Raw genomic sequence first — 72,089 nt, forward strand, 5'->3', positions numbered from 1 at the left:
GCCCAGACTTCCAAACTGGGCCACCTCAAATGCAGAGCACACCTATTCTGGGAGTCCTTCTTTGTAGTGCAGGAGAGTCGAGGGAAGCCAAGTCATGCCCCCTTTTTACGGCACTAGCTGCTGTATTCCGGTAAGTTTAAATATCCCAAAGCCACTATGAGGAGCTTTGAAGGGAAAGTAAGTGTGGAGGGTAAATGGGTGAGGGAGTAGGGTGGCAGGTAAGTGGGTGGGGGTGGGGGGGTGGGGGGGCGGGTGGTTAGGGAGGCAGGTGGGTGGCTGAGGGGGTAGGATGATAGACAAGTAGGTGAGGAGGTGGGGTAAATCGGAAGTAGTCGGGCGTTGGGGGTGAGTTAGGTGGTTTGGGGGTTGTCAGGGGGTAGTCGGGTGAGGGGTGGTTGGGGAGGGGTCGGGGATGTAGTCAAGTGGTCAGGGGAGGGGGGGCGGGTCCATTGGGGAGTCAGGGGCTCAGTGGTATAGTTACTAAGAGTTAGAATTGCTTTTAATCCTCCTAAATGTTTTCTGGGTAACTAAATTGGTAAGTGAGTTGAAACCATCCAAAATCTCCGACCATCTCAGTTCCAGGCAAAGGAATTGCCCATCAGAAACCCTAACTTGCTGGCTAATTCCCATGTAGTCAGTCCGTGAGGACTCTCCCATTGCACCTTGAGGGGTACCTCTGGGGTATGACTTTCCAGAGATCGGAGGTTGTAGCCATTGTTTCCCCTGGCTGGGGAAAGTCGAGAACACAGGGCAATCTCAGGATAAGAGATCGATCATTTAGGATGGTGACGAGGAAAGATTTCTTCAGTCGGACGGTTGTGAATTTTTAGAATTCTCTATTTCGGAGTGTTGTGGATGCCCCACCATTGCATATATTCAAGGCTGAGATTGGCATATTCCTGGTTTCTCAGAGAATCGAGGGTTAGGGGGGAGCAGCCAGAAAAGTCAACTTGAAGCCAAAGATTAGCCATGGTCATATTGAACAGTGGAGCAGGCTCAAGGGGCTGTGTGATCTGCCACTGCTCCTATTTCTTATGTTCTTATGTAAGTATGTCATATGGACTGTTACTCACAATAAGAGGTTGTGGTGGAAGAATTAATCCAGGCTGGTCTTTTGGTTCAAGCTGGTTTATTTTCAAGACAATTCCTCAGTGTTGGCTTCCAAGTAGCTTCCACACAAAGTGTTCCAGATGTTTCTCTTTATTCTATTTAGACGGGATAATCAATGCCCATCACTTGTTTAACTAGCAACTGTCTTTAACAAGGTGATTGCCATACAGTGTGATTATTTATACACTGACAGATTCCCCTCTTTTATCTTTAAATTAAAACTTTTAGAAAATGTTCTTTAAGTTTTTTTCAAAAAAATTAAGGAAATAATGCCATATTTCCACATCTGTACATTTCCTATATTTCCTTTACCAAATGTATTTAAACAATTATAAAACAAAAATAGTTTTTTTTTATCATTGCATCATTATAACATAAGACACCCCTTTTTCAATACATTTAATAATTTCTTAAAGCAGGCACTTCTTTTGTAAAACAGTCTGATAGTTGGTGATTTGTGTCAACCCATTGTATCTTAGAGATCTCTCTCCTCTCTAACATTTCTTTTATGCTGGCTAGGACTATTCTTAGCCTTTTTTCAGTGACACTCTTCGCGGAATGAACATTATCCCAAAGAGACCGATTAGCAACATGGGCAAACTTTTATCACATTGCCCTTTATATAATATTTCTGTCAGTGTATTGGAAAAGCAAACCCCCATATCTAATGCTTGTACCAAGGTCAGCGTTTCAGCCGCTAAGGTGCTTTTCACTACCCTTCTTATTTTCTTGGCCTCCCAAGCCAGCAGGCAACATTTATCATTCTTTCCCATCAAGAATATGAGAAACCCTGCTGTGCTAGAGTTACCATCTGGAAGATTGGCATGTGAAGCATCGCTAAAAATAACCAACCTCATATCTTCTGGATCACCCAAGGCTGGAAACTTGAGCATACATCCCTCAGAATTTAATTAATTTTTTTAAAGTGTTTTATTTGCTCTCAGAACTTGCTCAACATGTTTCATCAAGGTACCCAGCTCCAACACATCATAACTAGCGTCAGGCCTAGTCTGAGTGCACAACCAGTTCAACTGCCCAATCAAACTTCTCAACAGTTCTACTTTTTCCATGGTGGCAGGATCGTCTTTTTATGAGGATCTAACCAGAGTTATTGGGATATAATTAACATTCTCTAGATAAGATTGTTGATTCAATGTCACTCCTAACTTGCACTGCTTAATGTCGAGACCTATGTATTTAAAGGCCACTGAAGCCTGACTTCCGACCTTGAATTCCTTCTTTATCTTCGATTACCCATTGTTCAAATTCTACAGAGCCTTCCCACAGGAAATCATCAACATGCATGATAAAGATTCCAGCTAGTTTCTCCTTATGGTACCAGGAGAACATCGTGGGCTCTGGCTTTAACGGAATGCAACCTGTTTTCAACAGGACAGACCTCACAGAAAAATACCAACCTCTTGCTGCATCATTTAACCCATAAACACACTTGTTCAATTCCCATAGCTTTCCTTCTAAATCCCGGGCTTCTTTGAGTGGTTTCAAAAAACTCTGCTTTGAAACTTCTCCCCTTGTTAAAATGCAGCCTTTATATCAAATCAATTTGCATTCCCAGGAATAGGATGCCAAAGTAGCTAAAAACCTTCAAACTCACTTTCCCCGTGGTAGGAGAGTCCACTCTGACATCCTGATCTCCTCGTCTCTCTTCAAAGCCTTGGGCTACTAATCTCGCTTTGGCCTTATGTGTTGCCTGGGAGCACCTTTTCTGTACAGATCCAGCTGTGAGATAAAGCTAGCTGTCTTCTGTCAGGTATTTCAGAATATACCTGAAATTCCTTCCAACTTTCTAACTCTTTCCGTTTGGTTTCCTTTATCAGCTTATTTTCCAATTTATTAGCAGCTACTAGAATCGCTCGGTCATAATGACTTCTACTTCTATTGAGATTGCTAGCCTGCTGTCTAGTCCTCTTTGTTAAGCTATGGCCTCTACTCACATTCCTCTCCCTTTCTGGACTGCTACTATAGGATCATTCTCCCATGTGAGCAGAACTCAGTTCACAAGTCCGTGATTTTTTTCTACAGTGACAACCACTGTCAGAACTCATACTGCGCTTTCTGGGTTTCCACATCTTTAACTCAGTTTGCCAATCCATAGGTCTTGTCTCCCGTCCTTCATTGTGCACATTTAGCCAATGTTTGTATTTACCAGTGGCCTTTCCTGCTCTCCCTATGATAATGGCATCCCTCCACACACTGGTCCCTTCTGGCATGTTTGTTACCTTTGTTCCTACTTTGTTTGGGTAGTTGCCCTTTTGGATGAATAGCGTTGTCCTGTACCTCAGCATTACTTTGTTCATGGTCACTCAACCCTGTATGTGCAGTCATCTGCTCCTCATAACTATTGTGTGTGTGTGTGTGTGTGTGTGTGGTAGTGCATGGTACCTCCTCGCATTCTATGTCCTGTTCAGAACCTGTAAAAGGTATAGTCAGTACCAATTAACCATGAAGAATGTACCCTAACAGTTTGATTGCCGTGTTGCACAATTACTACTTTCCCATCACTCCCTATTACCTTGCCAGGTCCTTTCCACTCTTTCCGGCCTTCCCTTTCATAATATCCCATGTCTCCTTGTCTAAATGGTATTCCTGATGGTCTTATGCGGTGCCGTAGGGCTCGCTGAATTTTCAGAAACCTCAGCTTTAATAAAAGCTTTTCTGCCCGCATGCAAAGCGTTCAGATGAGCAGAAAAGGTGGAGCTAATGCTTCTGAGAGCAGGGGGAGCATCCAATAACACTGACGGCAACTTCAGATTTCTTCTGTACACCAACTGGTACAGACTGTACCCCCCAACCATTTGTAGAGAGTTCTCTGCATGCGCCGCCCATGCTAGTGCCATTTGCAATTTACAGTTTATTGATCAGCTGACATTTTATGTAACATGTCATATATTACCGCATGGTTTCTTTCACAAAGACCATTACTAAGTGGGCTCTCAGCTACGTAACTATGATGTTTAAATTTTTCGCACATATCTCAAAATTCATCATTGGCGAATACCCCACCATTATCTATGAGGAACTTTGTTGGTGTTCCTAATCCTGTTACTATCCATTTCCCCATGACCTTATCAACAATGTTCCTATTATGTATAACAGTGGATAGGCTAAATTTGGTTGCTGTATCTATGAAGTGTAGTTAAAAAATACCCCGGTCCTTTTCCCAAACTGTCAAGTCCATTGCCACTGCATCGTTAAACTCCCTGGCTAGTGGCAGCTCAACAGGACGCAGTGATGTCTTGCGAAATTTAAGGCAAATTTCACTGAGCAGTGATTTGTTCAATAAGGTCATCAGATCCTTTATCGACCACACCCGCATCTCGAAGTAGAGTCTTCAGTTTCTGTGGCGCCGGATGTGCAAACTGTCTATGTCATTTCCAAATTATCTTCTTTTTGTCCACCGAATTCTTATTCTCAGCAGTTAACAAAACTTCATGAACTTTGATGAGAAATCTCTGGCTTCCTTCATGGCAAGCAGTAATGGCCTGACTGAGTAAAATGTAGATCCACATTTTTTCCACACATGACTGCTCTATGATTCTTCATATCTTGCGTTATCTGAGCCTTCTTCATCACAGATCGACTCAACAATAGCGGTATCTTGCTAGAAACCACATCAGTACTGATAAACAGATTGATCCCTGCTATCTTACAAGGGAGGACCACCTGTTTGGAGGATGTATTATCATCTCTGAATCTGAAGCAGGTAGAGCTTTCATACTCCTTGACCGTCCGCCGGTCTGCCTCATCGAGTGACTCCAGTTAGCAGTCAAGCCATCCATGCCACATACCATAGAAGTGCAACGTCTGTCCAGAGCGGCGCAGTTGAAGGAATCTACCGGATTCAAACTCTGATCAATGCAATTCCATCATGGCAGTTACCACCATCATTTTCAGTTTCAGATGAATCCATCTCGTGGGTCACTTCAAAAACATGATTCCTTCGCTATGGGCAGTTCATCGCTTAATGAGACTGTGAATCACACCGAAAACACTGATTAAATATTCCCCATACATTTATTGGGTTTAAACGCCTACGGTCACTGTCCCAGACACAGTTTTTGTCCCGACTCAAATTGTCTAGGGTTACAACAATTTTCAGACATCTTGTCATTAACCCCATCTTTGTATTCGGATCTTCGTCTAATATTTGGTCGACCTTGAAATTCAGCCACCATTGAATCCTCTATCCTTTATTTCTCGGCATAGTTGTTCGCATTTGCTAAGAAAGTGGCAGGGAAAAACAGAAATTTTTTTAGGGCAGCAGCCATTTGATCGAAGAGAGATCCTCTCCCTGGGTGCTGAACCCCTGTTGGTGCTAAAAGACTATCAACATGAGAAATGCGAGCACAGTTCAGTAATTTAAATGCCTATACCGATTCCGGAATTTCAAGTTCAAATCTCTGTAGTCTCCTGTACCATTTATAAAAATCCATGATATATTCTTCCATGGGCTGATCATCTGATTTCCTGAACCTATCAAAGATCATCTAAACTTCATACGCTTCCAATAACTCATCCAAAAATTGTAACAGAAGGTTCAATCCATCTTCATGATCCAAATTATCCACGTTCCACTCTGAAAATACCCTGCTCCTTATCTTACTTTTGGCTGGTAATGATATTGCCAAAGCCATACCTTGCTCCTTTCAGGGTATGGAAGTAACCCAGGTCCACATTTCAACTTCAGCCTTCCATTGCTGATAAGGTTCAGAGTCAGGAAATAATTGGTGGATAGTCAAAGCTCGCGATTTTGCCCAGTCCTTCTGCCATTCCATAACTTAAACTGTCAGCAACAATACACTTCTTTTCCCTCTGAGGATTGAGACAAAAATCTACAGCAATCAATCAGCAAAGCTTAAAGTTCATCCTCTGTTACCATGTTACTCACAGTAAGAGGTTGTGGTAGAAGAATTAATCCAGGCTGGTCTTTTGGCTCAAGCTGTTTTATTTTCAAGACAACTCCTCAGCGCTACTGACTTCCAAGTAACTTCCACACAAAGTGTTCCAGATGTTTCTTTTTATTCTATTTAGATGGGATAATCAATGCCCATCACCTATTTAACTAGCAATTGTCTTAAAAAGGTTATTGCCATGCTGTGTGATTATTTATACATTGACAATGACTCAACAACAAATTGCCTTTTTATCAAGCCTTTAACACAAAAACACATCCTAAGGCACGACACAATGTTATGAGGAGTCTGGGTGCCAAATCAATGATGGAAAGATTAGGGAGGTGACTAAAAACTTAATCAAAGACAGATTTTAATGGAGGCAAAGGGGTTTATGAAGGAGATTCCAAAGGGTAGGACATAGACTGTAGACTGTGAGGCGAAAGGAGCAAGCAATGCAGAAGATGCTGGAGTCACAGGAACAGTCAGTATAGTGGTGAGGGATTTAGGGCTAAAGGAGGTCACAATTGTAAAATGAGGCACAGTCATGGAGGGGTGCAAATTTTAATCTGCTCCTAACTTTCTCTACTCCAGTAGGAATTAGATACCTGAAACTGCATACAGTAGTCGAACTGTTGCTATGACCAAGCTGAGTTATTTAAAAATCCTAGAGGGAAACTTTAAACAACTGTCATAAACTATAATTTGAAGTGTTATGCTTGAGATGCAACTCTAAATTCAGGAATCAGACCACCAGTTCTCGAGAAGCTTTATATGAAACTAAATGAAACATTTTATTAAGTTACAACACATTAAGCACATATACATGGCTACAAACTGTTACTATCATAACTTTTAACAAATTCCCAAACTAATTTCCATTGAGGCAACAGCAACCCATAGCCTTAACCAAACACCAGGCAAAGAATTTTCACCTTACAAATTCAAATTGAGATTCTTTTCACTTTGGTTCCTGTGGAGAAAGTTGGAGGCTTACAGCTGCTTTTGCTCTCACATTGCCTCTGGTCTACACACACAAAACTGCTGAAGTTATACCTAGCACAGCCCATTGAATGTAACTTCTCATTGTATCACCAGCCTCTTCTAACAATGAAACTTCTTTCACAGTACCAATTTTATTAGCAATATAAACATATTGCTTGGTCTCTGCTCGCTAGGATTCACCTCACTTCTTAAAAATTCTATTCAAAAAATGCAAATGCACTCTACCTTGTTTACATCTCAAAACTAGTACACATCAAAGCACCCAGACTAGCTGGCTTTAATCCAGTTAAGACACATCCACAGACTAAACCTCTATTTTAAAAGAAAAATATTTTCCAATGATATTATATACATGTTAACAGCTTCATGACATTGCACCTTACGCCAGCACCTTGCGCACATCTATCATAATCTCTTTAAGGACATAAAACAGGAGTAAACTGTGCAGCCTCTCAAACCTGTGCTACCATTCAATAAGATCATGAATGATTTTTTTTTTTACCTTAAATTTACTTGCCCATGGTATCCTGATAACCTTTGATTCCCTTAGTGTCCTAAATCTATTGATCTCAGGGGGTTAGTTTGACCAAAGGATGAAAACAAGCACTATGAAGGCCTGTTTGAAAGTCCAGTTAATACACAATTCTGATCAGAATTGCTGATTACCATAATTTGAACATGCATGCAGAGGCTAAACCAGAAACCTGCAGATTTACCATTCACATGTTGATTAGACCTAATTTTCATGGAGCAATGCATATAAACTTCCAAGTACCCACTCCCACTGAGGGTGTGAAATGCTGTCAGGAAGATATAATAATTCTGTGTGTCTTACTGTTGCCTTAGTGAAAGTGTAACTGGGAGTTAGATTTACTAGGGGATTTAGAAGTTATCATAGTAGTAATTTGTAGATCTATGTAGTATGTATTTAAAAAGAATTTTTCTTATGAATAAATGTTTAATTTAGTTTTACAAAAACCTATAAGACTTGGTGGTCTTATTACTACTGAATTCAAGGCACACATCTCAAAATTTATACAAACTGCAAAACAAGTTGTAGAAGTTGTTTCAAGTTTCCCTTTGGGATTTGAACAACTCAGCTTTTACCATCGGCAGTGTCATAACAAGTGCACTGACTGGCACACAGCAGCACTTTACTGGATGGCTCAGGGCAGAGAAAGAGGTCACAAAGATTCTTGGATTCAGCACTGGAGGCTCTGATAAAGGAGGGCCTGAGGAGGAGAGGTGCCCTGTACCTTCAGGGTAGAATGCCACTTCACCCTCCTGTCCGGTTATTGCTGCCCTCCCTGGCCTCACGTTCTCCTCCCATTCCTCGTGCAGGCCCTTAGCAAGGTGCCCATGACCAAGTATTCCCTTTCTCCTGCAGATGTCCAACATGGTAGAATAGCACTTACTCATTTTTAGGTGAAATCTTCAAGAATGTCCAGAATAAATTATGCTTGAGTATTAGTGAAGTCCTAACAAAGTGTTCCAGAGAGTGGTACGATGTATTTCAGAGGTCCTCTTAACACTCCACAGCAATGAACATGAAATTGTGAGTATCTGTTTAAGTAGTGCTTGAAATCCATACGAACACAATTGTTTCAACCAAACAGATGCTCGCTGATAGGGCATTAGTTGAAGTGCTAGCTATCAAAATGCCAGGTAGCCCCTTTAATGGGCACTAGTAGGTGCTTTAAGTGGCAATCAGCTGTTTAATGAGCCTCCAGTTGGCCCTCTGCAGTGCTGGGTTCAACTTCTTTACTAAGATGGTATCTTGCACTAAATGCAGGCTAAACTAAGATTAGAGTTTAAGACCCCATCTTGGCTACCCAGTCGGACGCTCTTTTGTTCCTAATGTATCCAGCGAAAATTGCCCCTTCAGTTTTGAATATGCTCATTGGTTGAGTATCCATAGTCTTCTGTGATAGAGAATTCCAAAAATTCACAATCCTCTGGGTAACGAAATTCAACATCTCAGTCCTAAATGACCGATTCTTTATCCTAAGACTCTGGACCCCAATTCTAGACTCTGCACCCCAGTTCTAGACTCTGCTCTTATACTCTATGCTCTGCTTTATAATATCCAAAATCCTATTGACCATTTTCATGGCTTTATCTGCCTTTGCTTGTACTTTGAAGGAATTGTGTATTTTAATCCTTAAGTCTCCACTGATCGGTGAGGTTGTTGACCTAATCACAGATACCAGATCCTAGGATAAACTCTATGTATTCCTCTCTGACTTTAAATCTGGCTGCCCAATAGTGATAATACACTGGGAACGTACTTAATGGGTTGAGAGTGGGCCTTCTGCCCCTCAGGGACAGGAAGGCCCGCCCTCAAGAGCTGCCAGTTAATCTGTTTGGCCAACAGCTCTGAAGTCCTAGCAGTGCCAGAACACAGTAGTGGCCGCTGCTCGAATACAAGAAGTCATGAGAAGAACTGAACATGTTTCCCTCATTTAAATAAGTCTGGGCATTTTGGGTGCGCAGGAATTGGAGACCCCAGCGAGGGTGCCTGGAGAGAAGGCACAAGTGGGTGTACCATCTTGGGAGGGGGTGACTCCAATAGGTAGAGGGGCCTCCCAAAGGTGGTAACCTCACTTTCAGCCTGTGCAGTGAAACTTGCCGGGCTGGTTGCTTTCCTTCCACCTTCTCCAGCCACGCATATTATTGCGATGGAGGCAGAATTAAGTCCTTAAGTGATCATGAATTGGCCACTTTAGGGTCTCAATAGGCCTAAGGGTGGGAAAGCTGCCTCACGCATTACACGTCCCCATAATATGGGGGACAGGTCAGGGTGGGCAGGATGGTGGTAGACTGGTCAACCACTTTATTTTACATGCCCCCTGCTTTCAAATATACCAGCACAGGAGCATGTAAAATTCACTCCCCAAAAACTTTGTGAGTTGGCAGCATGCATAGTGATCACTATGTTCTGGAAGCTGTGCAGGCAGCTTTCTATTCCCTTCCTAATGCCTCCAGAACTGCTTTCTGTGCTTCCTTGTAGTCAAAAGGCAGGTGTAAGGTCCCTGGTTGCTCCTTAGGTGGGAATTTGTTGCATATTACAATGAAGTTGCCATGGGCCAACTGCTCCCACAATGCAGAAAGCTGCGGATGCTTAGTAGTTGAGTAGGCTCAAAAAAGACAAGGATAGATTTTTGGGTACTAAGCAAGTTAAGGGATATGGGGATAATGCGGGAAGGCGGAGTTGAGGTAGAAGATCAGCCATGAACACATTGAATTGTGGATCAGACTCGAATGGCCAACTCCAGCTCCCATTTCTATGTTCTTCTGTTCTCAAGAAAGAAGAGAAAAACTTGCCATTACATAGCACCTTAACACATCTTTCAGAAACAACTAAAGGCACTTCATATGTGTTGAATTACTTGCAGCAACCTTTTCACACCAAGCAAGATTTCAAAAACAACAGTACAATGACCAGTAAGTTAGTGTTTGATGGTGCTGACTGAGGGTAAGCCATTTGGTCAAGACAACTTTCTGTGCTTCTTTGAATAGCATCAAGAGATTTTTAATATCCTCATGGGCTAATTCTTTATTTGCTATTTTACCCAAAGTATATAACTTCCAACAATGGAACATTGGAGTGTCAGCGTGTTACTAAGTTGGTTCTCTAAAATCTGTATTTCCCTACCATTTGTTTTCTAAAGGTTTAACAATGCTCCTTAAAAAAATTATGAGGTAAAGCCATGTTATGTTTGAATTACATTTGCAGCCAGCTAGATTTTCTCAGTGGTGATTATCACCAGTTTGTCTCGGGGTTATTCCACTCAGTCACCTCCATTAATGTTTTACAATATTTTCCGTTATGCTTTATGGTGCCACTGGTAGTTGTCCATATAGTAACCAATGAAGTTGTGGCTTCAAGCAACCTGTGTAACAAACTAAGCATGAAAATACTTAGCCCAGCATTGTAGAATAATCAGGTTCATAGAAATTGTTTAAAATGACAATGCCATAGAAAAGATAACAGCATAACCAAGTGGCTACAGACAGTAGAAAGAAACTGCTGGTAGAAGTTAATGCTGCCGCACTTGGACAATGTATGTGACAATAACTAATTATTCTGGTTCCTCACTGCATCCTAGCTATGTTGAAATCAATACCTGTCAAACAGTTCACCCTTACTCCAACTCACCTTTATTCAAGAACTCAAAATTAGGGGAATATTTTCTCGGTCTCCCCATCTCCCTAAGATCTGCTGGTTTGGTCAATCATTTCAATTTTGGTCATTCTGTAGCACTATGGAGATATCCAAAGAAGGGTCCACTACAAGTGTATATGTGATGAAGAAGCCCTGCTGATGTGTATTTCTGGGAGGGTGACATTTTTATCACCATCAGACAATGCAGTGTAGCTGATTACCCAAACATTCTTCTGTAATGCACGAAAAACATCCAGGGAAGTTTATTGTAACGCATCATCATCGACTACCCTTCGATTTGGGAATGAGTCATGAGTTTCTGCCATGGGTCTTCATGTGGCTGAACAGACTGATTCTCAACCTTCTGATGTTTGAGCACATGGGGCAGGATGTCCCTTGAGGTAGTGGGATCCACAGTGCAGAATTTGCTTCCTTTTCTGTCCTTCTCTGCTGCTGCTTTGCCTCAACATTAAGATATTGTGAATCAGGACTTCATGCAGCTTGATGGACAAGTTGATGCCATTCTGAATGATAGATAGCAAGCTCCTCCCAGTCATTAATGCCAATGCTGCCACACTTCGAGGTAAGTTTCAGAATGTGTTTAAAGATTTTTCTTTGTCATCCCCTGGAATGCTGGGTCTTTGAGAGTTGAGAAAACAGGACCTGGCAGGGGAGACGCTTTCAGGCATTTGGTAATGTCCAGTCCATCAAAGTTGATCTTGCAAGAGTTTTGCCTGAGTGCCTGTGGAGCATGCTTCAAGAAAGACACTAGCGTTTATTCAATGGTCCTCCTGTTGAATCTAGTGGATGTGGCAGAGACATTGCTGATGGAATTCCTCTAATGTGCTTTCGTGTTGCTGATGTACAGTCCAGATCTCGCTGCAGTACAGGAGCGCAGTGACAACAACTGTTCTGTACACAAGGACTTTTGTTGACTTGGAGAGGTCTGTGTTGTTAAACACTGTCGTGGTTTACAGAAGGCTGAGCTGGCGCAGTTGAGCCAATGTTGGATCTCCTCGTCAATGGTCACGAAGCCCATCACCATACACCTGAGTGAAGTTCATTTTAGCATTCTAAATATCCACTTAATAACGTAAAATCTTTTGTAAAGGCATGTGAATGTAACAGTTAGCAGCCATGACTTCAGTATGCAATCACTATTATACATCAAGTTATTCATATAAGCTTAAGCATCTACTGCAAACTGAAGTGAAATGAATTATAAGAACATAAAAGTAAATCAAGGATGAATGAAAAAAGCCATTTGCTTTATTAAAGTTCATCCCTCCAGTACCTCAAAGCTCCTGATATTGCTTGTTATTGTATTTTTTAAAATTCGAATCTTTTAACCAACACTCTCCGGTGTTCCAGACATTTAATATAATGATGTAAATGCACTTTGTGATATTAAATTTACTTAGCAGATCTTAATGGCGTCCATGTATAATGATGTGATTGGTATCCAAAGCAATCTGCCTGGTCTTTGAATAGTATGTCTTTTTTATTGGGCTCATTCAGGGAGCATACATATATCTTTCCCCTGTATGTAGTTGATGATATCAGGACCATTTGGAAATGTAGCAACAGCAACAAACAATTGGTATATTTGCTGGCACTGCTGTCAGATTTAAAGCTCACAATGCATATTGGGGCTACTCAGTTAGGAACATAGGAACATTGGAGCATGAGTAGGCCCATCAAGCCTGCTCCATCATTCAATATGACCATGGCTGATCATCCACTTCAATGCCTTTTTCCCACACTATACCCATATCCCTTTATGTCATTAGTATTTAGAAATCTGTCAACCTCTGCTTACTTTTCATTTAGCTAAAAAGCAAAACTATTTTCCAGCTGGCAATAAACTGCATCTCCAATCTTTCACTTCTTCAGATCGACCTCCACCGGAGTATTGTTCAAGTATTTTCCCAGTGTCGGTATATGCCGTGTGCATCAAGGTATCTATAGCACATGATAAACGTGTCAATACAGGGACAGAAAAAAGCTAATCGATGACATCATTTTCACTGTTGTAAAGGCTTTGCTTATCGTATTTTGTAATTCTAGATCCTTCTGCACATCCTAACATATAACATCTACGGCTTCTCTACAAAGGGAAAAATGCTCGAAATATTGCAGCTTCCTTGCAGCCAAATAATTTATGGTCTGTTGACTCTGAGTATTCAGTTGTGAGTGGGGAAGGATTGGTACAATGTGGCTCAACTTTCCCCACTTTCCTGGTTCTTCTGGTATTATTTTTGTGTCTCTGTTGCTTCCAGATACTGAATTAAGAACATTTACCTGTTATTTTACATTGTGATAAAGATTTATGAAAAGATATTAACTTTAATACAGCAGTGGATTAAAACTTTGCTTGTATATGGAAAGTTACTTGACAAATATGTTTTTTTTTAGATTGAAATGTCAGTAAATTACTGTATTAATAAAGTGTAGGATGGCTGATTAGGATAACTTGCTGCTTGGTTGTCTGGCAATTGAAATTATTGGCTTTGCTGTAAACATACTGCAGCTAAAAATGTATCACCAGCAATCATAAATCCATGACATTGCTAACACCAATTTTAAAAAATGCAGCCTAACACTTATAAATAAAGTGTTTACCATCTGTTGATCTGGGTCTGTATGGCTGACAGACTTACAGTTAAAGATATTACCACCTACACACAGTCACAAGTTTGCTGGAGCTTATCACCCTTGAGATTGATCCAGACCCAAAGTAAATACGTGGGGGAGTGAAATTCAAATTGGGTGGGGGTGCAAAATAGTGGTCTCACATCTCACCAGCGACAACAGTGGCGACTGTCACTTGATCCGAGGATGACGTCTACTCAGGGTTGCAAGTTTTTGCCGTGGATCTTCTTGTGATTGAACAGGCCGATTCTCGGCACACAGATCTTTGGGCACATAGGGCAGGATGTCCCATGAGGTAGTGGGATCTGGAGTGCAGGATTTGCTTTCTTTTCTTTCCTTCTCAGTCATTCTGCCTCATCATTAAGGCTCAAAGCCTGATGCTTATGGACAAGTTGTCATCATTTTGAACAATTGGTAGGAAGCTTCTCCCACTCATTAATGTCAATGCTGTTTTACTTCAAGAAGAGCTTCAGAGTGACTTTCACACGTTTTCTTTGTCCTCCCTGGAACACTGGACATTTGAAAGTTGAGGAAACAGGACCTGGTGGGGGAAACGGTTTTCGGCCTCCCGGATACAGTGTCCAGCCCATCAAAGTTAATTTTGCAGGACTTTTGCCTGAATGCTTGCGGAGTTGGCTTCAAGGAGTACACTAGCATTTGTATGATTATCCTTCAATTAAATCCGGAGGATGCAGCGGAGGCATTGTTGATGGAATTTCTCTAGCACTCTGATGTGTCGTTGATACAGAGGCCAGGAATGGAAATTCCCACCCAAAGTCATTGGAAACTTGGCTGCGTCTCCGAATTTTCCATTCCGCCCATGATGGTCCCAGTCCCATTTTCACTGCAGGAGTGTGGTGACAACAATTGCTCTAGGCAAAGGGACTTCTGTTGACTTGTGGATGTCCGTATTGTCAAGCACACTCACTGCCATAGTTTGTAGAATGCTGAGCTGGCACAGCTGATCTGGTGTTGGGTCTCCTCATCAATGGTGACCTTTTGAGAGTGGGGGCTGCCAAGGTATGGGAAGTGCTCAGTATACTCCAGAGTCTCTCCTTCAAAATATTTGGAAAATTAAGATATTTGACTTGATTTTGGTTTGATACATGAGCTTTGTTTTGGCAACATTCAAGGGCAGGTGGAGTATTTTGCATGCAAATTGAAGAGATCAAGAGTCGCTTGTAAATCTGGTGCAGAATGGGCAACAACACCGCAGTCATCTGTAAACTGTAGGTCATGTATGTCTACAGTGGTCAGTTTGGATTTGGCATGAAGGCAACTGAAGTTAAAGAATTTTCCAACTAGGACTAGGGCAGCTGATCTGTAATGGGACAAATAGCCACTGTGAGGTAGACTGTAAATAGTATTGGTGCTATCACACAGCCTTGCTTGACCCCTGTCAGGATTTTGAAGGAGTCTGTCTCAGATCACCCACTCAAGATCATTGCAGTCACATTGCAGTCGTATCACCATGAAGCAATTGTGGGGTTGGGATAAGGCTTCTTGGACATTTAAATCTTCGGAGTACCATCCACAGAGACTCGCAATTTATTGAGTCAGATGCTTTGGTCAGGTTGATGAATGCAATGAAGAGGCCCTGGTATTCTCAACATTTTCTTGGATTTGTCTGGCAACATAGACCATGTCGGAGGTTCCTCTGAAAGGTCCAAAGCCATATCGTGTCTCTGGGAGGATTTCCTCAGCCTCAGGAAGTAGGTGATTCAGGAGAATGTGTGTAGGGATTTTCCCAGCAATGGACAAGAGGAAAGTACCTCGATTGACTGCCCGGTATGATCTATCTCCCTTCTTGAAGATAGTTACAATTGTCATATTCCTGAAGTAGGGAGTAGGGGGGGAGGGTGAGGGGAGGAGTGAGAAGTTCTTTTTCCACCCAAATCTGTAGGATGAGTGCATGGAATCCTGATGTGAGCAAAAAACCAACAGCTTTGAAAACCTCAGCTGGAACACTTTGTTGTTTTTCATCTGTTTTATTTCTTGTTGCAGCTCTCCCATCGATGGTGGTTCACCCGTGCATTCTACCACAGGTACTGCAGGATAGCCTGGAGAATATCAGCTGCCACTGTGGATTCCCAGTTGAAGAGTTGTTGAAAATGTGCCTTCCAGTGTTGACAGGTTGGTATTGTCACTCTTAAGAAGAGAAACACCATCCTGTGAGCAAAGGGGATTTTTTTCCATTTGACCAACATCTATAGATGGCCCTGGTGGCTTCAAAAAAGCATGTTATGATGGTCAGCAGATTGTTGAACCTCTCGGGCTTTCTCTTCCCACCACATGCCGTTTATCCTCTGCATTTGTCTTTGGGCATCAGCCTTGAGCTGTTGGAATGCTAGTTCCTTGACTTGCGACCTCGTGTTGTTCTGCCAGGCAATGAGGGCTGCTTGTTAAGAGGTCAAATATTTCAGCACCATTTTGTCAAGCCAGTCCTGGTACAGACAATGCTCAAACCCAATGGTCTGGGCACAGGAGTCGAGTACAACTGACTTCATTTGTTCCCAGTGTTCTGGAACTGAGTTGGATGTGTAATGCTTTTCCAGATTCGTCATGAGCTGCAGTTGGAATTCCTCTTTTCGATCAGACTGCTTTAGGCTGAGACATTGAGCTTCTTCCTCTTGGGCTTTTGGGCCTTGTGATGTCTTGATGCTAGGTGGATGTCCATCACCAATCGAACAAGTTTATAATAAAACAAAAACAAAAATAAAAATACCTGGAAAAACTCAGCAGGTCTGACAGCCTCTGCGGAGAGGAATACAGTTAACGTTTTGAGTCCGTATGACTCTTCAACAGAACTAAGGAAAAATAGAAGAGAGGTGAAATATAAGCTGGTTTAAGGGGGGTGGGACAGGTAGAGCTGGATAGAGGGCCAGTGATAGGTGGAGATTGCCAAAAGATGTCATAGACAAAAGAACAAAGAGGTGCTGACAGTGGTGATATTATCTAAGAAATGTGCTAATAGGTGACATTAAGGGTAGAAAGCAGGACGAGCAAGGTACAGATAGCCCTAGTGGGGGTGGGGTGGGGGGAAGGGATCGAAATAGGCTAAAAGGTAGATATAAAACAATGGATGGAAATACATTTAAAAATAATGGAAATAGTTGGGAAAAGAAAAATATATATAAATTATTGGGAAAAAGCGGGATCGGAAAGGGGGTGGGGATGGAGGAGAGAGTTCATGATCTAAAGTTGTTGAAATCAATATTCAGCCCGGAAGGCTGTAAAGTGCCTAGTCGGAAGATGAGGTGCTGTTCCTCCAGTTTGCGTTGAGCTTCACTGGAACATTACAGCAGGCCAAGGACGAACATGTGGGCATGAGAGCAGGGTGGAGTGTTGAAATGGCAAGCGACAGGGAGGTCTGGGTCATGGAACAAGTTTATGATCTGTCCAACAGGCATCAGTCCCCGACGAGGATCAAGTGATACAGGCATCACTTCTTTGACCCAAACATGACAAAATCCAGGAAGTGCCAGTGTTTTGATTGAGGATGTCTCCATGCAGTTTTGTATTTGTCCTCCTGGCAGAAGAGGGTATTTGTTATAATGAGGCCATGCTGAACACACTTTGTCAGCAGAAGGATGTTATTTGCACTTTCTCCACCCAGTTTTTCCCAGTACTTACTCTCTAGACATCGGAATCACAACCAACCCTGACATTAAAGTCCCACAGAAGGATGGTCTTTTTTCCTTTTGGGATGACAGTGAGGACTTGTCAAGCTCAGAATAGAACACTTCCTCAACATCTTCATCGGAGTTAAGGATGAGGGCATAGGTGCTAATGACGGTGGTATATTTGTTATGGCTGAGCTCTAGGTGAAGTGTCATGAGCTTTTCATTTATACAACTGAAGAGTTCCGGCAGTGCATCCAATATCCTATTTCCAACTCTGTGGACACAAAGGTCACTATCAGCCTTTCCTTTCCAGTAGAAAGTGTACCCGACCCCCACTCGTTCCTTCAGCTGTCCCTCCCCAGGAAGGCGAATCTCACTAAGACCAGTGATGTCAATTTGGGACAGTTCCTGTGATATAATTGTATTTCTTCTTTCCGGATGGTCACTCTTGAGATTATCCGTGAGTGTCCTAACAATCCACGTTGTAAAATTTAAAGTTTTCTTTCTTTGACCACAGAGATGGTGATCCTGCAGAGCCTGGTTCCCCAGCCAGAAGAAACTGGGACAGCCTGTTTTTCTGGCACCTTTTCCAGCCCCCTCCCCAGTTAGGATGAGCAGTGGACATCCTGAAGAGGACTGCTCAGTCACAGATGCCACTGCCCAAAGGCACCTGCATCCCAACACTGGTGTCCAACAACCTTCATGCATTTGTCATCGATGTGCAGATTCTTTACTAGGGACTCCCAAGTTCACAGCCCTGTTCCCGTTGCCAGTTTGGTAAATGGAGCCTGGTAAGAGACTGCGCGTGATTTTGTTTAATGTGGGGACCTTGGACAACCATCATTGTCCACACAATCTTGACCATTTGGTAGCCAAATTTTGGTGACATGTAAGAGCATCTTGCCACTGCAGCCTTTTTCCACCTTTGCAGCCAATGAGACGCATGATCTTCCTTCACCTGTCCTGCTGCTGCGGACTCTTCAGACTGCACTTTGTCCTCTCCCACACCTTCCCCATCCTCACTGCCATAGATGACCCTATCAGGACCATGGAGCATCCAAAGGCATTGCTCAAGGGGTCATTGGAGATCTCAAACCTCCCCTCCACATCAACAAAGGCAACCCACAGAGGAAATTTCTCATCCACCACTAGCTCCATGCGCCTCTGCCTACTTGCCCAGGGGAATATTGGAGGAAAATTGAGCTCTCAGTGTCTGGAAATGGTCTATTATCAATGATGAAGAACCATTGTCCGTGAGATACAGGTATAATTGAGTCTGCTGCCGAGCAATTGTGAACTTACTTGAGGCAAGAAACTTAAAAGGGCACTGATGAATATATTAAATGGATAATATCGAACACAATACAGAAGCATTTATATAGAAATCAGTTCACATTGACAGGTATAATTCAGTCCTGTGCAGCTAAACGATAAAATGAAATAATCCATGGCCGGAAATTTGAGGTCGGCAGGCGGGCGCAGTCAGTGGGCCCGCGAGCAGCCGGGAAACAGCCCCGCCGCCCGCAATCAGCCCCCGACCACGATTTCATGCTGGCAGGCCAAGCGTGAACAGCAGCTCCCCAATGGTCGGGAGGGGGCAGAGTCTGACAGCTGCCAGATCCAATGACGACCCTCCAGAGGGTTTAAAACCGCCACCGACAGGCCCTGGAAGGCTGCCCCGGTGACAAAGGCATCTTCGGTGTTGGCAGCAGGAGAGTACAAATTATGGATACAAATGCGGCCGCAGATGCCAAGCGGGAGGGCAGATTGGGTGGGCGCTCGGCCCCCTGGTTTTCTGATGAGTGCTTCGCTGTCCCCCCGGAGGAGGTGGCTGCCAGGAGGGGCAACCTTGCCCCCAGGGATGGAAGGAGGAGGCCACCGCACCGAAAAAAAAAACAGCTTGGGAGGAGGTGGTAGCGCTGGTCAGCAGCCATGATGTGGTGAGGCGCACCTGGGTCCAGTGCCACAGGAGGTTTAACAACCTGCCTGTGCTCAGGAAGGGTGAGTACCATGTTGGCATGGATCAGCGTGTTGAAGTGTTAAGGGCTGGCTGTCTCCCCATGGAGCTCAGGGGTGTTAGAATCTGAGTGCCAACTGTCAATGACGCTGGAACTGGCCAAGGGGGTGAGCCCTGGCTGCTTGGACTGAGGGCCTTGAGGCTCGAGAGCCATGATTTGGATGTGCCCTGCAAGGTGCTCCTCAGGTGCGGTTGGCCAGGCTGCAATGGCGCTGCAGGTAGAGAGTGGACCAATCAATGCTCCTCTGTCCTTTCAGGAGAAGAATGCAGTGCACAAAGGTGAGAGTTTTGGATGGTGCAAACATTCTTGTGTAGTCTCTTCATTCACGGGAGCAAAACTGGATTTCCCATGGATCATTGAAAGACGATGGCACCATGGTGCAGATCTCCATGGTCTCACTAGGATACCTGGAATGCACAGTGAGAGTGTGATGACTTAAACTAATGACATGTCATTCTTCTCCCTTAGGTTTGACACCACGCACCCAATCACAGGACCCCGAAGACTCACCCTGATGCCAGAGGACTGCCAGGCTCCAGATGCACCTGCGCCACACCCGCTCTCTGAACCAGGCACCAGTGCAGATACCAGCACATCAGTGGGCATTAGATCGGTGGCTACAATGTCAGTGCACAACGGTGAGGCCACTTCACACTCGCTTGAGTTGTAGCCGGAGGCAGAGAGTGCCCATGGCGCCGGCAGTCGGAGGACTGCTGGAGACCAGGGCAGTGCTCAGTCGAAGGAAGATGATGAACCTCTGGAGTCGTCCATTAGACGGCAGATGCTGGATGTCCAGCGAGATGTGCGAGAGGATCTGGCGGAGATCCATGAGGATATGCGTGCCATGGTCTCATTGTGGAGGAGTCTATACAGAACATGAGCACTGTGTTGGCCCTCATGGCCGAGGGCGCTGCCTCCTCCATTGAAAGAGTTGCAACTCTCATGGAGAGGCAGTTCCAGGAACAGAACCCGGGGTTCCTGGGGGTGCACTCAGGCCTGCAAGCCCTCACACAGGCACTGAGCTCACATGGTCAGTGTCCGTGTGGGAGATGGATGAAGCACCCCGTATCCCAGCTAGGTGCCTGTCCATCAATGGTGAGCAGGGAGGACCAGAGTGACCTCATGATGGCGCACAAGCTGCCTGTCATCCCTGCGAGGTCCTCTCAGGGAGCTCTGGATGATGGCAGCAGCTCCTCCTCCCCTCTGCCAGTGACCGTCGCATCTGGTGAGACTGCAACGACTGGAGAGATGCCAGCCGTGGCACTGGCCGCTCCCTTCCAGGCGGGGCCAGCACAAGCTCCACGGGCCAGAGGACAACCACCAAGGTCATCAAGGCCAACAGGACAGCAGAGTCAGCAGGCTGCCTCCAATGCCAGTGCCAGCAATAGGCAGCACCAAGATGTAGCACTTGCAAAAGTAAGTTTAAGGCCCCATGAGCACAAGTGGGACTAGTCATGGGTGATCTTCTGTTGTGCAATGTTTTGCTTATTTTAACTGGTCTGGGGTTGAAGACCAGAGAATGTTCTGTTAATTTGTTTTGACTGTCAACATGAGATAAATGTTCTTTTGTCGTAATGTCCTGAGTATGCTTCACCTTTTTTTATTTAATGTGGTGCAGGGGACGCCAGTATGTAATGCTGGACGTGGGTGGCTTGAAACTTTATGGCACAGGCACTGAGTGGACTTTGAGGTCAAAGGAAAGGCCCATTTCACACATCCGTGGAGGCAGCAGCCCTGGCATGAGATGGTAGCACTTATCTGGCAGCTTAGTTGAAGGAGCGCTGGATCAAATAGTCCGTGATGTCCCTGCCTCCCTGGTCTGCCTCCACACCCTCAGCATTCTCTTCACCGTGCTCCTCACCAGATTCACTACTGGATTCATCATCTGTGGCCTGTGCAGCTGCGAAAACATCCTCTTCCTCCAGTGGGTCCCCCCTTGCTTGTGCCAGATTGTGGATAGCGCAACATGCAACCACTATCAGTGACACCCGCTCTGGGGGGTATCATAGTGCTTCCCCTGAACAGTCCAGGCATCGGAAGCGGATCTTCAAAAGACCCATGGTTCTCTCTTTTGCAGCCCGTGTGGAGGCATGGCTTCTGTTATACCGCTGCTCTGCCTCTGTTTTTGGTGGCAGAGAGGGGTCATAAGCCACCTTTTCAAGGGCTAGCCCTTGTCACCCAGCAGCCATCCATCCAGTCAGGCTGGAGCACTGAACAGCCTCAACACCTGGGAGTGTCTCAGGATGTATGCGTCATGGGAGCTGCAGGATACCTTAAACAGACTTGCAGAATATGCGTCCTATAGTCACACACTATCTATACGTTCATGGAGTGGAATCCCTTCCTGTTAACAAAGGCACCCGGCTGACCCATTGGCACCTTGATGGCCACATGTGTGCGGTCAAATGCACCCTGGATGTGGGGGAACCCAGAAATCACTACAAAGCCTCTGGCTCGCTCAGCCTAGCTGGCCTTGTCCATACAGAAATGAATGAAAGTTAATACCCACCTGAACAGAGCTTCTGTCACCAGCTTGACACAACTATGGACAGCTGATTGGGAGACTCCATACTGTTGCCCCACTGACCCCTGGAAAAAGCGGGAGGCATAGAAATTGAGGGCCACTGTGACCTTCAGAGCCACTGGCATGGTGTGTTCACCCACACAGTCGGAACTGATCTCAGGCCCAATCATCTGACAGAGGGAGGTCACTGTCTCCCTTGAGAGGTGGAGCCTCCTTCAGCATTGCATCTCAGACATATTGAGGTAGCTGCATCACAGCCTGTAAACCCTGGCAGCAGGATAGTGGCGTCTCCTGCAGCCTCCTCCGCCTTGGACTTCCTGCTGGCCCTGCACCCCCTGTTCCTGCGCCTCTCCTCCCACAGGTCCCTCCCCTGGAAGCTGCATTGGGACACCTGGCCTCCTCTACCTTCTGCCCCTCTCTTCCTCCTCAGAAGAGGGGCCACCAGCGGAGACCACAACCCCCGTTACCAGGGTAACAGAAGGCTGTCTGATACCTGAAAGTGTCCACACTGTCTGAGTTCTCTGGGGTCCTTGGAAACTCCAAGGAGTCCTGAAATGAAGCCCCAAAATGCTAACAATGAAGCCCCGAACAGAGTTGAAGCCTTCATATACCAATAAGTCACCAGCAGCAAACTATCTACCAAGCTCCTCACTACTCACATCCGGCAATGCTACTGACCCTTTTTATCCCGCCTGTGAATGAGGTTTTTGAAATTGCCGGCTGGCCGTAACGAGCGCGAAATTGCACGGGCAGCAAAAAATCGACGTCCATTGACTTTTCAATGGCCTTAATTGGCCTCATAATGGAGGATGCGGCTCCGGCACCCACGCACGCCCATCAAACAAAATATTGCGCAAGTTTACGATGATGTCGGGGTGCTCGCCTGATATCATTGTGCACTGTTTTACCCTCGACCGTATCCAGCGCACGCCCGCATGTCGAGCAAAACTATCCGCCCCATGTTTTGCCGACATTTCACAAGACCAAAAGCACGAGTGAAAAGGTTTGTACTGCCCTCTTGTGTTAGTTGTGCTTCATTGAATTTGAAAAGGCTTCAATGATTCCCTCCCAAAGATTAAGATAATCTTTATGTAACAAAACAGTAAACTCAAATATCGCATCATTATCAACACGTGTCAAAGTATTTCAGATCACAAATTAACATAATTAGATAAGATTTACAGATCAATTTACATTTCCAAGGTTATGTTTATGTAGTTAATGTAATGATACCAGTTGGGTTTGGCCAATATACATTTGAGGAATGGTTTCAGCTATTCTTAGGTTTAAATTTGAACTTTTAAAGACAACTTTCAACTCTATGAACTTTGGTTCCGATCAAATCCAAGTTCCATGGATCCATCAGCCAGAATTCCACTACTATAATTATTATTTCTTACCTGGTACAAAGACTAAAATATTATCACACCACAAAATCAATGTTTTATTTTAATATCTGAACACTGCATCTGTTGTCTACAGATTCTGCTACACTCAGTCTGCTGCTTCTTACTGTGCCACCTCTCAATTTGCCTGCACAGTTGCATTGCTCCTCCAATTTGGCTTTCCACAGAAGGTAACAGTCCTTGCTTTTTAAGTCAATGGCACAATATTTACTACACCTTGATCATCTTCATGGACAGTCATGGTCAATGTTGCTGCAGGAAATAGAAGAAGAAGAAAGAAATTTCACGACCTCAGGACCTCCCAAAGTGCTTTACAACCAATTAGGTATTTTAGAAGTGTAGTAGCTGTTGTAATGAGATACTAGGCTGCAACTGTCTTAGTATGGCCCTTGTAGCCATTGGTAATCGGGAACTTTTAACCTCCCTTTCTGGTCTGAAATTGAAAGTGAACTTAGTTCTCATTTATTTTATACCGTCACTACTATTTATGGCAGGTGTGTTGGTGTTAATGTGATTTGTCCTTCAGATGAAGCGGACAGTTAAGCCAAATGCAGAGTAACCAAAATGGTTTTTAAAAACAGAAATTCTCCAGTCAGCAACTGCCTCTCGTAATTGTTCATAGTTGCATCCAGAATTTTGACATGAAAGTAGTCACACTTTGCAAGGTGCAAACAGTGGATTTTAACTACCTGAAGATCTGCCTTTGGAACCAGCAGAGCTTTTTAAATGGGCAACTACATGTAAGTACTTACTGAACTTCCCAAAGTAACTGAAATGTTGAACACATTACAAGTAGCAGCTTTGTAATTAACTCATACGGCAGAGGAAAATGGTTCGCATTATTTGTCTGAAGTAAGTGGCTGCCTATGGTAAGTGTAAATGGTGTAAGTGGAGGGGATTGTACTTGATTCCCATTTAATTTACTTATCACAATCTAATTCATAGAGACATAGAAAATAGGAGCAGGAGGAAGTCATTCGGCCCTTCGAGTCTGCTCCGCTGTTCAATGTGATCATGGCTGATTCTTTCTCTCAACGCACCACTCCCGCTGACTCCCCATACCCCTTGTCGCCTTTAGAGTCTAGGTATTTGTATGGGCAGGATTTTTCAGTCAGCGTGCGCAGGCGGGCCCGACACGCCGACGCATAAAATGACGCGCGATGACATCGGGCATGCGTCCTGACATCATCGCGCTGTCTCGCAATGTTTCATTCGGCAGTCGCACGCCAGAGTCGGCTGCACGCCCGCCGATTTGGAAACGGCCTGCTAAGGCCATTAAGGATCTCATTAAGGTTATTGTAAATGCTGCCGGTTCAACCTTAAGGTTGGCAGGCAGACGAAAAGGCCAAGCAGGCTTCACGCTTTTTAGGAAACCTCGTCCACAAGGGGGCTGATGTTTCCCAAAGCTTTTATTAAATAAAGTTAAAAATTTTCGTAAATATAAAAACATGTCCCATCTCATGTGACACAGTCGCATGTGGGGACATGTTTAAGTACATTTATAAGCCTTTTATTTAATAATTTTAGAAGCCCTTCAATCTCCCCGAGGCAGCTCCGTGCCTTAGGGGGATTAAAGCGCCCTTTCGCGCGCATGCGCTGGCCCCGACTCTCCCTCCTCCCCCCCCCCCACCCGCACAGGTAGTGCTCAGCGCTACTGCTCGCTTATTACACTGGGCGGACCTTAATTGGCCTGTCCTCATAAAATAGTGGCACGGAGCCAATCGCGGGCCCCTGCCTACTCCCACCGAGCCCGCCCACCAACTGAAAAATTCTGCCTTGCATCTTTGTCTTTTGAACACCACTTTTCCTACTTCATATGATTTCTGACCTTGTGAAAGAGAATTCTAGATACCGCATTATTTGCAATTGAATGGTTCACAGGAAGTAGGTTGTGAATTTATAACTAGTTATGTATTCAGTCAGCAAAACATAACTTTCAGAGGCTGACTATTGTACCAAAGTTAGAAAAGACACAATTCTTTCAATGGTAGGCTTTCAAGCAATGAAAAGAAGAAAAACTTGCATCCCAAGGCACTCCAGCGGGACATAATCAAAAGCAACTGTGGGTGAGAATTCTTGTGGGTTCTCCATATCTTCCAACATTATCTTGGCAGAAGATCAGCAGAATCTTCAGACGAGCAGCTTAAATGGCATTTACATGTGATCAGCAAATTTATCCAGCTTACCACATCCTTTAAGGTGCCTAAGAACCTCTCTGCAGCGTATTATTCCTATAACACAGATCAAACCATAGAGAAGGCCTTCATTCCAATTGCCTTACCCGGCTAGCTTTCTCATAGTTTATCCAGAAAACATTACACATGCAGTTTTATTGCAGTGCTCACTGAAGAGTACAATAAAGACTTTTGTGCATGTATCGTTTTTTCATGACAATAGGATGTATCAAAGCACTTTATAGCCAATAAGGCTATAAGGCATAGTTAGTGTGGTCACTATTGTAATTTAGGAAATGTGACAGCGAGTTTGAGTTCGGTAAGCTCACAAATATTAATGAGAAAATGATCATTTGCTTCTGCAATAATGTTGATTGAGGGGTAAATCTTGGCCACGGCATCATGGAGAACTCTCCTGCTCTTCTTTTACTATCACCCAAAAGGGCAGGCAGGGCCTCAATATAATCTCTTGTCTTAAAGAAGGCGCCAACAACATTGTAGCACTCCCTCAGTGCTGCATTGAGACTCCAGTCTGCCTGTACCCACAACCATCAGAGTCAGAGGTGGGAAAGCTAGCACTGAGGCAAGCTGAAACACTTGAAACATCAACATTTTTGGTACAGCTGGGCATCATGCATTTGAGGTGGTCAAGGTAATTTGGTAGGTCTCCTTAGCAATAACTGAGTTAAGGAGATTTCAAGAGAATACCTGTGTAGGGGAGGGTGTGGTTCTCACAGACTTGGTCATTGCCTTATATGAGGTTTTGAACCTTGCTGTAAGGGGGTCTAGGTGCAGATAAAGTAATTGTGCAAGTAATCTGGTCTCCCAGAGCTCCAAGTAGACTTGTCATCACCTTTTCTGACCAGTGTGTGCCACACAAAACTTATACTCCTATATTTTTCATCCACTTGGAGTGGAACTGCACTGTAACATTAGAAGAATAAACCTTCTTGTGACTACAATTAATAATTGCATTGAATTAAGAATTCCTGGGAGCGGAAGTAAGTTTTTTTTTTCATAGCTTAATCTAGGGAGTTGATTCTTTTACGTTTATTGTTCATTTTCAATTAACGCTTTCAAATGAGCTCAGTAATTAATGGTCGTTGTCGATAACCTTACACATATGACTTCTGATCAGAGCGAAGATAGAGTAATTATTCACTAACTTATTCTGTTTCTATATGCTGCACTACCTAGTTTCTAAACTGAGCCAGAAAGTTGTGGGTTCAAGCCCCACTCCAGACTTTGAGCACAAAAATCCAAATTAACAGCCCAGCAGTTCTGAGGGACTGCTGCACTGTCGGAAGTGCTGACTTTCAGATGAGGCTTTAAACTGAAGCCCCTTCTGCCCTCTTAACTGGCCATAAAAGATCCCATGGCACTATTTCAAAGAGGAGCAGGGGAGTTATCCCTTGTCTCCTAACCAATATTTATCTCTCAATTAACATCACGAAAGTAAACTTCCTGGTCATTCTCCCATTGCTGATTCTGGGAGTTTGCTCTGTGTAAAATGGCTGCAGAGTTTCCTATGTTATTCTAATGGCAGCTCACCACCACCTTCTCAAAGACAACTAGGGATGGGCAATAAATGCTGGCTCAGCCCACACCCCATGAATGAATAAAAAAAACTCACTTCAAACATATTTCGTTGGTTGTGAAGCACTTTGGGATGTCCGGTGGTCATGAAAGGCACTATACAAATGCAAGCCTTCTTTATAAAATTAAAGTCATAAAACAATGTCTTACACAAATTGTCATCTAATTCCAGAAATTCAGCATATCCATCAGATGTGACATCCATTCCATTCTTCTCAAAACCAAAGTGATATGATTCTATCAATAAATGAGACTTCAAATGTTGTTTTGGGGTATGTTTACACATTTTTAAAAATTCACTCACAGGATATTGATGTTGTTGGAAAAGTCAGCTCTTGTTGCTTAACCCTAATTTCCCTTATGAAGGTGATAGTGATCCACCTCCTTGAATACAACTGAGTGGCTTGCTAGGCCATTTCAGAAGGCAGTGAAGGGTCAGTCACCTTGCTGTGGGTCTGGAGTCACATATAGGCCAGGCCAAATAAGAATGGCAGATGTCCTTCCCTTAAGAAGATAAGTGAATCAGATGGGTTTTTACCACAATCCAGTAGTTTCTTGTTCACAATTACCAATACAAGCTATTTAATTCCATATTTATAGAATTAATTGAATTTAAATTTCCACAGCTGAAGTGGTGGGATTTGAACTCATATATTTGGATCATTAGTTCGGACCTGTGGGTTACCAGTCCAGTAACATAATCACTGGGAGATCTTGTGGCATAGTGGGTATTGTCCCTGACTCTGAACTAGGAGATCTGGGTTTGAGCCCAACCACTGCATCCCCTCCCACCCAGGACTTGACGGCTAAGAAAGACATGCTCATAACGCAACCAAACGTGTTGATTAATGACCTGCAAACACATGCCAATGGCAGATAGTCAGAGTATGTGCAATTCCTGGTCAGCCTTGTGATGGAAAGAAATACCATCACTATCCATAGCTCCAAGCTACAACATGCCTAAAAAAATGTATGTTACCACAGCAACTCTGACTCTCTGAGTGATCTGTGGCAGACCACCACCAACATAACCACCACATTACCATTCCCCTAATTTACCTCAACACAACATACATCGATTCTCCATAAGTGTTAATTTTATGCTGGAATATGTTTAACGCCTGGACAGACCACCAACCGTTCTCCCTTGATATCCACAGCATCACATACAGTGACACTGAATCTGCAACAGATGTCCAATAAAAACTTATGGGTAGAATGGAACATTTATTCATTTTATTATTTGTTTCTCTTCCTAATTTTTGTCTCTTTTGTCCAATACTGAAGGCATTGACACCTTGCTCAGGTGTACTTCAACAGGTACCACTTGCCCTTTTCCATTTCACCCAAGTTACCATTCTTTATATTTGAACCTTGGTGGTGAATTTCTGTGGAATATTCAATGTCAGGAAGGGAGTGGAATTATAGACAAGGCAAATCCTGAAGTAACCTATTGTCTGCACATCGGTGGTTTTCACAGGTGGTACCAGGATCTCTGGCTATACATTTTTTTCCCTCATCCACGAGGAACACTGAAACTACTTGCAGCTGTCACACCAATTGAGGTGAGTTGATTCAGCACAGGATAGCAGTCAAATGTGCAATCGTCCCCATTTGGGAAGTATTGTTCTGCACTGGCAGTGTAGCCCTCAACTGAGCCAGTTATCAATAACTTCCCTATTTTCGAGTAAATTGAAATTTCAAAAGAAACACAAAAGAGCAACCCTTACTGCATCAGTCTGATGTTTTTCCTATTCCCAAACCAGCCATCTTGTGGTTTATCTACGTGTGAATAGCAATTGGCAGAACCTGGGCAATTTGCTGTGGAGGTCTCTTACAACTAAGAACTTAAAACTGCTGAAGCCACGTAATTTAGGACCCTATTTCACAATACTGAGGGGACTTCTGTCTCATTAGCCAGGGTTGGATTCAAACTCATTGTCGTCCCACCCTGTCTTCTCTCTCGCCGTTTCTGAAAATAATTTATGCTTTTGTTTACCTTTCAAAGCTTGAACTAGTGATTTCAATAAACAAGCAAATCATGTTTTTTTTTCCCCCGATTAAATGGATGACTACCACAAGGGATCATTTACAGTGCTTTAAAGTAAATTGCTTTTCGTAATGGAAACTGCAATTTCCCCAATCAGTCACAGATTTTCCTTCCTTTATGGTTGCGGTTACAGCAATGAGAGGAAAATCTGTTACCACAGGCTACAGTTTTAAAATAAAGAAAGAAAGACTTGCACTTGTTTAGAGCCTTTCACAATCATAGAATGGCCCAAAGTGCAGACAGCCACTTTCAGTTGTAACGTTATAATTCAGGACAAGCAGCAGGACAAGTAGCAGAATATTTGCAAAGAGCAAGGTTCCACAGCAGAAATGAAGTAAACGCTCAGATCGTCTGTTTTGAGTTTTCATTGTGAGACAAATCTTGGTCAAGACACTAGAGAGCTCCCCCAATCTTCTTTCAATAGCGTTGTTGGATCCTCTACATCCGCCGCAGAGGGTCTTCTTTAACTTGCCATTCGAAAGACAGCCCCTCGGCACTACACAGGAATCGGCCTGGATTATGTGCTCAAATCTCTGGCATCGGATTTGAAACCCACAATTTTCTGACTCAAAGGCAAGAGTGCCATTACAGAGCCGAGGCTGACACTACGTGCAAAGACTTATAAGTAGACATATTTCCGTTCTTGGGTACACCTTAACACCACTTTTTTCCTGTTCCTGAAATAACAGAATAAATGCAGGATGGACTCATAGAGTTTTACAGCAACCAAACAAAACATTCGGCCCAACAGATTTTTGCCAGAGATTGTGCTTAGCATGAGCCTCCTCCCACCTTACTTAATCTAGCCTTATCATCTTACGTTTCTATTCCTTTTGCTTCATGTGCTTATCTAGTTTCCCCTTGAAGGTGCCTGTGCTATTCATTCCAACTACTTCATGTGATAGCAAGTTCTACATTCTCACCACTCCGAGTAAAAGAACTGATTTTCTGGGATCTCTTGGGGCAGAAACTTCTGCTCGTCGGGTGGGCCGGTCGGGAGCAGGCGTGGGCGGGCGTGGAGCCGATCGCCACCCGCAATCGTCTACGCGCCGCCGTTTTACGTGGGCAGGCCAATTAAGCCCAGCACTACCTGTGCAGGCTGGGGGAGGTGGGACAGTCAGGGCCTTTGCTCTTTTGCGCATGCGTGTGAAAGAACGCAGAAATCTCCCTGAGGCATGGAGCTGCCTCATGGAGATTAAGTTCAGATTGAAAGTTTGAAAAAAAGAAAGATTAAAATTATTCAGGCATGTCCCCTCATGTGACAGTGTCACACGAGCTGAGACATGTTTATGAATTGTGAAAAAAATGATCATTTATTTAATAAAACCTTCAGGAAACCTCATCCCGTACGTGGATGAGGTTTCCTGAAAAACACGAAGGCCACTTGGGCTCTTCACCTGCCCGCCGACCTTAAGGTTAGATGGGCAGCCCTGTCAATTACCTAAATTGGTTTATTAATGGCCTTAGCAGGCCTTTGACAGTTCAGTGGGACGCACGCCTGACGTCACCATGCGCCATCTTATGCGTTGGCATGTGGGGCCCGCATCCACACGCCAACATGAAAATCCTCCCCCCTTGGAGTCAGGAACAGAGATTGGCCATCCCTGAAACTATCAGCACTGGACAGCATATAAATTGCAGGATGCCATTCTGAGCTCCGTTTCAGAGGAGAGGAGTTTGGGTCCCGGCAAGTTCGTCCCTTCCCATGGGGCAGGCAGGCAACAAGGCTCATTAGAGACTGGTTAAAGGTGAGTCTTTGAGACCAGCTGGTGTTTTCCTGTAAGCCTCCAATTTCCTGAAACAACAAGGAGCAGATCAACTGAATAGAGGCAGGTACACAGTGGGAAGTGAAGGCCCAAAACCCTGGACAAGTCCCTGCCTGCATGCATGTGTGTACAACCAAAGGACATCCGGCAATGTGCTTATCAACAAAAACAGACATTTTTAATAATGGTTTGATGGCCCATGTGTTTTTGGGGAAAATACCTATATTTTATGTGGGGTGATGGTCCCTTTAAGAACTAGGGGCAGAATTTTCCCCCTGTCAGGGGGGAAGTTCAGGAGTAGGCGCATGTGGGCACGCCTCCGATCGGCGCCCCCAATTGGGGGCACACAGCCATTTTACGTGGCCAGGCCAATTGAGGCCTGCCCAGCGTGACATCCGCCAGGAAGCACTATGCGCTCCCTGTGTGGGTGGGGGGGAGGGGGTGTGGATTCCCTAAGCCGAGAGTGCACTCTTTCACGCATGCGCACCAAAGAACACACTCATCTCCCTGAGGCTAAGTGCTGCCTCAGAGAGATCAGCGCCAAATTCAAAAATGTTAAACATAGAAAAGTGAAATTTCCCTGACATGTCCCCTCATCTGTCACATGAGTTGGGACATGTCCATCACTTTTAATTAAATTTCCATTAAATTCTTAAAACCTACATGAAACCTCATCCTACCCGTGCATGAGGTTTCATGCTTTCTCTGAAGCCCGCCAGGGCTCCCGGCCTGCCCTCTAACCTTAAGGTTGGACGGGCAGGTCCTTTAACGAGTTCAATTAATTTTTAAATGGTTTAAATTGGCTGTTGATAGGTTGCTGGGTGCACAGCTGATTCGGCTGGCCCCCGCCGACCTGAAAATTAAAATGACGCGGGGTGACATCAGGAGTTCCGCCCAACATCATCCTGCGTCATTTTACACATCAGCGAGTGGGATTCCCCCCTCCCGCTCGCCGACCTCAATATCCTGCCCTAGGTTTCACTAGGATACAATTGGTCGTAAAGGAAAAAAAACAGTAGGCTTCCAGTAAATGATCCTATGACCAAGTTGCTTGGGAAATAAACATTAGAATGGCGAAGGGTCAAACACAAGTTAATTATGGGGGTGACCAGGCTTGTGGTAGTGGTCCAGTATTCAAGCTGTTAGTTTTCAGTTTAGAATAAGCTGACTGCATAATAGAAAATATCCCTTTCAAACAGAGTCCAGTTGAAATTTTGTGTGTGGACTAAAAGAGTTTAAGACTTATTAACTGAAGCTATCCAAACAGTAAGTTGAGAGAGAGAGAGAAACAGAATATTAGAACCAGGACCATCCTCCCCCAGGGTGACTACATTTAAGACACTAGAGACACCCCTGTTGAACAGGCAGTTTGCAACTGTAGGACAGTTGGAAGAGATTTTGAGGGCCGACCTTGCTAATGTTAGTGGACGGTCCAAGAAATCTCATCACTTATATGAATCTTTGAAATAATATTCAAACCAGTGCTGCTTTTCCAATTTTTTTATAAGTATCCACTGTTATGATTGGGGAGGACATGTGGTAGGACTTGTCCTTTCTTTCCCACTCCTCATCTGATCGTAACTGGGTCATTTGTAATTTATAACGACGAAGGTATTAATTCAATGCCTGTGCTTAACTATTTACATGCTGATTGCAAAGAAACCAGTCTGACAGGTTTCGTGAGTTTAAACTAAAGGGGTTATTTTTTTATTGAACTAAAAACCCACCTAGGTAAAGATATAAAAATATTTAAAAGGATAAACCCACATCCTGACCTTTACAGCACACACACACACACACACACTCAAACACATGCAAGTTCTACAGTAGAAGGTTATTTTTGGCAAAATTAAAATTAATTTATAAAAGGCAAAAAAATAGAGAGTTCACTGTTTATGAGTCCTTCGCTGGCATCTGAGGCTAAGGCAGAATTTTTCTTGAAGTTCCAGTAGAGTTGAAGTTAATATAAACTGCAATTTCCAGAGACAGTCTCTTTTAAACTGCAATCCATGTTTTCCAAAAGTTGATGTAATTGTATCTGATGCTGTTTTTGATGGAAATTCTTTTTATCTGTGATGGATTTCAAACTGAAACAGACATAGGGTCTTGAGTTTGAAAGAGGAGGGAAGAGAGATGGTGTTACTGCTCCATTGGCAGATTTCTTCCAGACTCCTCTTTTTAGCAGCTTGGGTGTTGTATTAAAAGACATTTCACAATGGGTATTCTGGTCATATGGCCTCTCTCCCTGTAGTGATTTCAGAAGGTAATTGATAGCTCATCTCTGAACAGACCTTGGTTATTGTCATGGCCTAGATGATTAGTTGCTTTAATGTCCCAGCCATTAACTCCTGAATAATACATCCTCCATCTTGATGAGATAGGAAGAACATATTCTATATAGCCATTGTCCTGGTTGACTTTCTGTCTCTGCTTGAAAGCTAGTTTTATAGAAATGCAAATATTAAGAACCAGTATAGTTTCAGTAAATCTTTGAAGTAACTCTTGACATCAGGAGGTGTGAAAGTCCACATGAGGTGGCTTTGGCATGTCTTATTTGTAATTCACATAGGAAACCTCCAGAAACTGGCCAACTTGTAATACCATAGATCAGATGGCCTGTGGCAGCCATCTTAAGTCAGTGTCTTTGCTCTTTAAAAGTCCTTTTAAAGCAGTTAAATATATATGTATTTGACTAGCCAATGAGATTTAAGATTCATATCACCTATGCACATGTCACATCATGTGATACTAACTTGAGTTATTGGGGGTGTAAATCTAATGGGTATAGAAGGAAACGTGATTTTAGGAGTTTGGTTTAGGTTATAAGTAACTGTGTTCCTTGTACTTTTAATATCTTTAATGTAACTGACTTTAAGACAGAGTGTATTTGTTAGTATTTATCTTCTTTGATGTTTGTGTAGTAAAATTCTTTTGATTTAAACCGTGAACCTTGTGGCTTCATTCTTTTAGTAAATACCTGGGGTTTTGGATTCTAAAAAAAATCGTAGCTAGTCTCTTATGAAAATCATAACAAGGGTGTCCAGTCTTCCACCTGTGAGTAACCTGATATCAAATCCCTGAAAATGACTTAAATAAGCAATACTGGGCCACTTGACAATTTCATTAATGTACACTAGTCGGTTTCTTAGTGAATTCAATATTTTTGATACGCAAAAACTTTTAAAACATGCCGATTAGTGCTTGTACGCCTCACCATTTTCGTAGTAGAGGAAAGAGTGTGAAAATAAGCACAACAAACGAATGCCTGTGCGTAAAAGAGAATGAGTACAATTTGAAGAGCCTTACTGAACCAGGGAGATTGGCCCATTTCTTGCAATTTCAACCGGGGGCTGTGGCCAGTTTAATGGGCGGAGCCTGATCCAGGCAAATTCAATCTTGAGTCAGATCACAGAACACATTTAAAGTTCCTCGATTTTCTTTGTGCTGGTTTGGACAATTCCATTTGAGTTACGCTGATATGACTAACGCAAATAAGTATAAATTTGACCCAACTGAGTTTAAGGAAGGGAAGCATGAAAGAGAGATGGGGTGGGGGGCGGCAACACAGCAACTGATCTCTGCTACATTGGCTGGGGCGTTTTTGAGGCAGGTAACGTGGCTTTGTGAAGAACAGTAAGGCAGGGCGGGGGAGTGGTCGTGTAACATAGTGCAATGCGAATCTCAGCAGGGGCCCTTTAAGGCAGAACCCGGGGGTAGGCCATTACAAACTTAACTTTGGAGGCCGCAAGCACACAATACTTCTTTAAAACTGAAATCACGCTAAAATTAAACTGATACATGAGTTGAAAGCGTGAGACAATAAGACCATAAGACGTAGGAGCAAAAGTAGTCCATTAGGACCATCGCGTCTGCTCCGCCATTCAATGAGATCATGGCTGATCTAATAATCCTCAATTCCACTTTCCTGCCCTTTCCCCATAACCCTTGATTCCCTTACTGATTAAAAATCTGTCTATCTCAGCCTTGAATACGCTTAACAACCCAGCATCTACAGCCCTCTGTGATAAAGAATTCTACAGATTAACAACCCTCTGAGAGAAGAAATTCCTCCTCATCCCTGTCTTAAATGGGTGACCCTTCACTCTGAGATTATGCCCTCTGGTCCTAGACTCACCCACAAGGGGAAACAACCTCTCAGCATCTACCCTGTCAAACCCCCTAAGAATCTTATATGTTTCAATAAGGTTGCCTCTCATTCTTCTAATTACAATGAGTACAGGCCCAACCTACTCAGCCTCTCCTCATAAGAAAATTCCTCCATACCCGGAATCAGCCTAGTGAACCTTCTCTGGACTGCCTCCAATGCCAGCATGTCTTTCCTTAGATAAGGGGACCAAACCTGTTCACAGTTGTAGGTGTGGTCCAACCAGTGCCTTGTATAGTTTTAGCAAGACTTCCCTATTTTTATACTCCATTCCTTTTGAAATAAAGGTCAACATTCCATTTGCCTTGCCTATTATCTGCTGAACTTGTATGCTACATGCACGAGGACCCCCCAAATCTCTCTGTGCTGCAGCTTTCTTCAGTCTTTCTCCATTTAAGTAATATTCAGCTCCTCTTTTCTTCCTGCCAAAGTACATAACCTCACATTTTCCCACATTATATTCCATCTGTCACGTTTTTTCCCCTCACTTAACCTGTCTATATCCCTCTGTAGACTCTTTGTGTTGTCCTCACCACTTGCCTTCCCTCCTATTTTTGTGTCATCCGCAAACTTGGTGATAGTACATTTATTCCCCTCATCCAAGTCATTAATATATATTGTAAATAATTGTGGCTCCAGCACTGATCCCTTTGGCACTCCACTAGTTGCAGGTTGCCATCCTGAAAATTCCCCCTTATCCCAATTCTCTGTCTTCTATTAGTTAGTCAATCCTCTATCCATGCTAATATACTACCCCCAACACCATAGGCTCTTATCTTATTAAGTAGCCTTATGTGTGGTACCTTATTGAACGCCTTTTGGAAATCCAAATATATTACATCTACTTGATCCCCTTTATCTATCCTGCTTGTTACCTCCTCGAAGAATTCTAATAAATTTGTCAGGCATGATTTCTCCTTCATGAAGCCATGCTGACTCTGTTTGATTATATTATGCATTTCTAAATGCTCTGCTATTACATCCTTTATAATAGACTCTAATATTTTCCTAATGACAGATGTTAAGCTAACTGGCCTATAGTTACATGTTTTATGTCCCCCTCCCTTTTTGAATAAGGGTGTTACATTGGCAATTTTGCAATCCTCTGGGGCTTTTCCAGAATCGAAGGACTCTAAGGAAGATTACTGCCAGTGCATCCACTATCAATTGTGTTCAATAGTAGTTTTATTGCTGCAGGGAAGGTGGAGGAGGTTGATGAAAGAAGATCAATGGGAGGCTTAGAAAGAGGATATAAGTTAAAAATTGTCAAAAAATAAAAATACATCGACAAAAAATACCATTTAAAAACTTGCCTGCACTGAAATTAAGAAGGTGCCTGAACTGAGAACATTGAGATTTGATTCACGAGGCCACCGAGTGAAGGGGTCATATGCCAATTGACTGACTTTAAGACAGAGTGTATTTGTTAGTTTTCATCTTCTCTGATGTTTATGTTGTAAAATTCTTTTGATTTAAACCGTGAACCTTGTGGCTTCATTCTTTTAGTAAATACCTAGGGTTTTGGATTCTAAAAAAAAAAATCGTAGCTAGTCTCTACGAAAATCACAACAAGGGTGTCCAGTCTTCCACCTGTGAGTAACCTGATATCAAACTGATTGATCCCAATTTGATTCCAACACCATAAGGTGTCACATTAAAATCCTATTAAAAGTGTGACAGAGCAGATGTCACCAGATGTAACAAAGCTGTGGACACAGTTAACATGAAAATCTGCATAAGGAAACTTGATGATAATATATAGAGCGTTATGATTTGGCTGTTAAAATATATGTTCTGTAAATCTCAGGTGCCAGAGACACTGTCAAAGACTGAATCTGGTCCACCTAGCCCATATTCAATAGACAATGTTAGTTACATTTTGGGCCTGCAGGTGTCAGAAGTGCCTCAATTAGGGTCTTCACCGCAATCGAATTCTATTTTCGAGCTACATAAAAATGTATGTACTTTAAACCAGGATTATCTCATATTTATTTTAAAATTCTGATTTCCAGCAGATGGCAATAGAGGACACAAAACCAAGCCATTTACTATCGCCACGGCAACTCCTAAACTATTAGCAATACAGCAATACAGTAAATCCTGAAAATTTGAAGGAGAGAGCATCCAGATACAGCTCTTGGGAACTCCATTGCTGACCCTAGCTGTCAAAGTCCACACGTTCACGTGGAAAAGTCCCTGCTTTGCATGGCAATTGTGATCACCCGTGCCACCAGGGAACTTGCAATATTGGTGAGGTTAGAAAGTTCGGCCACGCTGCGGCAAGGAGGCTTCTGGAATTTATCATCGAGACATTTGGAAGCTGTCCAGTACAGGACCTTAGTGAGCCAGTTGGGATTTTATAAGCGTCTGCGACTTTTACTGGTACTTCTCAATTTCAAGAGTTTTGTAAACTGAATTCAAATTCTTAAATTTCCCTGCTGGCATTCTCTGGATTACTGTGCCAGGCCATTAACAAAACCACAATTCTATTAGGCAGTTTAAATATAGTTGAACAGCTTGGCAAGACTTACTGTAGACTTGCACATCAATAATCACCACTTGGTTGGCATAATGAAAGCTATCCAGTGCCAGGTAATCAAATCACATCTTAGGAAAAACAGGAGGAAAATTGGTAAGAAGAAAATAAGCTGAGGTTTTGATACCAAGGCTCATGCACGGTTGGCGTGACTGGTAAAGTCAGCAATTATTGCCCATTTTTAATTGCCCTTGAAATGTGGTGGTCTGCTGCCTTCTTGAACCGCTGCACTCTATGTAATGTAGGTATACCTACAGGGCTGTTAGGAAGGGAGTCCTAGGGTTGTGATCAGTGACAATGAAAGGCAATATAGTTCCAAGTCAGGATGGTGTGTGGTGTGGAGGGGAACTTAGGGTGGTGGTGGTGTTTCCATGCATCTGCTGCCTTTGTTCTACTACGTGATACAGGCCACAGGCTTGAGAGGTACAGTTGGAGAAGTTTTGGTGAGTTGTAGCAGTGCATTTTGTAAATGGTACACCCTGCAGCCACAGTGGAGCAGTAAGAAAGGGATCAAATGTTTCATGTGGCCGATGGGGTGCCAATCATACGGTTTGCTTTCTCCTGGGTGATTTTCTTTTTCTTTCATGGGATGTGGGCATCTCTGGCTAGGCTAACATTTATTGCCCATTCCTAATTGCCCTTGAGAAGGTGAGGGTGTGCTGCCTTCCTGAACAGCTGCAGTCCATGCGGTGTAGGTACACCCACAGTGCTGTTAGGGGGGGTGTTGAGCTTCTTGAGTGTTGTTGGAGCTGCACGCGTCCAGGCAATTGGGGAGTTTTCAATCACCCTCCTGACTTCTGTTTTGCAGATGGTGAAAAAGCTTTAAGAGTCAGGAGGTGAGTCACTCACTGCATGATTCCTAGCTGCTGACTTGCTCTTATAGCCCCAGTATTTCTATGGCTAGTCCAATCAAGTTTCTGGACACTGGTGATCCCCAGAATGTTGATCGTGAGGGATTCAGAAATGACAATGCCATTGAATGTCAAGGGGCAGTGATTAGATTCTCTCTTGTTGGTGATAGTCATTGCCTACTTGTTGGTACAAACGTTACTTCTCTGTCGCTTCTCAGCCCAAGTCTGAATGTTGTCCATGTCCTGTTGAATGCAGGCATGGACTGCTTCATTGTATGAGGAATTGCAAATGGAACTGAACACTGTGCAATCAACTGCGAGCAGCCCTACTTCTGACCTTATGATGGAGGGAAGATCATTGATGAAACAACAGAAGATTGTTGGACCTAGGACGCTGCCCTGAAGAGCTCTTGCAACAATGTCCCGGGATGGAGATGGTTAGCCTCCAACAACCACAACCATCTCCCTTTGTGCTAGGTATGAATTCAGTAGGTGGAGAGTTTTCCCTCTGATTCCCATTTGCTTCAATTTTTCGAGGGATCCTTGATGCCACACTTGGTCAAATGTTGCCCTTATGTCAAGGGCAGTCAATCTCATCTCACCTCTTGAATTCATCTCTTTTATCCATGGTCAGACCAAGGCTGTAATGAGATCTGGAGCCAGGTAGCCCAGATGGAACACAAACTGAGCATCAATGAGCAAGTTATTGGTAAATTCTGCTTGACTACACTGTCAACAACCCCTTCCATCACTTTGCTGATGATTGAGAGCCAGCTAATGGGGCAGAAATGGCTGGATTTGATTTTTCCTGCTTTTTGTGGACCGGCCATACTTGGGCAATTTTCCAGAGGATAGAAGCCAGCACTGGAACAGCTTGTCTAGACTGAGCATAGGATATGAGCATTACAGCTGGGGTGTTGTCAAAGCCCATAGTCTTTGCTGTAGCCAATGTGTTCATCCATTTCTTGAGACCACCTGGGGTAAATTGATCGAAGGCTGACTTCTGTGATGGCAGGGATCTTAAGAATATGTTGAGATGGATCATCCACCTGTCATTTATGACTAGAATGGTTGCAACACACTTCAGCCTTGTCTTTTGCAATCATATGCCAGGATTTGTCATCATTGAGGATGATGATGTTCATGGTGCCCCCATTTTAATTGTCCACCATCATTCATACTTGGATGTGACAAGATTTACAGAGCTTTGATCTGATCCTTTGGCTGTTTGATTGTTTAACTCTTAGTTTGCTGCTCTCATTGCTCACATTCATGTAGTCCTGTGTTGTAGCTTCCCCAGGTTGACACCTTATTATTAGGTACATTGATGCTACTCCTGGCAGGCCCTTCTACACTCCTTAGTGACCAGGTTTAGTCCCCTGGCTTGATGATAAGGGTAGAGTGAGGGATATGCTGGGGCATGAGGTTACAGATTGTGGTGGAATAGAATCCTACTGCTGTTGATGCCCCACATCACCTCATGAGAGTCCAGTTTTGAGCTGCTAGATCTGTTCTGAATTCACCCCTTTTCGTACAGTGGTTGTGCCACACAACACGATGAAGTGTGTCCTCAGTGTAAGGATGAGATTTCATCTCCACTAGAACTGTGTGGAGCTCATTCCTACCAATACTGCCATTGATAGATGCATCTGTGACAGGTAGATTAATGAGGAATATGTCAAGTTAGTTTCCCTTCATGTTGGTTCTCTCACCACCTGCTCCAAGCCTAGTCTGACAGCTATATCCTTCAGCACTCAGCCAACTTGGTCAGTAAAGCTGCCACTCTTTTGAAGTTCCCCAGCCAGAGTACATTCTGTGCTCTTGCTCCCCTGAGCCATTCTTCCAAGAGGTGTTCAACCTGGAAGAGTCCTGATTCATTGCCTGAGGGAGTGCAGTAGGCAGTAATCAGCAGGAGGTTTCCTTGCGCATGTTTGACCTGAGGCCATGAGACTTCATGCAGACCAGGGTCAACACTGAGGACACTCAGACTGCATAACACCCCTGATGGCTCTGCCAGTGGGGCAGGACATACCTCGAGATGGCGGTAGAGGAGTTTGGGATGTTGGCTGAAAGATATAATTCTGCGATTATGCTGCTTAACTAGTTGTGAGACAACTCACCCAATTTTGGCACAAGTCTCCAGGTATTGGTGAGGAGCACTTTACAGGGTCGACTGGGCTGGGTGGCCTTCATCATATCCAAATACAGGGCCTAAGGGGATACAAGGTGGTTTGTACAGTTTTACTCTCATTATTTTTCTAATTGTGTCATAGATGTTTAGCACCAGTGAGCGGCTTGCTAGGTCATTTCGGAGGAGGGCATTGAAGAGTAGTGGGTCTGGAGTCACATGTAGGTCAGGCCAGTTAAGGCCAACAGATTCTTTTCCCTAAAGAACATTAGTGAACAAATGGACTTTTATTTAAAAAATGGTAGTTATAGGGCCACTATTGCTAACAATAGGATTTTATTCCATATTTTCTTTATTTAATTAACTGAATTTAAATTCCGCAGCTGCTGTCCTGTGATTTTGACTCATGTCTCCAATTCAGTAATCCAGGACTCTGAATTATTAGCCCAGTAACGTGACCACTTTGCTACCATACCCCATGAACCAAGGTACTTTCACTTCGGAATTGTTTGCTTAAAAACCATGAAGGAAGTTAGCACTGAGGGATCATATTATTTATGGGCGGGCCTCCCTGTTCTGCAGAGCGAGGCTGAGATTACCTTGCTTGCACTTTATTCCAGCTTTTTTTTAAATGTTGAAGGCAGAACCCTGATTTTCCAATGCTTCACTTGCTGGAGGTAGTGGCAGTATGAAGAAGCATCCTGTTCCCTGCCAGCTGCAACAGAAAGCTTGCAAAGTTGACCAAGAAGACATAGCTAGAGGTGGCGGCTCATGCGGTCCACAGCAGAAGAGGGACTGAGCGCAGTGCGGGGAACATTTTAATAATCGGCTTAGGTCTGGCAAGGCAAGTCCTAAGTTTGATCCAATCACATGTTAATTGGTCAGCAGTTACCAGATTGCAAAAGAGAGGGGCATCCTGAGGGTGCAGGTAGAGTTTTCCTGACCATGGGTGAGATGTGTGCTCAGCAGCCTCGATGATCAGTAAGCATTGACCATTATCCGAATGTTACCGGACTATAGACTATAGGAAGTCTGCAACATCCCAAGTGAAGGAACAGCTGCAACAGGTGAGCAGTCTGCTGTTTTTTTTATTTATTCATTCATTCAATGTGGCGTCACTGGTAATTCCAACATTTGTTGCCCATTCCGTCCCTAATTGCCCTTGCACTGAGTGGTTTGCTAGGCCATTTCTGAGGGCAGTTAAGAGTCAGACACATTGCTGTGGTACTGAAGTCAAATGTAGGCCAGACCAGGTAAGGATGAGATTTCCTTCCCTAAAGGGGCATTAGTGAACTAGATGGGTTTTTACAACAATCGATGATGGTTTCATAGTCACTATTACTGAGACTAATTTTCAGTTCCAGATTTTATTCATTGAATTTGAATTCCACCAGTTGCCGTGTTGGGCTCTGAACCTAGGCATTAGCCTGGGCCTCTGGATTATTTTTCCAGTGACATTACCACTATGCCACCAATTCCCCTCCACCTCATCATCAGCCACAGGAGTAGGAACTCGTATCAGTGACCATGAGGGCAGGTCACCGCATCATTAATGTCACTTTGTGAGTTACTTGGTTGTTTATGTTGTACACAACATCAAACTGTTATTTGATAAAGCACTGGACATGTTGCACTAAGGCAGACTTGTGTGTTGTCATTTCTTCATTTAAGGCACAAGGCAAAAGAATGAAGGAAAAGTGTTAGCAAAACCAAGAGTGTGCTGGAGAAGAGTGTGTTGGGTAGGACTCTGGAGCTTTGCAGTGTTTGTTGGAAGGTTGCTAACTTTTGTTCTTGACGGATGTTTTTCTCACTGAGATAAAGGTGATTCTCCTCTCCAAATGTCCTGCAGAATGAGTTTAACTCAGATGAAATGTGTTTGGATTTGTGTGGCCCTAGCGTTTATGCCATCCTGACTAGTCCTCTGTCTCCTGATTTTGCTACAGGGAGATCCTTACAAACAATAGGGACCTCTCTCCTGTTCTCCTTCAGCCTCCCCCTCATTCTCCTCTTCCTTCTCCTCTACTTCCTCCTCCAGGGAGCTGTGCCTTTCCAGCACTTCTCCGTCTTCAAGGTCCACACTTCTCTGGAGGACCGTGGTATCGAGAGCTCAGCAGAGCAACATAATGCCTAACGCCCTTCAGGGAATGTATTGGATGGCACCACCCATCCAGTCAAGGGTCAGAATGATGACCCATCTCCATCTTTCCTATTGGTCTATATACAGCTGCAACACCAGAGATTGCAGGAGGTTAAAGACACAATCACAGCTTCTAGGAAAGTGTGGACACCTGCATGAAGACTTGCTGTGGTCGCAGAGCAGCTGGACATTGAGGGAGTGGGACCCCTTCTTATTGAAGAATCTCCCTGGCAGGTCAGTTGGTGCATCTATGGCCACATGGGTGCAATCGATGATCCCATACGCCCAAGGGTATCCAGCAAAGGAGACAAATCCCACTGCCCTTGGAGCTTGATTGCAGATGGAGTATAATGTAGGAAAATGTGAAGTTGTTCACTTTGGCAGGAAGAATTAAAAAGCAGAATATTACATAAACGGAGAATGACTGTAGAATTCCTTTTGGAATGATTAGCATCTCAATGTTGGGCAAGTTGGCTTGGGCGAAGACGATGCTGTTGGACTGCCTTTCTTGCCAACATATTTGGAGGCACTACTGATGGCACTTCTCCAGTGCTTTGAGGTGCCTGCTGTGGGTTGGTCAAGTCTGCGAAGTCATTGCTTCCTAGCAAACCATGACCTTACTCTCCAATTTGAAATCCTGATCCTCAAATATTTTTTCTCAGTCAGCCTCAATAAATTAATTACTAGACAATTCTTGAGCATAAGGACTATATTTTGCCAGTGAGTCAACTTATTAACTCTGTGATTGCTGTGTGCACTTTTAAAATCAATTAATAAAATATACTTGCTATACCATATTGGTTCAGTCTCCTTTCAAATCTCTTACATGGAGTTGTTTGGAAATTTAAGACCACCGTTCTGTGGCAGATAGCATGTGTGAAAATAACACTTCTAAATGTAATAGTATATATGAGAAAATAAATAGATTTTTATCTGTCAAATTCAACTGTGACCTTCTGCACTGATGAGTTTGTCAGATCCAGCAAAATACAGGTGCATGAATATATATAAAAAAGCAATCAGATATAACTGATTTTTGTTCAGTAAATCAGTGCAACACTGAATACATGACTATGAAATGCTTCCAAAGCCCATAAATGACTCAGAAGCTTTTAAATTCCAGCACAGTTTTTAATCATACCACAAATTTCCATTAATACATCAACATTTGACAGCCTATCAATCGGAGGAGGTACGAACATTTGCTTTAGACAAATGATTCACTATTTGTGGCTGTTGCTAAGCAACATAGATTTTAGTGTGTTGTGTTCTGGGTATGTTAAATTTAGAGCTAGGTGTATGTATAAACTAACTCAATGCTCAGGTACTCACAGATCTGTGTCATATTAAACCCTTTGGCCTCTTACGTCTTTTTGACATATCCAATCAGAGATGGTGTGGGTTCTTTTAACTGCAGGAGTGAGTTTTAATTAAAACAAAGGCTATCTACATGAATGCAGTTCCAAACCTGCTTGCTCCTCACTTGCTGTTGTTGTTCGAGGAAACCACCCAATCTCTGTAGCTCCTGAACTAGCACAAAATATTAACACATCTCACGTGATCTCTACACAAGGCAGAGTATTTCCCAACTTTTTCAAATTCACCAAATGTCATTGAACAGATCCCACTGTTGATAACAAATTCAGTGCACTTATCTCAAGGCAACAGGAAAAACTTCGTAAGGCAAATGGAAAGTTGTCATTCATTGTGAGGGGAATGGAATATAAAAGTAGGGATGTTTTGCTACAGTTGTACAGGGTGTTGGTGAGACCACACCTAAAGTACTGTGTACAGCTTTGGTCTCCTTATTTAAGGACATAATTGCATTAGAAGCAGTTCAGAGAAGGTTCACGTGATTGATTCCTGAGATGAAAGAGTAATCTTATGAGGAAGGTTTGGACAGTCTGGGCCTGTATCCATTGGAGTTTAGAAGAATGGGAGGTGATCTCATTGAAACATAAATGATCCTGAGGGAACTTGTCAGGGTGGATGCTGAAAGGATGTTTCTTCTTGTGTGAGAGATCAGAACAAGGGAACACAGTTTAAAAATAAGGAGTCTCCCATTTAAGACAGAGATGAGGAGATTTTTTTTCTCTGAGGGTCATGAGTCTGCAGAACTCTCTTGCCCAGAGAATGGTAGTGGCAGGGTCAAAAAATATTTTTAAGGCAGAGGTAGATAGATTCTTAAATAACGAGGAAGTCAAAGGGTATCGGGGGCAGGCAGAAAAGTGGCATTGAGGCCACAATCAGATCAGCCATGATCGTAATGAATGGCAGAGCAGGCTCAAGGGGCCGAATTGACAATTCCTGCTCCTAATTCATATATTCGCATAAATCATGTGAGGTTTACTCCAGCATTTGAGTCCTGTAAACTATCCATGTGTTGCTGCCTAGACGCACACTCCTATCAATTACCCAGATATATTTATCCGATACATCACTCCTGAAAGGAAAAATGATGTGACACATCCTGGATATAATTTAGAATCAAATGTATTAGCCTGATGAGGGTCTTGTGTGTATAAAATATGCTCCTTGACTTGTGAACTATTTGAAGGGACAGAATTGACTGGCCATTTGCTGTTGCTGCTAAAACTCATTAAAATTGTTCCTCATTTAAAGATTTTTTTCTATTAAAAGCATTATTCCTGGGCTACTTGATAGCTTGCGCCTCAGTGGTGTTTCTTATGGACAGAGGTTGCTCTGTGAAGGGCCCCAGACAAGATTAGCAGAAACTGAATGTGGGTAAGAGAGTCAGGAGGGGCAAAGGCTCAGGGAAGGGGAGATCTTGTGGACATCATTGAATGTGTGGAGGAATGTGGAAACATGGTGATTATGAAGGATGGGAGCAAGTAAGCGGCTAAAGGAGTAACCACTCATGGTGGATTAGAGGAGGAATGCAACACCATAATATGTGCTCAGGAATAGGCCTGGAGGAGATCGCAGAGGTAGGGAAGGGCAAGAGGACTGAGGGCGACTATCTTAAGTTAATCGTCTTCCAATATCCCAGACGGTCGATCTTTGCAAGTAGAGGAATGGCAATGAGTCAGGTGCTGGTGTGGGTGAGGACATTCTGGATGATTCTTAGCTGAGGAATAGCAAGACCAGCAAAATCACAGTTAGAGAAGTTAATGTAGGAGGTAATAAAAGTGTGAATTTGGGAGGGAGCTCCAAGCAGAGAGGGATAGGGTCTATGGAACAAAATGTTACAGAGATGGAACATTCATCTTTTATCTCTTAGCTTCTGAATTTCATGCCACTGTAGATGAAACCTTGAATCCCCACCTAGAAAAAACAGCAGGAATGTATACCTAGGGTCAACCAGAGCAACCAGAAACAAACCTGAAAGCAAATCTGATCAGATTTGTAGTTTTTATGGCTTTGTAAACCTGTAATTCAACTTTTAAATACCTATATATTCACACCTCTAAATTACTCTGTTCTCTGTTGCATTAAGAATTATACCAATTAGATTATACTTCCCTTATTTGTCCCTGTACAGGGTCAGAGCTATTTTAACAGTAGCATGCTGCCATTCAACTCAAAAGGTTGTAGGTTCAATTGCATTTGTCTATATTAAACTATAGTTATCACATATATGCCCATATCAGTTTCCCCCTATGTTCTTATTTACAGTTTGTCAGGCTTATTGCTTTGGTACTATCAATAAGGTTTGATAACCACCCATGTCATCTCCAAATCACAGTATTTCTGTGCAATGAGAAGACAGCAAAAACCAGATGGATCTTCTTTCCTCATGTAAAACAGCTAACTTGTGGGTGTGATCACAGAGTCAAGAAATAAACTGACACAGTAAATGATGCAAATGAAGATTATTTCTACCAGTATGGTACAAATATTTACTTCAGTTTAACATTTACAAAGATAAAAACCTTTTGCTCCAAGGATATGATTGGAAAATGAAAAGTAAATTCAAAAGCAGCATCAAGGAGGACTTCTTCACTCATGGAGTGCTAAATCTTCAAAATAACACCCAGGACAATAGCAAGGTTGTGTTCAAGACATGGCTGGATGCTATAAAGAATATTGGGGTATGAATCCCAATGGGACAAATGCTTATTCCTCATCCAATGTCTTCCGTTAAGTCGCTGCAGCAGGTTTCCTGTGGTGCTGTTCACTTTGAGTTGGGGGATGTAGGGTTTTACCTTAGCAAGATATTGTCCATATGATGGGGAAAGTGCAACAGGAAGTGCAGCATTCATTGGGATGTTTGTGTTCATATACAAGGCTTTTAATATATTATAGGCACGACAACAAAAAGACAATCACTTTGTTCTGACTGAAGTATTCTCACTCACTCACCTACAATGACCGCACTTTGTACAGGGTTTGAATCATCTGTATTTATTATTGACGGTTTCTTGGCTGTGTTGTATTGGGATGTGTAACAGCAGCATTGTTGCAATTATTAGATACATTTCCAGTTGATGCTGTTTGAACTGTCAAGTTTGTAATGAAAAACAAATACACAGGGTTTGTGGCAAAACAAAAACTATTAAATAACACACAACAGAAAAGTGAGCATTATAAAGAATCTTTGCAATAGTTTTCATCTTGTTCTATTCTTGATACTCACAATGCCATAATCACAGTGCCATAATCAGAATGTACAATGTGTTTTAGTCTAACCAATAACTGCAATCTGCAGAAAATGATACTAAATATAAGAACTGCAAATATATTAAAAAATAATGCAGCAAAGAGGCCATTATTGAAACTGTTTTTGTACGCTCTCTTTCCACATAAACACTGACAACGTCCCAATTCCACCTCATCATAATTTCGTGACCTCACCACACTAAATTATCAGGGTGCTTTCCTGATATCCCATACTGGGTGCACAGAACTTTCCTCCAACTAAATACTGGGAAGAACGAACCCACTGTCTTAAGTCCCTGTTACAAACTCCATTCCTTAGCCCTAGCCACTGACTCCATCTCTTGCCCTGGGAATTGCCTAAGCCTGAACCAGACTGTTCACAACCCTGGTGTCATATTTAACCCAAGTGAGTTGCAGCTACCTATCAGTGTCAACACTAAGACCGCCTACCTCCACCCCCTGCCTCAGTTCATCTGCTGCTGAAAACCTCATCCATGCCTAGGTTTGACTATTCCAATGCACTTTTGGCCAGCCTCAACCACTCCACCCTCCATAAACTTGAGGTCATCCAAAACTCTGCTGCTGACATCCTAACTCACCCCATTCACCCATCACCCTTGTGCTCACTGACCAACATTGGTTGCTGGTTAGGCAACATCACTTCTACTTTGAAATTCGCATCCTTGTTTTGAAATCCCTTTATCGCTTGACCTCTCCATATCTCCACAATCTCCCCCAGCCTCACAACCCTCCAAGGTCTCTGTACTCCTCAATTCTGACTTCTTGAGCATCTGTGATTTCAATCACTTCACCACTTCAGCTGCCAAGACCCAAAGTTCTAGTATTCCATCCTTAAATTTCTCTCTCCCTCTACCTCGCTTTCCTACTTTAAGATGCTCCTTAATACCCACCATTCTGGCCAAGCTTTTAGTCACCTGCCCCAATTTCTTATTTGGCTTAGTGTTAAATTTTATTTGAAAACACTCTTTTAAAGGCACTCTATAAATGTAACTTGCTGTATATTCCTTTTTGAATTTCATTTTTTTTAAAAAATTATACCATATACAGAGTATTTTAACAACAGGAATGTCAACTATAATTTAATGCATGTACAGAAACAGAAATACATTAAGATTGACATAGACATCTCTTCCTTTCTGAAAATACATTACTTAGCACAGTACACGAGCAGCATTATATTCCATACAAGAAACTTTGCAGCCTAATAAAGTATTCTCATTGGCACTAGTTTCAATGTAATAGCTTTGAACTCAAAGACAAATCCTTAATCAGAAGAACTGCTTAGCTGCTGCTTATGGGTTTTAACATTATCATTAGATGCCCAAAAAAAAGCTAAGGCAACAAACATTTTTTTTAAAATGTCAAGATGGCCAGCAAGACATAAATAGTTAGCAGGATGTACAAATTATTTTACAAGTGCAAATTGCAAAAAAACTTAACTCTTAGAATTTCAATATAAAATGATTACAGACTGATTGGCCCCCAACTCACCATGATTCAAAAAGTGGCAGTGCCAACCCAAGAATTTACACTCAACACACAAGTGGCCCAGAAAGCAGCCTTTCCTAGCTCTACAGTGGCACTAGTTTCACACACAGTATGCACTGGGCAATATCGGAGATGGTACCTGCATAGAAACCCCGCACCTGATAATGGTTCATTTATACAAGCGCTGCGAGATCTGATTATTGGCCCTCTATAACGAACACAGCTTTTGTTACACTTTATGTTGGCTCCCCTGTTCTGTTTACGGCTATAACGTAGGCACTTTATAGAACCCATGCACTGGAGTTGATGCCAGGGCACACATAACCCATACAGCGATAGTTGTAAATGAATTGTCAGATATTTTTCCTTGCACATACTGTATAAAACTGTGCCATGCACAAAGAACAAATAAACTACAGTGATTTATTCAATCAAAAGAATGATAGGGCATACTTCTTGAAGATTTTTCAGACCTTGAAGTATCTTTTAACTGTCTGTCCTGTATGGTACTCGAGCTCATCCCCAATACTGGCAAAGATGGTGGTCCACTGGCTAACGCACCTACATCTCGTGAGCTTCTCTACTTCCCATGTGAATCACCCCTGCTATACTCCTGACTCTTCATATGTTGACCAAAGTGGCTGTTTTGATTAAGGCTGCACTCACTTCCACTGGGGACACACAGTCCATGCGCAGCATTTGAACCTAAACTTTGGCCAAAATGACAGAAGTGTCCAGTTGCATTCAGAATACTTGAATGCCCACTGGACATTGGATTCAATATTGACTCCACAGCCTTAATCCTCTCTTCCACTTCCTTCTTGAACTGGCTGCAATGTTGAGAACTGCCAATAAGAATCACGTACTCATCAATATTGCGAACCAAAACTGTCGGGATGCATTGCATAGTTTCCCGGCATATCTCCAAAATTTTGTTCTGCCCACTGCCTCTGTCCAATCTAATTTTTTCACTGACCAATAATTGCTGCATTTGATTGATTAACTTTTCTATTCCTAACTTGGCTGTCTTCAGCTGAGATGGTTCACATTGGTCATGAGCTTTTTTCAGCTGGAGAAGCGTTATCACATCACGATATGTCACCTCAGCTCTCACACAATTTTTCCTGAATAGTTCTTCACACTGGTCGTTACAAAACTTATCAATGTAGTCAAAAATATCTGTATCTAGAATAACTGTTGATTCTTCCTCAAATAAACCAGGATGCAAGACATCCCTGGCTCCGTAGCTCGCTGAGGCTGCAAGTTTTTGAGGCTCAGTCACCTGAGCTGCATCCTCAGATGTATGGCTTACGAACTTCCTTCCTGAGGCACTTATTCCAGATTTCAACACTGGACTCGGGAATACTTGAAATTCATCTATTCTCCTCTGAAGATCTTTCCTCAGTTCCTTCATTGCTGAGAAGGAACTCTCAACGTGGATCCTTCCATCGGGACACCTGGAAAACTGTAAGCTTTTATTGTTGCTTTCAAGTTCTGTTACCAACTTTGATGTGCTACCGAATATCGATAAGTCCAGGTCAACTGAGACCTGTGTAAAGATCTGCGAAAAGCAAAACATTTAACCTATTAGTTGCGAAATAGTAGTAGTTTCTATTGCAATATAAAGTGGGCCGTATAAATTTACATATCACAGGATTAGTGGCAACAATAAAGTATGGCAGGACACAGTTCTTCTTGCAGACTGTGAACACCACACTTCAACTGGGAGAGTTCAACTAATCGGAGAGAGGTACAGCACAGAGAGGAGGCATGGAAAAATATATCAATAGACCAGAGAATGAGCAATCACCGTCAATCCCAGCAGTTAGTTCAGGTGCTTAAACACACAATCACAAAAGAGTACAAAATTTATAACAGCAGCTTACGTTTCCACCATTAAGCAATGTAACAACATTGCAGGTGCGCGTTCCAATTTACCAGTTTGATCATTCATTTGCAATACAGTAATAAAACTTCCCTGATAATTCCAGGCTGGTTTTCTTACTTTTAACACTGATTGAGATGTTACAGCTGCAACTTCAATGAGGTAGTTTGCAGTTGCTGAGGCTATATTCCCTTCTCACTTCCACTGATTGAGTTGGAAAATTTGAAGCTCATTAATTTGCACCAGACTTGTTTATTGTTCCAACAATAAAGGGGAGCATGGGGCATGGAATCAGGTTTTCATCTGAACAACTTAAAGACTCCCAGCAGCATTACAAGTTTAGACGAAGAGGAGATTCGTAAGGGGCATAAACACTGGCCTGGGTCAGCTGATCCGAGCAGCCTGTTTCCATATATTCCCTCTATTATAAAATTAGAATTATTTGTGAGCCCTACCATATGATTTTAAAACCTTGTTACTCCACGTCTCATCATAAATCAGAAATTCTGGATGCTGCTGTATGTAGTCAGGTGGGCAATGATCCCTAGAATGGTCATGGGGGCAACAGACCCAAACCTGCTCAATCTTTTATGGCTTTCATCAATCTCTCTGCTCGTAAAACAGGCCTTGTCCGAAATACCAGCTTCCTGAAAGTGCACTCACCCAGGGCCTCTCAAAACTGATACCAGATTTTCAGGTGTAACAGGAAATAAAATCATTCTTCTGGTGTTGCGTTTTGTCTCGTGTGTCTTTTCAAAATCAACATTACTGAGACCTGCTCTGTGCTTTATGCTTTCTCTTCAATGTATTTTATGACACAAGTATGAGCCGCATTAAAAACTGAAAAACTGGCAGGCTCTTAAACAAACTGTACCTAAAGTGTCTGAATGGTGGTTGAATGTGCTGAAACTTTAATTTTCATTTGTAAAGAAGGAATATATGGTGCAAGTTCAGCTTCTTCCTTGGGCACCAATTGTTACGTTGACCTATGCCCATTTTGTGTTCAGGTATTTTCTACTGGGTTTGGCAGGAAACGTGGGTGTAAAATGACACCGGCAGAATGAGCACATCTCTGAGTGCAACCACTTTGGAAATTCCAGGTCAATGAAGGACAAAGAATAGAGAGATAATTAAAATGAACAATGCAGCAGCCTTGTCCTGCAAGATGGGCTGAGACACATAAAAAAGACAATGACATAGCAATTTTTTTTTTTAAATTTAAAATTCCTCTGATAAAGGCTGCCATAAAAGTGTACACTACACGAGAGGTCCATTGCACCCAAAACACCATCGAAACCATATAACACCATCTCCTGGTACAGTGTGCAAAGACATTTACATATCAGGTTTGCTGTACAAGTTTGTAAATAATTTTCTTTTCTTATTTCATGCCATTGGTGCTCTCCAATCAAACTAAAGCTCTGTTTAGCCTATGATGTTAAATAATGAAAAATAGCTGGTTGTTAAATAGTGTCTTTAATGTAGGAAAACAACCCAAGGCACTTCACACATTGACACAGAGTTACTAGAATTCATGACTAAACACTTGCTCAAAGAAGTAGACAAAGACTGAGGCAGAGAGGTTTAGGGAGGGAGTTCCAAAGCTTAGGGCCTAGATGACTGAAGGCATAGTTGCCAATGGTAAGATGAAAGGAGTTCCTGGAATGTCATAAAGCTGGTGCAGATTAGAGAGGTGGGGGCATCAGGAATGGGGTGGGGGAATGGTGAGGCCATGGAAGCATTTGAATAAAAGGATGAGAATGTTAAATCAAGGCATTGGGAGGACCAAAAAGCCAAGGGCTGGGTCACTGTCAGCAGCATACACTTACTTGCACATTATTCTGTGAAACTTTCAATGGATATTTCATTGGGAGCTGTTTGTCTTCAAGCACTTGCTCCTTCTTTCTCAGCACAATGTTCGCTACTTGAAAACAAAAGTTTGCACTTTTACCATAACAAATAACCTTTGAGTAGGCACCAGGGAGGTAAAGAGGTGGCCAGGGTGAGGTTTTAAGCTGCAACATCAGTCTTGCCTGCCTTCAGTCAAGACACCATCTTGGTAAAGCAATTGAAACTAGCACTATACAACTGCCCAGAGGATCATTAAGGAGCTGACTGACAATTTAACTGCCTGCTTGCCCTCATGAAGGAGGCTGCATGCCATTTAGGTGGCTAACACTTCAATAAACTACCTCTCCTCACAATGACCAGTTGAACTGGAGTAAACAAGTCAATGCTGGGAATTTTTGGCACTAATTAAAAGGCATGCTCACGTTTCACTATCCGCTTGCTGCCGGGGGTTTGAAGAGGACTTTGAAACATATCAGGAGGCTTTCTGGGGGACTTTGTCAAGGCTTCACCAACTTTCGATCAACATTTATTCTGGAAATGCTCTGTGCTATTCTACCTCATTGAACACAATATTGAATCACCAGGAGAAAGGGAGTGCTTGCTCTGGCACCTTGCTAGAGGGTCCCCATGGCCAACAAATGGGAAGACGACATGAGGCCACACAGAGTATCACCAGCTGCTTCAGCGAGAGAGAGAGAGAGAGACTGGAGGGCAAGGTGGATTCCTTGGGCCTGCTTCATCAATGACCTTCCTTCCATCATAAGGTCAGAAGTGGGGATGTTCGCTGATGATTGCACAATGTTCAGCACCAATCGCGTCTCCTCAGATTCTGAAGCAGTCCATGTCCAAATGCAGCAAGGCCTGGACAATAGCCAGGCTTGGGCTGACAAGTGGCATATAACATTCGCGCCACACAAGTGCCAGGCAATGACCATCTCCAACAAGAGAGAGTCCAACCATCATCCCTTGATGTTCAATGGCATTACCATCACTGAATCCCCCACTATCAAAATCCTGGGGGTTACCATTGACCAGAAACTGAACTGGACTAGCCATATAAATACTGTGGCTACAAGAGCAGGTCAGTGGCTAGAAATCGTGCTATGAGTAACTCACCTCCCGACTCCCCAAAGCCTGTCCACCATCTGCAAGGCACAAGTTAGTAGTGTGATGGAATGCTCCCTACTTGCCTCCCACACCATTCAGAACAAAGCAGCCCGCTTGATTGGCACCACATCCACAAACATTCACTTCCTCCAACAGCGACGCACAGTAGCTGCAGTGTGTACCATCTACAAGATGCACTGCAGGAACTCACCAAGGCTCCTTCAACAGTACCTTCCAAACCCAAGACCACTACCACCTAGATGAACAAGGGCAGCAGATAGATGGGAACACCATCTGGAAGTTCCCCTCCAAGTCACTCACCATTCGGACTTGGAAATATGTCACTTATCCTTCAGCGTTGCTGGGTCAAAATCCTGGAACTCCCTTCCTAACAGCACTGTGGGTGTTCCTGCACTACATGGACTGTGGCAGTTCAAGGCGGCAGCTCACCACCACCTTTTCAGGGGCAACTAGGGATGGGCAATAATGCTGGCCCAGCCAACGAAGCCCGCATCCCATAGAAGAATATTTTTAAAATTCCATTCTCTTGCAGGTGCAGGACATCCCTCCTTGTATGGGCCTCCTCTACCAGTACCGCCAGTGCCACATCCAAGAACCTGTGTGCCCTCGCTTTTGGTCCCTGAGCCAGCCTGCACTGTGCTGCTGTGCACCAGCCAGACACTTAACACCTTCAGTGGAAGCGTGTGCAAGGAGCCCACACATACTGCTCGATGAAAATTCTGTCTAAACAACATTTGAGTGCTAAACCCACAGGTATCTGTTTTAGCACATCTAGGCAAGTTCAAATTTTGATAATCAACAATTAGGAGCAAAATTAGGTGCTAAAACCAGACTTTCAAACAGACTTGCCTTAATAGCACAGTGCCTGCCTTTCATCTAAATTAACTCCTCCATTTTATAAGAGGCTTTTGTGTACAGTAAATAGTTCATATTTCTTCACACCCTATATACTGCACAGATCCAAAAGACATATTAAGGCACATTATAAGCAATAAGCAAAAGGACGATGAAAGAGAGTCTTCAAAATCCATGGACAGGCCACAAATTACCTCAGTAGTGGGCAGGTAAAGGCCTACACTGGATCACAGCATTCACTTAAGGACACAGTCTGAGATGCAGACTCCAAAGTGTATATTTATATAAGTAAGACCACATTAAGGGTCACAAAAAAACTAACAATTCGCTTAGTAGAAGTCTCACTGAGGTGAGAAGCAAACATAGACTATGAACACAGTATTTCCTAGAACACAACAGCCTGACCTGTCTTTCTCACTGAATGCATTGAATGAGAAAACGTATGAGTTCTGTCAATCTGACGTGGCCTATTCTATAATACAGTAAATTTACAATGTATGTCACACACTCTCTGCATTGCCATTCATTGACACCTGCAGCTGCACCATTCTAACACTAGACAGATTTTCTCCAAAAGCAGTGAATCCTCATATTTATGCCTATACAACATCACTAATGGACTCTAAAGAAAATTCACTTTGCCGTGACTTTCGGTGGCAACACCATGGATAACTCATCTGTATTTTGAGGCATTTCCATGAGGTAGAGATCATCACACACTGATAATATTTTCATCAGTTCATGGGTTTGGCAAGTTACCTTCCTCCTTTTCGAAGGTGACATAGGCAATGCCAGGGGCATCTGCTGGATATGTGACACTTTCCACCTCACCACCGTCATTCCTTGGCCTTAAGAAGTGAATGGTGAGTTTGTCAGCCATCACAGTGTTAGGGAGAATGTCCTCAGGAAAACCTGATACAGCGATGGTCCTCTCCGCCCAGTTTGATTCCATTCTCTCAGGGGAGCCCAGGGCACTGTGAAAATACAAAAAGCAATATTTCATTGTGATACATAAAGCAGGTCATCTCAAGGCTGAGTCCCACTTCATTAATAGCTGCTGACATGAACCATTCACATTTTACAATTAACCGCTGCTCACTAGCGTTTTGTAGTAGAGTAAAATTTGTGACCAAAGATTAATCACAGAAGATAATAAAAGCTGGATATTTCTGTACCATGATCAAAAGAATACCGTTTACCTGTATTATTTATGCTGTGATGTTATCCTTAAATATGGTCAGCACTCTCAACAATACTGAATTTGATTTGTCACGACGTCAGACAGCAAGTTGTGGATCCGCCAGACTCATCTCTGAAGGCATCCTAGTAAATATTATGACACAGCGATGGTAAACGCTGAGCTGTTCAAATCCAAGAGGGAAACTTGAAACAACTGTCATAACCCATTTTGCAATTTGTATGTTTCGAGATGCAGGCTTTGAATTCAGTAGTAATAAGACCACTGAGTCTCATGAGGTTTTTATAAAACTAAATTAAACATTTAGTAATACAAGAAAGATTGTAAGCACATACATATGTCTACAAAATTATACTATGAGTTTCTTTCAGCTCTGGATCCTTGCCAGACAGCGGCTTGAGGCTTACAGGCTGGAGGCTTTAGATCTTAGACTCCCTCTCCTTTTTACCAAAAGCTTTCTCTTCCTTTGTACATATGTTTCACTTTGAAAGCAAATTTTCATTGTATCACTATCTCTATTGAACTTCACCTCTTCTAATAAGACGACCCTTTCATAATACCCACTTTATTAGTAATCCTTGGGGAAAATAAACAAACACACTGTTCCTGAGCTTCACCTAGTTAGGTGTAATATTTCACTCCCTCTCTTTCAATCCAAGTTACACTAGTTTGTTTAAAGAAAAATTGCAAATTAACTCCATGTTTACATAATAAACATTTCAAACCTACTTCTCCTCTCTACATCAAAGCCTCTAGACCAGCTGGCTTTAATCCAATTAACACACACACACACCACTAAACTCTATTTTAAAGATAATTTTCAATATCATTACAGACATTATTATATCTTCTTGACATAAACCACAAGCAGACAATCCACTTCCTCGAGCCTAATGACAATCTCTTTGTGCATGTATACTCGATGTGATAATGCACAGCCTTAATCATGGTCAACTCTTCTCTGGGTTTGAAACCTCACATCCAGTCCATCACTAAGAGTGCCTGCTTTCACCACCCAAACGTCACTCATTCCGAGCCCGTCCACTCTCCCCACACACCTCACCACCAAGTGTCCCAGAAATTCACATTCCCATCTTTTCACCTCTAGGCTTTTCCAATGCTCTCATCCCTGGTGTCCACTCTACAATAACTTCAATTCATACCAGATTGCAACCCACAAAATCTTGCTCAGCTGACCATTTCCAAACTCCAATCATTCCCTCTTCCCTAATGCGCTGGCTTCAAAATCCTCATCCTCAGCTCTCCGTCACCCCACTGATACCCAACCTTGCAGTCTCCTCGAGTCCAGCATTGCACGTTTCCCCATCTCTCAGCTCCACCATCAATGATAGAACCTTCAGTCATCTTAACCCCCACACTCAGGGACTCTCTCCCTAAAACTGTTCTTTGACAATGCTTTGGCCACTTCCTCTAATGTCCCTCCTAATTCTTCTTAGCGGTAATCTCACTGTTTAAGTGGCTTGAGATGCTTTGCTACGTTAAAAGACACCATATCAACACAAGTTATCACTGCACCTGAAAAGATCTAGGAACATTTGATTTGTAGACTGAACTGTTTATTATACAATAGACTTTGTCTATTAGACACACAGTATGCACCATTCTTAGTTTCCTTATTCACAGGCCACAAAAAATAATCTGCTTTATAACACCCTCTAGATAGTTTCTAAGACAGTGGGCAGGAAACAATTACTGTACAAGTATGGACATAACTTCTTTCTCATAGATAACTACAAGATCATGATCATTGAATCCAATGTATCCATATTTTATTTTTTACCATATTTATATTTTTATCAAGGCAATAGAGAAATATTTGATTTGACACTCTCCACCTCACCACCGCCATTCCTTGGCCTTAAGAAGTGAATGGTGAGTTTGTCAGTCATCACAGTGTTAGGAAGAATGTCCTCAGGAAAACCTGATACAGCGATGGTCCTCTCTGTAAAATTTACATCAATAAATGTAAAAAAAAACCTTGAGGCACTTCATGTCTTTTGATACAGGGTACATTTGTTTATTGGGGAACCTATAAACAAACCTTGACAAAGAAGGAAACATAGCCAGTGCTTCCAAAACTTTTTCCTACTGTGACCCCATTTTGATGCTACACAGTTAGTGCAACCCCAAAGTAGAAAATTTGTGGGGAGAGGGGTTGTTGAGTGGAGGGCGGGGCAAGTGTTAAGCAGCAGGGGAGGAGTTGTTGAGAAGGTGGCATGGGGGAAAGAATAGTTGCATTGGTGTGCCAGTCTAGATTTTTGTGCTTGAATCACTAAGGGTTGGACTTTAACCTGCTTTCTGACTCAAAGCTGAGCCAAGGCTGGCACTTGAGGGTTAAGTTCCTATAATTACTTGGATAAATAGTTGAAAATAGCAAGAAAACAAACTTTACAGGGCTATTAGGGAAAGCGCAAGAGGGTGAACTAATTAGATAACACTCTCAAAGAGACAGCACAGGCGCAATGGGCCAAGTGGCCTCCTCCTGTGCTATAACATTCTGCAATGCAAAGATACTCTCAGTGCTGTCAGCCAATTACAACGAAGGAACAAAACCGAAACCAAAAAAAAAATACTTCGACGGTTGCTGAAAACCCAAATCCTATTTTCGTAAAGTCACCCGATAAACAACCTTGAATCTATCCGAAGACGGCAAAAGGAGTTTACACCCGACTCAAATTGTTGCTTGTTTCTATTGTTTTAAAGTTCCTACATCTGGGTCTGTTGTTAGGTGCAATGTCCAGCGTGTTGCCGCCTGGCCCAGACTTATTCGTGCACACGCAGATTTTTTTATTATACTTGCCGACAGCGTTCACAGTTAACGCAGTTCGCCGAATTTAACCCGAGCTTTCAGCTGAAGCCCACGGCAACTGTATAACTCGAACGCAAGTCACTTCCCAGACACCTCTCCTGCAGCCTGCACTACTGTGGCTGGAGTGATACAGCGCCGTGCAGGCTGGGATATGCAACTGTGCACAGGCTATCAACCCCCTCAGCACTGCAAACAATTGTGTTCACAGTGTAAAAATAAAAATACCTGGAAAAACTCAGCAGGTCTGGCAGCATCTGCAGAGAGGAGCACAGCCCGTATGACTCTTCAACAGAACTAAGTAAAAATAGAAAAGAGGTGAAATATAAGCTGGTTTAAGGGTGGGGTGGGGCAGGTAGAGCTGGATAGAGGGCCAGTGATAGGTGGAGATTGCCAAAAGATGTCATAGACAAAAGGACAAAGAGGTGTTGAAGGTGGTGATATTATCTAACATATGACATCTTTTATGAAATCTTATATAACATTATGACATTTTATATGACATCTTTTGGCTATCTCCACCTATCACTGGCCCTCTATCCAGTTCTACTTGTCCCACCTCTCCCCCCCCACCCCCGCCCCTTAAACCAGCTTACATTTCACCTGGATGCTGCCAGACCTGCTGAGTTTTTCCAGGTATTTTTGTTTTTGCTTTTGCCTTGGTAACTAAGACCTGGTAAGTATTTCTTCTGTACTTAATATTCTCTAAACTAGAGGAAGTAAAAACAAAGGGAGTAATTTAAGGATAAGTCATGGCAGGGCAACTGGGCCAATTGGAATGCTCCTCCTGTGTGGTGTGGGAAGTCAGGGACACTTCCAGTGTCCAGGGCGACCATGTGTGCAGGAAGGATCTCCAGCTGCAGCTACTCAAAATCTGTTTCGGAGCTGAAGCTGCGCCTGGAGTCACTGTGCAGCATCCACAAGGATGACACCTTTGTGGATAACATACACTGAGGTGTGGTCACACAGCAGGTAAAGAGTGCACAGGCAGAAAGGGCATGGGTGACCGCCAGACAGAGTAAAAGTACGAGGCAGGTAGTGCAGGAGTCCCCTGGGTCCACCTCCCTCTCCAACAGATTTTCCATTTTGGATATTGCCAGGGGAGATGGTTTCTCAGGGGAATGCAGTGAGAGCCAAGTCTGTGGCATCACGAGTGGCTCAGCTGCACCAGTTGTGGGGGGTAGGGTGGGGGGGTGGGTGGGAAGTGGGAGAGCAATAGTGATAGGGGATTCTATCATAAGGGGAGCAGATAGACATGTCTGCAGCTGGAGACATGACACCAGGATGTTATGTTGGCTCCTAGGTGTCAGGGTCAAGGATGTCACTCAGCGGCTGCAGCAAGTTCTGAAGGGGGAGGGTGAACAGCCAGAGGTTGTGGTCCATATCGGTACCAATGACATAGGTAAAAAGAGGGATGAGGTCCTGAAAGCAGAATATAGGGAACTAGGAAATAAAAAGCAGGACCTCAAAGATAGTAATCTCAGGATTACTCCCAGTGCCACCTGCTAGTGAGATCAGGAGCAGGGGAATAGACCAGATGAATGTGTGATTGGAGAGATGGTGTAGGAGAGAGGGATTTAGATTCCTGGGGCATTGGGACCAATTCTGGGGAAGATGGGACCTGTACAAGCTGGACGTGTTGCATCTCAGTAGGACCAATATCTTCGCAGGGGTGTTTGCTAGCAATATGGGGGAGGATTTAAACTAGATTGGCAGGTGGATGGGCACCTGAGCAGGGAGACACAAGAGAGGGAAACAAAGATAGGAATGAAAGACAGAAAAGTAGAAAGCAAAAGTGGAAGGACTAGCAACAAATAGGGACATAGCACAAAAAAAATGTGTAAAAACATTAATAAGACAAGTCTAAAGGCACTGTATCTGAATGCATGGAGCATTTGCAATAAGGTAGATGAATTAACAATTCAAATAGATGTAAATGGGTATGATATGGTGGCGTGGCGTTGTTAGTTAAGGATGAAATCAGTGCAATAGTGAGAGAGGATATTGGCTCAGAAAGTCTAGATGTAGAATCAACCTAGGTGGTGCTAAAAAACAACAAAGGGCGGAAAACATTAGTGGGAGTTGTCTATCAGCCTCTAAACAGTAGTGATAAGGTAGGGGATGGCATTAAACAAGAAGTTAGAGATGCATGTAACAAGGGTGCTACAGTAATCATGGGTGACTTTAATCTACATATAGACTGGGCAAACCAGATTAGCAATAATACTGTGGTGACTGAATTCCTGGAGTGTGTACGAATATGTTGAGGAATGGACTAGGGCACAAGCTATCCTAGATTGGTAATGTGCAATGAGAAGGGGTTAATTAATAATCTTGTTGTGTGGGGCACTTTAGGGAACAGTGACCATAACATGATAGAATTCTTCATTAGGATGGAAAATGAAGTAGCCCAATCTGAAACTAGGGTCCTAATTGTTAACAAAGGAAACTACAAAGATATGAGTCATGAGTTGGCTAAGCTAAATTGGAAAACTTCATTAAAAGGCATGATGATGGATAGGCAATGGCTAATATTTAAGGAATGAATGTATGCATTGCAACTGTTATATATTCCTTTCTGGTGCAAAAACACAACAAGAAAAGTGGCCCAGCCATGGCTAACAAAATAAATTAAGGATAGTATTAAATCCAAAGAGGAATCATATAAAGTTGCTAGAAAAAGTAGCAAGCCTGAGGATTGGGAACAGTTTAGAATTCAGCAAAGGAGGACCAAGAGATTGATTAAGAGGGAAATAATAGAGTACGAGAGTAAACTTGCAAGGAACATAATAGAGGACTGTAAAAGCTTTTATAAGTATGTAAAAAGAAAAATATTAATAAAGACAAATGTAGATCCCTTACGGTCTGAAACGGGACAATTTATAATAGAGAACAAGGAAATGACAGCAATTAAACAACTACTATAGTTCTGTCTTCGCAGGGGCAGACACAAATAACTTCCCAGAAATACTAGGGAACCAAGGGCCTAGTGAGAAGGAGGGATTGAAGGAAATTAGTATTATTAAATCAATAGTGCTAGTGAAATTAATGGGACTGAAAGCCAATAAATTCCCAGGGCATGATGATCTACATCCCAGGGTACTAAAGAAAGTGTGGCCATAGAAATAGTCGCTGCATTGGTTATCATCTTCCAAAAGTCTATAGATTCTGGAACAGCCCAAGCAGATTGGAGGGTGGCAAATGTAACCCCACTATTATAAAGGATGTAATAACAGAACACTTGGAAAATGTCAACAGGATTAGACAAAGTCAACATGGATTTGTGAAAGGGAAATCATGTTTAACAAACCTATTGGAATTTTTTAAGGGCATAACTAGCAGAATGGATAAGGGAGAACCAGTGGATGTGGTGTATTTGGATTTCAGAAAGCTTTTGATAAAGTTCCACATAAGAGGTTAGTGTTTAAAGTACATGGGATTGGGGTAATATATTGGCATGCAGACAGGAAACAGAGAGTAGGAATAAACGGGTTACTTTTTGGAGTGGCAGCCTGTGACTAATGGGTTACTGTAGGGATCAGTGCTAGGGCCCCAGCTATTCGTAATATATATCAATGATTTGGATGAGGGAACCAAATGTAATATTTCCAAGTTTGCTGATGACACAAAACTTGATGGGAATGTAAGCAATGAGGAGAGTGTTCAGAGGCTTCAGGGTGATTTAGACAGGTTGAGTGAGTGGGCAAATACATGGCAGATGCAGTATAGCGTGGATAAGTATGAAGTTATCCACTTTGGCAGGAAAGACAGAATGGCAGAGTGTTATTAAAATGGTGATAGATTGGGAAATGTTGATGTACAAAGGGGCCTGGGCATCCTTGTACACCTATCACTGAAAGCAAGCATGCAAGTGCAGCAAGCAGTTAAGAAGGCAAATGGCATGTTGGCCTTCATTGCGAGAGAACTTGAGTACAGGAGCAAGGATGTCGTACTACAGCTGTTCAGGGCCTTGGTGAGACAGCACCTGGAGTATTGCGTGCAGCTTTGGTCTCCTTACCTAAGAAAGGATATACTTTCCATAGAGGGTGCGCAGCGAAGTTTCACCAGACTGATGCCTGGGATGGCAGGATTGCCGTACGAGGAGAGATTGGGCTGACTAGGCCAGTATTCACTGGAGTTTAGAAGAATGAGAGGGGATCTCATTGAAACACATAAAATTCTGACAGGGATGGACAGACTGAACGCAGGGTTGATATTTCCTCTGGCTGGGAGGCCTAGAACAAGTGGTCACAGTCTCAGGATAAAGGGTAGGTCATTCAGCACTGAGATGAGGCGAAATTTCTTCACTCAGAGGGTCATGAACCTATGGAATTCTCTACCACAGAAGGCTGTGGAGACCAAGTCACTGAATATATTTAAGAAGGAAATAGATAGATTTCTGGACACCAAAGGCATCAAGGGGTATGGGGAAAGCACGGGAGTACGCCGTTGAGATAGAGGATCAGCCACGATCATATTGAATAGTATAGCAGGCTTGAAGGGCCGAATGGCCTACTCCTGCCCCTATTTTCTATGTTTCAGAGAAGACGTTAAACAGAGGCTCTACATGCCTTCACAGGCAGATGTAAAAGACCCCATGGCACTATTTTGAAGAAGAGCAGGGGAGTTATTCCCAATATCCTGGCTAATATTTATCCCTTAATCAATACCACAAAAAACAGAATTTCTGGTCATTATCACATTGTTTGTGGAAGTTCACTGTGAGCACATTGGCTGCCATGTTTCCTACATTATAATAGTTCCTACATCAAAAAGAATATTTCTGACCTGCCCAGTCAACATTATTACGGCCAGACCCCAGGCGAGGTCCCCCAATTTGTTATGATCCCAGATGAGCTCCCCCAAATTGTTACACTCCTGGGCGAGGAGAAATGAGCTGGCTCCCCTTTTTTATTCAACCCCCACTGTTGCTCACAACAAGGTTAAATTTAAAAGGGATCCCTTCCCTCATGGATACTTTTTCCCAGTCCAAATGTATTTAGTTTTTAGGAGGAGCCAATTTAATCAGGTTTTCTTGATTCAAAGGAATAGTAAGTTTATTAGTTAATAAAAACCCGAGGAAAAAAAAAATAATAATGTAACACACATACACACAGATCAGAAATGAGAAGTTGAGTCCAAAAGTAAAAGTTAATAAAGATATATGAATCAGTCTTTGGCTTGCCCATGAGGAGTAGATGATGAAACGTTGCAGCCATTAAGTTGAGTGATTCTGGTAGATCTGACATTGGCAGTTGAGCAGTTGGCTTGGAGACACTTGGTTCTGCAGGTTAGCTGAAGGAGTTGCCCTGTTTCCTTTTTGACTGTGACTTTGCTGACTTGCCTCCAGCCAGAAAGAGTGATAGACATTTAACTGCAAGCTACAGGGATGTCTAGTTGCTGTTTTTCTACTATAACCTTCACAGCACACACTAACACACCAGAACTAGAGCACACAGATCAGGTTTTCAGCTGACTTTTTAAACCCATTTCCTTGTGTACTCCTGGAAGGGAAAAAGACAAACATGTCTTTCACCCAAAATCTGCTTTCTTTCAACTCAGACTATTTCCAAATTCTGAGATATAACTCAATAGGAGATGGTTTCTATTGAGATGTGGTAATCAGTCACTATTGGCTCCTCAACCACAGGAGATTAAAGTTCAGTCTTTTGCATTGTATCTCTCCCTTTCAAGTGTCTCTGTCTGAAGTAGGCCTTGACACCATTTTTGGTGCAACATTCCAGGGCCTCTCTGGACTAGTCAGTCATGTATAATCCACATAGGAAGTTTCCAAAAAGTGGTTATTTTACTAGTTCAGCCAACTTTTGCTTATATTTCTTTTTTTAAAAAACTATATATAAAAAGACTATATCTGGCATGAACAATTCATTGATGGTGCTTGCATTATGTATAACATAGGTTTTCAAGCTAAAATCCCTGATGTCATCAGATTTCTGTAATTACTACTAATAAAAATTGTTTCATGCAGTAATAACATTGTTTTCTGCTTGACGTTTGACTTCCCTTTGGAAGCTAGGATTGCTGTTCCCTAAAAACAAAACATTTAAAATTCATGGGTATGTCATTTTGCTTTTGAATTTGATTTCTATAGGCAGTCCTCGAGCACCAGGCAAAGCAGAGAGGAGAAGCACCGCTGTGAGAAGACAAGAATGATCGAATATAGTACCATTGTATTCTGCCCATTTCTTAGCTCAGAAAACCATCATCAAAAATCATGAACACTTTCAAAAACTGGCATTATATAAATATTCTTGCTTAGAGAGCTGGCATGTATTCAATGGGCTGAATGGCCTCCTTCTATTCCATAATGACTCGATGGGCTAAATTTTGCCACTCAGGAGCAAGTCCTGCTCAGCTCCAGCTAGCAGCAGAACCCTGGGTGGCATTTTACTGATGGCAGCCAATTAACATGCTGCCACTAAGACCGCCAAGAGCTGCTGCCCAATCAGAGAGCCAGCAGCTCAGCAACCTCAGCAACAACACCTCTTGATGCCTCCCCCCACCATATTGCCAGCCCTCCCACCTCAGTCCATTTCCAGACAGCTAGGAAAATCATCACCTAAGTTCCATGTAAATGTATTTAACAACTTACTGTCTTTGGCCAATGTTTATGATATATGTGCTGTTTAGAACATGTCTTAAAGGGCTTTGTTTATTGGGAAAATTTTAGACTATTATAAAGGATTAATAGCAGAGCATTTCGAAATGCATAATATAATCAAGCAGAGTCAGCATGGCTTCATGAAGGGGAAATCATGCCTAACAAATTTATCAGAATTCTTTGAGGAGGTAACAAGCAGAATAGATAAAGGAGAACCAGGTGAGGTAATATATTTGGATCTCCAAAAGGCATTCAATAAGGTACCGCACATAAGGCTACTTAATAAGATAAGAGCCTATGGTGTTGGGGGTAGTATATTAGCATGGATTGAGGATTGGCTAACTAATAGCTGACAGAGAGTTGGGATAAGGGGGGCATTCAGGTTGGCAACCTGTAACCAGTGGAGTGCCACAGGGATCAGTGCTGGGACTACAGTTATTTACAATATATACTAATGACTTGGATGAGGGAAGAGAGTGTACTATCACCAAGTTTGCAGATGACACAACAATACATGGGAAGGCAAATGGTGAGGATGACACAAAGAGTCTACAGAGGGATATAGACAGATTAAGTGAGTGGGCAAAAAACTTGACAGATGGAATATAATGTGGGAAAATGTGAGGTGATGCACTTTCGCAGGAAGAATAGAGGAGCTCAATATTATTTAAATGGAGAAAGACTGAAGAAAGCTGCAGCACTGAGGGATTGGGGGTCCTCGTGCGTGAATCCCAAAAAGCTAGCATACAAGTTCAGCAGGTAATAAGGAAGGCAAATGGAATGTTGGCCTTTATTTCAGAGAGAATGGAGTATAAAAATAGAGAAGTCTTCCTAAAATTATACAAGGCACTAATTAAACCACACCTAGAATACTGTGAACAGTTTTGGTCCCCTTATCTAAGGAAAGATATACCGGCAGAGGAGGCAGTCCAGAGAATGTTCACTAGGTTGATCCTTGGGATGGAGGGATTTTCTTATGAGGAGAGGTTGAGTAGGTTGAGCCTGTACTCATTAGAGTTTAGAAGAATGAGAAGTGACCTTATTGAAACATATAAGATTGTTAGGGGGCTTGACAGGGTAGTTGCTGAGAGGTTGTTCCCCCTTGTGGGAGAGTAAGGGGTCGCACATTTAAGACAGAGATGAGGAGGAATTTCTTCTCTCAGAGGGTAGTGACTCTGTGAAATTATTTACCGCAGAGGGCTGTAGAGACTGTGCCATTAAGTATATTCAAGGCTGAGATAGACAATTTTTTAATCAGTAAGGGAATCAAGGGTGACAGGGAAAAGGCAGGAAAGTGGAGTTGAGGATTATCAGATCAGCCATGATCTCATCGAATGGTGGAGCAGGCTCAATGGGCTGAATGGCCTACTTCTGCTCCTACATCTTATGGTCTTATGCAGCATGGTGTATTTAAGTTTTAAAAGTCACTTTCATGCAATGTTGACCTTTAGAAGCTTTTTCAAAAGTAAATGTGATATATGTGATAAAGGGATTTGCAGCATGTTACAATTCACTGTTACAAATCTATTTATGTAACTTGGCTTTTTAGAATGTTTTAACCATGTGTAATGTGTTACAAATGACATATGCAGTACCTGTAAGTTGATGGAAGCTATCACGTTAACAGGTATTCCAGAATCTATTGCGGAATCATACCTTGAACAGGTGACATGTTCACCTTCTGGCATCTCAGAAATTGTGCTTCGCATTCTGCAACCATGCTACTGTACTTAAGTGATGTCAGCATGGCTTCATGAAGGGGAAATCATGCCTGACAAATTTATTAGAATTCTTTGAGGAGGTAACAAGCAGAATAGATAAAGGAGAACCAGTAGATGTAATATATTTGGATTTTCAAAAGGTGACACAGGTGCAGGAACCATCAGAGAAGAGTCAGGCAACATATTCTCTTGCTGAGCAAGGAGATCAGCAATCCACCTCAAAGAGTGTACAGGCAGAAGATGTCCTATGCAACGATGTGAGAGGAGTTGTGTGCCAGGAGACTACCCTGCAGCAAGGAAGCGATGGGACACCTCTGTGAAATATTGAAGTATGACCTGAAGCCAACCTCAAAATGCTGCACTGCCTTAAAAGTGCCAATGAAAGTCACCACAGCACTGAATTTTTTTGCATATGGGTCATTTTAGTCTGGGACTGGTGACATATGCAATATTTCCCAGAGTGCTGCAAGGGCTTGAATTGACCAGATAACTGAGGTAATTTAGCATTGGGCTTCAGACTTCATTCATTTTGACATGTCCCCTGTGAGAACGAAGAAGAGGTCCCTCGCATTTTACGAGATTGATGGGTTCCCGAAAGTGATTGGGGCTATGGATGGATTGCATATTTCACTGAAGGCACCAAAAGATGAGCCTGTTTCCTTCATCAACAGGTGGGATTCCTACCTTTGTACATGATGATTGTATGTGATGCCCAAACAGAGATTCTGAATGTAAATGCAGATAATCAGGGAAGTGCGCATGATTCATTCATCCTGGAGAACTTAATGTTGCAGCAGACCGTGAGTGCATCACCGGGAATCACAGGATGGCTTTTGGGTGATAAGGGATAGCCGCTGAGAGTGTGGCTGATGACACCGTACTGGAGGACGAGCAACAAAGCACAGTAATGAAACAACCGTGCACATGTATCAATACATCAGGTGATGGAGAGGACAATATGGGTACTAAAGTCACGTTCCCATTGCCTGGACAGGTCAGGGAGCATTTTACAGTACTCATCTATACAAGTTTCCAAGAAGGTCCTACAAGAGAAGGGATAGCCCTGGACTTAATTTTTGGGAATGAAGCTGGGCAAGTGGTAGAGGTATCAGCGGGGGAGCATTTTGCAGATAGTGATCAAAATTCTGTTAGACTCAAGATTGTTATGGAAAAGGAAAGGATGGGCCAGAAATCAGAGTTCCAGATTGGGGGAAGGCCGATTTTAATAAGATCAGATACGGTTTTGGCCGGAGTGGACTGGGAGCAGCTACTTTTAGGTAAATCTGCGTCAGAGCAGTAGGACACATTCAAGAAGGAAATAGGGAAAGTACAGGGACCTTGGTGTGCATGTCCACCGGTCTCTTAAGGTAGCGGGACAGGTAGATAAGGTAGTTAAGAAGGCATATGGGATACTTGGCTTTATTAGCTGAGACATAGAATATAAGAACAGGGAGGTTATGCTGGAGCTGTATAAATGCTAATTAGGCCACAGCTAGAGTATTGTGTGCAGTTCTGGAATCTGCATTATAGGAAGGATGTGTTTGCACTAGAGAGAGTGCAGAGGAAATTTACCAGGATGTTGCCTGGGCCAGAGAGTTTTAGTTATGAGGCGAGATTGGATAGACTGGGGTTATTTTCCTGGAGCAGAGGAGATTGAGGGGGTACATGATTGAGGTGTATAAAATCATGAGGGGCATAGATAGGGTAGACAGGAAGGAACTTTTCCCCTTGGTGAAGGGATCAATAACCAGGGGGCATAAATTTAAGGTAAGGGGCAGGAGGTTTAGAGGGGATGTGAGGAAGAATTTTTTCACCCAGAGGGTGGTGGGAATCTGGAACTCACTGCCTGAAAGGGTGGTAGAGGCAGAAACCCTCATAACATTTAAGAAATAGTTGAATGTGCACTTGCAATGCCATGGCATACAAGACAATGGGCCTAGTGCTGGAAAATGGGATTAGAATAGTTAGGTACTTGTTTGACCGGCGCAGACTCGATGGCCGAAGGGCCTTTTTCTGTGCTGTAGACCCCTATAACTCAATGACTTTATTGTAGCGTGTTGTGCATTGCACAACTTTGCCCTCCAGGAAGGACTGGGCCTTCACCCTGAGCATGAGAAATGGAAGACCTGGAGGAGTGCAACATGGATCCAGATGCAGACATGCCTCCTGGAGCCCGTGAGGAGGCCCCAGCCTCAGGCACCAGTAGGGCAGCTAGAGATCAGCTGGTTGCTACTGCTTTTGGACCTTGGGATTTGTAAATTCCCTGTCTGCCCCTCCCTCCCTCCCTCCTTCCTGAAATGAGACAAGAGAACTGTTGTCTTAAAGGTAAACAAATTACTTTATTTTAACACCAAAACTTGAAAGACTTTTGGAGGTAGCTACTGCTGAAGAAGGTAACGTTCAGCAGTTCAAGTAAGGGGTTGTGTTCTCAAATATTTAAGATTTTGTATCTTTTCCATTATTTTTATGTGAATAAAATGTTTCAGAAAACTTTACAAAGATTCCTGCAAATATGTTATTTGAGCATCAGAAAGAGCGAATACATAAATATCATATAAGAGTGCAATTCATGAATAACATATCAATCAATTAAACAACAAATCTGAAGTGGAACTCCTGCACATTTAAATAAAGGCATAAATACATCAATAAATAATACAGAAAACAAAAATAGAAAAATCAAGCCAAGGTAACAGAACACGTTGTGCGGTCAAATATGGTGATCAATATAACAATAAGGAACATAACACAAAGCAACGAAAGACCGAAAAATATCTCTCATGATAAAAAGGGAGAGGGAGATAATAAGGTAGAGGAGGCAGTGTTGGAAGAAGGGACCCTAATTCCTTCTGTGTCTCCTCTGTCCAATATCTCTGCACTGGGCTGCTGCTGGCCAGGAGATGCAGATGCTACAATTTGAGCCAGAACCTGACAAAGAACCTCATTCCGCTGATGAAGAATCTCATTGTCTCTTTGCAGATGCTGGTTAACATCTGTCGTAAATTCAGTCAAAGTTTGCTGAAGCTAATGAGTAGAAGTGGCCTAATAACTCTCTATACTTCGGACCTGTTCCTGATATAAGCACCCAAGGAGAATCACACCATATTCATTTTGTTCATCACCAGCGTGGGTCCGATGTCGCCAGTGTGCTCATGGAGATGGTGGAGCTTCTGCCCCCAAAGCAGTGGGTTCCTCGCCTCCCAAAGGTTCTGAGTGTCCTCCTTCCACAGCAGCCAAAGCATCACAGACCTTCCCCTCCTCAAGAACTGTAACATTTAACTCTACCACAGAAATTTCATCAACACCAACTTTCAAATCAGACACCTCACCCTCCTGACACTCCTCTCACTCTTCTGCTGCAGCTGCCGGGGCACATTACGGTGAGGTATCTGCCACCATCCCTTGTCATCACTCCTTTCAGGAATCTCAGGCGCTGCTGCCAACACACCCCCATTGCCATCCGATGTGTCCATGGACACCTGTGCGTTAGTCAGAGGAAAGAATTCACGATTATTTTTTGGTCACATAAATGAACTCTCCTCCTGATGGTTTAAGCACTCAGCTGATGACATCAACTTCGCTCATCCCCATACCTGATGTATCACCAGCTACCATAGGATTGGAGAGGCCGAGTAGCTGCCTCACAAACTCCTCCTGTTCTGTCAGGTCCTTTCTGTATGGCACAACTACCCCACCCCGCTCCACCTCCAGTCAATGAGTATCCCCGGACATTATGGGCAAGCTTTCCCTAAAGGAAGAAATGGAAATTTTTAAAAATCAGAGTCCAGACTTTGCTGTGCTATCTTGTGACACATTTTACGACTGCTGGAGACAGTTTTCAGCCTGCACCCTGGGGGGACTTCTGATTAGAGATAACAGTTCTGACCAAGTCAGAGCTATCTCCAAGTCAACTACATTTTACAATAGTTCATAAGCTCAGTAAAGAAAAACAACATCTCGTGATCTTTCTGCATTTTTAACTTAAAAAACAGTATTTAAAGTTTCATAAATTAACTTAAATATATATATTTATACCCTGGCGGCATGCATCAAATCATGAAGTTCCTTCCTGCATTGATCTACCATCCATCACATGGTGTTATTCACGCTGACCACACTCCCTACTTCTTTCCAGGCAACAGACTGCATTTAGATAAAAGCAAAATACTGCGGATGCTGGAAATCTAGAACAAAAACAAAAATACCTGGAAAAACTCAGCAGGTCTGACAGCATCTGCGGAGAGGGATACAGTTGACGTTTCGGGTCCAATTGACCCTTCACCAGAACTAAGACATATAGAAATGAGATGAAATATGAGCTAGTAGAAGGGGGTGGGACAGGAGAGCTCGATAGGGGGCCAGTGATAGGTGGAGGCCAAGAAGAGACTTGCCAAAGGTGTCATAGACAAAAGGACAAATGGGTGTTGATGGTGGTGATATTATCTAAAAGATGTGCTAATGGGGACATTAAGGGAAGCAAGCTAGGGGCAGATGGCCCTAATGCAGGTGGGGTGGGGGGGAAGGGATTGATCCCTTTCCGATCCCCCTTTTTCCAATAATTTATAATTTTTTTACAACTATATTATTTTCTTTTCCCACCTATTTTTAAATTTATTTTGATCTATTGTTTCATCTTCACCTTTAAGCCCATTTCGATCCCTTCCCCCCACCCCATCTGCCACTAGCTTGCTTCCCTTAATGTCCCCATTAGCACATCCTTTAGATAATATCACCACTGTCAACACCCCTTTGTCCTTTTGTCTGTGACCTCTTTGGCAGTCTCTTCTTGGCCTCCACCTATCACTGGCCCCCTATCGAGCTCTTCTGTCCCACCCCCTTCTACCAGCTCATATTTCATCTCATTTCTATACGTCTTAGTTCTGGTGAAGGGTCACATGGACTCGAAATGTCAACTGTATCCCTCTCCGCAGATGCTGTCAGGCCTGCTGAGTTTTTCCTGGTATTTTTGTTTTTGTAACGGACTGCACTTTCCTTGGTGGTTTCACCTCCTCGGGTGTGGCTCCATCTTGCTTCCACTGTAGCGAGGAGAACAT

At 43.0% G+C, this 72,089-nt stretch overlaps 1 protein-coding gene across 5 annotated transcripts; it reads right to left on the bottom strand.

The window, feature by feature from the left end:
* Window positions 1-48,490: 48,490 nt before the first annotated feature.
* On the bottom strand, window positions 48,491-58,877 carry LOC144686810 (RNA-binding protein 43-like). 5 transcript variants are annotated; one of them, XM_078552548.1, is made up of 5 exons: window positions 58,687-58,877; window positions 55,867-55,990; window positions 55,427-55,641; window positions 52,663-52,754; window positions 48,491-50,509 (listed from the first exon to the last, which is right to left on the bottom strand). In XM_078552548.1, exons 3-5 carry the CDS (start codon window positions 55,617-55,619, stop codon window positions 49,529-49,531), a joined length of 1,266 nt encoding a protein of 421 aa, XP_078408674.1. In that variant the 5' UTR covers window positions 55,620-55,641; window positions 55,867-55,990; window positions 58,687-58,877; the 3' UTR covers window positions 48,491-49,528. The 5 variants fall into 5 exon arrangements, with proteins under 5 accessions (XP_078408674.1, XP_078408672.1, XP_078408671.1 ...); XM_078552546.1 differs by having other exon boundaries at window positions 52,663-52,757; XM_078552545.1 differs by having other exon boundaries at window positions 52,663-52,757; window positions 58,597-58,877.
* Window positions 58,878-72,089: the final 13,212 nt, after the last annotated feature.

Source organism: Cetorhinus maximus, chromosome 11, assembly GCF_964194155.1.
Source record: "Cetorhinus maximus chromosome 11, sCetMax3.hap1.1, whole genome shotgun sequence".
In the NCBI taxonomy this organism is placed as follows: Eukaryota; Metazoa; Chordata; class Chondrichthyes; order Lamniformes; family Cetorhinidae; genus Cetorhinus; species Cetorhinus maximus.

Excerpts from the sequence above, each read along its gene's own strand:
- LOC144686810 (XM_078552546.1), bottom strand. The coding sequence starts at position 55,619 with ATGGAATCAAACTGGGCGGAGAGGACCATCGCTGTATCAGGTTTTCCT. Across the intron at positions 52,758-55,426 it reads CACCTTCGAAAAGGAGGAAG|TAGCGAACATTGTGCTGAGA; the intron begins GTAACTTGCCAA and ends TTTGTTTTCAAG. Across the intron at positions 50,510-52,662 it reads TTTCACAGAATAATGTGCAA|ATCTTTACACAGGTCTCAGT; the intron begins GTAAGTGTATGC and ends TGCTTTTCGCAG.